Source organism: Xiphophorus hellerii, chromosome 15 (genome assembly GCF_003331165.1).
Source record: "Xiphophorus hellerii strain 12219 chromosome 15, Xiphophorus_hellerii-4.1, whole genome shotgun sequence".
NCBI classification, from domain to species: Eukaryota; Metazoa; Chordata; class Actinopteri; order Cyprinodontiformes; family Poeciliidae; genus Xiphophorus; species Xiphophorus hellerii.
This window is the reverse complement of record NC_045686.1, coordinates 14,303,283-14,371,587: the sequence shown is the minus strand read 5'-3', so window position 1 is coordinate 14,371,587 and position 68,305 is coordinate 14,303,283. Positions and strand designations below refer to the sequence as shown.

At 41.0% G+C, this 68,305-nt stretch overlaps 1 protein-coding gene across 1 annotated transcript; it reads right to left on the bottom strand.

Moving 5' to 3' along the window:
• Window positions 1-8,434: 8,434 nt before the first annotated feature.
• On the bottom strand, window positions 8,435-19,265 carry dll4 (delta-like 4 (Drosophila)). The gene is made up of 11 exons (XM_032585782.1): window positions 18,810-19,265; window positions 18,406-18,666; window positions 17,936-17,993; window positions 17,054-17,317; window positions 14,079-14,139; window positions 12,783-12,913; window positions 12,416-12,585; window positions 12,106-12,325; window positions 10,908-11,637; window positions 10,077-10,185; window positions 8,435-9,640 (listed from the first exon to the last, which is right to left on the bottom strand). Exons 1-11 carry the CDS (start codon window positions 18,861-18,863, stop codon window positions 9,635-9,637), a joined length of 2,064 nt encoding a protein of 687 aa, XP_032441673.1. The 5' UTR covers window positions 18,864-19,265; the 3' UTR covers window positions 8,435-9,634.
• Window positions 19,266-68,305: the final 49,040 nt, after the last annotated feature.

Here is a 68,305-nt window from a genome sequence, read left to right as displayed (position 1 = left end):
GAATTTCATTTAGTTGCAGTTGTCACAATTAAAACATGTAAATAACTTTCCTTTTCAGTAAAGTTAAAGAAAGTACAAATGGTTATGATTAGGTTGATGGGAGTTTAATCAGAGCCTTATATGGATGTTTACATTAGGCTGAATCATATAGGAACTGTAATGCGGTTTCACGGCTCAAGTATCCAAGAGTTGGATTAAGATCAACCTTCCTTTCATACCACACCAAGTGTTTATACACATAAATATCTGGTGACATTTCGGGTATTTGTTCAGTCCAGCAGAGGGTCACCATGACATACTCAATGGAATATGTGTGGCAATCCACTGGGTCAGAATGCAGTAAACAGGAAATTTGTTTTAGTTTTCTATACACACACATGAGCAGGTTCTGTTTATCCAAAGATGTTGGGTAATTCTTCTATTTTTTTTGTTCATGTAGAATACCCATCTGGAATAAGAAATCTTTCTAAAATAAAATTAGATAAAAGAAAAACTGACTTCTTTTCAACCGGTGGCCACCATGGAGAACATACTGGATGAGGAGATGACCGAACAGCTGTAGGGTTTGTTCAAAACATACCAAGATACCTCCCTCTACCGTCAGATCTTAAATACGGCGAACAGTACAAGCTCATCTCTGCTCAATAAATAGATTATCTATAAATAGGTGGCATTATCTGTTTAATAAGAGGCCAGTCAAGTGTATCATCTCCTCATAGATCCAGTCCAGGAAAGGTTGAACGACCAGCTTGCAGCCTCTCACACCTTGCTCTTTCATCTCCATGTGCACCATATCTCGGAGCAGGTGACTTCACTGACACCACAGTGGTAGCGTTTTCTCTGTGAAATATTCACAAGCGCCAATCGGCAAATAGACTGGCTTTTGTGAGATAAGAAAGGGCAATGGGTTGAGTAAAGAGCCAGGCAGTGCTCCTGCTTTGTGGAAAGTTGGTGTTATTTTTTTAGTTTGCTTTTTACACCTCTTTATCGGTCAAGGACAGGTCAGTCGTATCTGAACAAAAACAAGATTTCACTCGCAAGGTGACACCAACGAAACAGATTGATCGATTGATGCAGCTCAAACCAGGTATTTACATCCAATGGATAAAAGACACGTATCCTTTTTCAACTACCCAACGTTAAATAAGAATATAACTTTACTGTATGTATATGTAATATTTCAAAGTATGACAAATCAAAGTGTTTGGCCAGAAATGACCACCTTTACATTTTGAGGGACAAAAAGGGATAAAGTTGCAAGTCTGAGAACACCATTTCACCTGTAAAGCACAGTGGAGGCATCAACAACACTTAAGGACAAAGAAGATGTTGTTTTGGAGTGATTTGATCTTTCGTCCATTATAATTTGCATGCAGAGCTAAAATGATGTGAGAGCAAGGCAGTCTACGAACCTGTCTGAGTAACAATCAGGAAGGATGGACCAAAATTCTAGCAAGTTAATTTGATAAGCTAGTGGAAGGAAATCCACGTGTCTGATCCAAACTCTGAATTTCCCCTCTGTAGGTCAATAAAGGCTGTTTTAATTTTTATTCTATTATTTTCAAATCACCCAGTAAAATAGAAACTTCTTAATTTGAAGTCAAAAAAAAAAAAAAAAATCTTTTGGTAATTATTCTGGCATTTAGCTAACAACAGTAATTATAGTCGTCTTAATTGACCTAAAACAGGAAAATAAGTGACTGATTTGGTTCCAGAAGGGGAAAAATGATGAGTCTTTATATACGGGGAAGCAAATATCTGGTTTCAAAAACAGATCTGTAACAGGGTTTATCTAACTTATACAGAAAGGCATCTTTTCTTGTAATTGAAATTATTTTTAATGGGGAATGCTGTTTGAATAGACAGAAAGTGAGAGGGGTTGGAGTTTGGTTTGGTCTTCTGCTGACCACTTCCTTCCTGTGCATGGGGTTCTTACTGACACCTAGTGTTAATTAAAGAGATAACTGCAGTTGAGGAGAGGCATGAATGCTAGTCAGCTGCAAACAAAACAGCAAAAACAAAAGAGTAAAGTACAATTTTAAGTTAAAACAATCAGAGACAACAAAACAAGACAATAAAACATTTAAAAAAAAACACACAAAAAACAACTTAATTTGGAAAGTGCAGCTGTAACCATCATAAGGTGGCTAAAAAACAAATAAATGTATTGTGTTGAACTATTGAATTTCTAAAATATTAAAGAACTACAAATGCTAAAATAGAAATTTAAAGATGGTGACAAGCAGCCTTGTCACCAAAAACTTGTGATAAAATACATCCTAAACCTGCAGATGAAAAACAGATTTCATTGACTGTAATTTGTTTTGCAATCTATCTTTTGTTGGTTTTTTTTATATATATAAACTCTGTATGCGTGTGAATGGGCTGCCACCTTATCGTGGTGGAGGGGTTTGAGTGTCCCAATGATCCTAGGAGCTATGCTGTCTGGGGCTTCATGCCCCTGGTAGGGTCACCCAAGGCAGACAGGTCCTAGGTGAGGGACCAGACAAAGAGCAGCCCAAAGACCCCAATGATGAAGGAAAACTTTGGACTTGGTGTTCCCTCGCCCGGACGCGGGTCACCGGGGCCCCACTCTGGAGCCAGGCCTGGAGGGGGGGCACGATGGCGAGCGTCTGGTGGCCGGGCTTTTACCCATGGAGCCCGGCCGGGCTCAGCCCGAAGAGGAAACATGGGCCCCCCCTCCCATGGGCCCACCACCCGTGGGAGGGGCCAAAGGGGTCGGGTGCAGTGTGGGATGGGTGGCAGCAGAGGGAGGGGACCCTGGCGGTCCGATCCTCGGTTGCAGAAACTGGCTCTTGGGACGTGGAATGTCACCTCTCTGGTGGGGAAGGAGCCGGAGCTAGTGCGTGAGGTCGAGAGGTTCCGGCTAGAAATAGTCGGTCTCACCTCGACGCACGGCTCTGGTTCTGGAACCAGTCTCCTTGAGAGGGGCTGGACATACTTCCACTCTGGAGTTGCCCAAGGTGAGAGGCGTCGGGCAGGAGTGGGCATACTTGTTGCTCCCCATCTCGGCGCCTGTACGTTGGGGTTTACCCCGGTGAACGAGAGGGTAGCATCCCTCCGCCTACGGGTGGGGGGACGGGTTCTGACTGTCGTTTGTGCTTACGGGCCGAACGACAGTTCAGATTACCCACCCTTTTTGGAGTCCTTAGAGGGGGTACTGGAGAGTGCTCCTCCTGGGGACTCCCTTGTTCTGCTGGGGGACTTCAACGCTCACGTGGGCAATGACAGTGAGACCTGGAGGGGCGTGGTTGGGAGGAACGGCCCGCCCGACCTGAACTCGAGCGGTGTTCTGTTGCTGGACTTCTGTGCTCGCCATGGATTGTCCATAACGAACACCATGTTCAAGCATAAGGGTGTCCATATGTGCACTTGGCACCAGGACACCCTAGGCCGCAGTTCGATGATCGACTTTGTCATCGTTTCATCGGATCTGCGGCCGTATGTCTTGGACACTCGGGTGAAGAGAGGTGCGGAGCTGTCCACTGACCACTACCTGGTGGTGAGTTGGCTCCGGTGGTGGGGGCGAAAGCCGGTCAGACCTGGCAGGCCCAAACGTGTTGTGAGGGTCTGCTGGGAACGTCTGGCGGAATCCCCTGTGAGACGGAGCTTTAACTCCCATCTCCGGCAAAACTTCGAACACGTCCCGGGGGAGGTGGGGGACATGGAGTCTGAGTGGACCGTGTTCCGTGCCTCCATTGTCGAGGCGGCCGATCGGAGCTGTGGCCGCAAGGTTGTCGGTGCCTGTCGCGGCGGCAACCCTCGAACCCGCTGGTGGACACCTTCGGTGAGGGATGCCGTCAGGCTGAAGAAGGAGTCCTATCGGGCCTTTTTGGCCTGTGGGACTCCGGAAGCAGCTGATGGGTACCGGCGGGCGAAGCGGCATGCGGCTCGGGCGGTTGCTGAGGCAAAAACCCGGGCGTGGGAGGAGTTTGGAGAGGCCATGGAGAAAGACTTCCGTACGGCTTCGAGGCGATTCTGGTCCACCATCCGGCGTCTCAGGGGGGGGAAGCGGTGCAGCACCAACACTGTTTATAGTGGGGATGGTGTGCTGCTGACCTCTACTCGGGACGTTGTGGGCCGGTGGGCAGAGTACTTCGAAGACCTCCTCAATCCCACCAACATGCCTTCCACTGAGGAAGCGGAGCCTGGGGACTCTGGGTTAGGCTCTCCAATCTCTGGGGACGAGGTCGCCGAGGTGGTTAAAAAGCTCCTCGGTGGCAGGGCCCCGGGGGTGGATGAGATCCGCCCGGAGTTTCTTAAGGCTCTGGATGTTGTAGGGTTGTGTTGGTTGACGCGACTCTGCAATGTCGCATGGACATCGGGGGCAGTTCCCCTGGATTGGCAGACTGGGGTGGTGGTCCCCCTGTTCAAAAAGGGGGACCGGAGGGTGTGCTCCAATTATAGAGGGGTCACACTCTTAAGCCTCCCTGGCAAGGTCTATTCAGGGGTCCTGGAGAGGAGGGTCCGTCGGATAGTCGAACCTCGGATTCAGGAAGAGCAGTGTGGTTTTCGTCCTGGTCGTGGAACGCTGGACCAGCTCTACACCCTCGGCAGGGTCCTGGAGGGTGCATGGGAGTTCGCCCAACCAGTCTACATGTGTTTTGTGGACCTGGAGAAGGCGTTCGACCGTGTCCCTCGGGGAGCCCTGTGGGGGGTTCTCCGGGAGTATGGGGTACCGGGCCCTTTGATACGGGCTGTCAGGTCCCTGTATGACCGGTGTCAGAGTCTGGTCCGCATTGCCGGCAGTAAGTCGGGCTCGTTTCCGGTGAGAGTTGGACTCCGCCAGGGCTGCCCTTTGTCACCGATTCTGTTCATCACTTTCATGGACAGAATTTCTAGGCGCAGCCAAGGTGTTGAGGGGATCCGATTTGGTGGCCTTAGGATCTCATCTCTGCTTTTTGCAGACGATGTGGTCCTTTTGGCTTCATCAGATCGTGATCTGCAGCTCTCGCTGGAGCGGTTCGCAGCCGAGTGTGACGCGGCCGGGATGAGGATCAGTGCCTCCAAATCCGAGGCCATGGTCTTGAGCCGGAAAAGGGTAGAGTGCCTTCTCCGGGTCAGGGGGGGTGTCCTGCCCCAAGTGGAGGAGTTTAAGTATCTCGGGATCTTGTTCACGAATGGGGGAAGAAGGGAGCGGGAGATCGACAGGCGGATTGGCGCAGCGTCTGCTGTCAAGCGGGCGCTGTACCGGTCCGTCGTGGTGAAGAGAGAGCTGAGCCAAAAAGCGAAGCTCTCGATTTACCGGTCGATCTACGTTCCCACCCTCATCTATGGTCATGAGCTTTGGGTCATGACCGAAAGAACGAGATCGCGGATACAAGCGGCCGAAATGGGTTTTCTCCGTAGGGTGGCTGGGCTCTCCCTTAGAGATAGGGTGAGAAGCTCAGTCATCCGGGAGGGACTCAGAGTAGAGCCGCTGCTCCTTCACATCGAGAGGAGCCAGTTGAGGTGGCTCGGGCATCTGGTCAGGATGCCTCCTAGACGCCTCCCTGGTGAGGTGTTCCGGGCACGTCCCACCGGGAGGAGGCCCCGGGGAAGACCCAGGACACGCTGGAGGGACTATGTCTCTCGGCTGGCCTGGGAACGCCTCGGGATTCCCCCGGAGGAGCTAGAAGAAGTGGCTGGGGAGAGGGAAGTCTGGGCCTCCCTTCTGAAGCTGCTACCCCCGCGACCCGACCTCGGATAAGCGGAAGAAGATGGATGGATGGATGGATGGATGGGTGACAAGCAGCTGCAGCTCCTGCGTGGAAGCAACAGTTCTTTAAAGAAAAGGAAAACAAAAGCAAGGAGCACAGAGGAACTTCCGGATTCCTCGACTGCATTCGAAATGGGAAAAGTTGCTGTGGCAATGACAGAAAAAGTTACTCATTTCCTCAGTGTAAAAAACACTGATTGGGGGTGTTTGCTTGCAACTCTTTGTATTATTTTGAGGTTGCTTCCTGAGACTTTGAGTCATCTGTGCGATCCAGAGCAGAACGAAGGGAGTGATGCGTGAGAAAAACCGCTGGCCCTCGCCGGTATGTTCTGCATTTTTTAATCAAGGAGGAAACAGGAACTGATGTCACTGGGTCACAAACAGGATGCTGTGATTATAACACAATGAAAATGCCGGCCTGTGTTATGGACACCCAGAGGCCAAAGAGCAGAGCCCTAGCAAGTGCGAACCAGGGGGTGTGTGAGTCTGCTGATTGGTGTGAGGATGGTGACCATGGGAAGAAACTCTTGAGAGCTATCAGGTTGGGTCAGGTAGCAGACCAAAGTACAAGGTGCTTTAACTGGATGATTAATCATTGCGACGGCATCTATATTTTTCTTGAGCGGAGCAGGAAGTTCCCTTTTCCAAACTTTTCTTTTTTTTTTTTTGCTGTAATTTTACAATCTGGGAGATGAGGATGCCCAGGTCAAACTGTTGACAGGATGTGTGCGAGGAGGGCAAAAAAACAACAAAAAACCCCCCCAACAAATTCTATGCTGAGTGTTGATTGCTCTTGATTAGTGGGTGTTGACTCTTACGGGATCTCTGTTAATTGGAGACAGAAGGCATTTTCAAAATCCGGACGAGCGATGAAGAATAAGACAAGACGGGGTCATTTTGAGCAACAATCTGTTGGAGCTGTCTAGATTAATCAGTTTGTTCTGACAACTTTTCTAAAGCAGATACCTTTTTATTTATGTGGATTCCTCCCAGATTCACTGGCTCCCATCTGGTTTGGCCCTCCCCTCTGATGACGTGGGGGACCCGTGCCAGGGCCTCTCCCCCAGCTTTGTTTACTGGAGTGGGTGGTATAGTACCGGGCATTGAAATATTGCTCCTAACCCTGAGGGGGAAGCAGGCAGTTGGGGAGCCTGCAAGAGCCTCAGTATTATTTTTTTTTTATGGGAGGAGGTATGTGCGCAGTGTGGGTCATGCACACGAGGTGAGAGGCATGGCATATGCTGCTGTTTTTATGGCACCGCAGACTCACTCTGCGAGCTCCCCCCACACGGCATCTGTTTGGCTGGCTATACGAGCATTACGAGAGGGGTGAGGGGCTTGAGGTTCCCCTTTGCCCCGCGCCTTGGCTTTGTTTCACCATTTCCAGCTCGAGGGGGTGGTTTCCCTGGAAACGGATTTGAATTTCAAGCCAATTTAGGGGCCAGAGAGAGAGATACAGAGAGACAGAGAGAGAAAGGGTGGGTGAGTGGAGTAGGAGCCAAAAGCGTTTCCAGGAATTACTCGAGGTAGTGATGCTACAAGCAAGGGAGCTTTTTGTCTCTATGTGACCTAGTCGTTGTGTTAGGGCTGGACCTCAATGCTGCATCTGACACCACTGATTCCAACCTCTTCTTATAGACAGTAGGATATCTAATCGGAATCAATGGTACAGCATTTATGAATCCAACAAACACTTGATATGTCTTGGTAAAGTCTGCAGAGACAAATGTGATAACTGGACTTCAGTTAAGGATAGTTTTTTCAGAAACATCGCTTCTGAAGAGAACCGATTCTAAAAGAATCGTTGGGTACTGCAACATCAACATGTCAGCTACAGCCTAGTTGTCGCTGGAGTCTGTTGTTTAATAAAAACTATTATGTACATGTTTTCTCATACAGTGACATGTATCAGTTTTGAGTGGTACACTGATGACACCCTGCCTTATGTATATATGAAGCCAGATGTTTTTCTTTAGGTACATGGCCTATAAGTACGTCCTGGGGAAATAAAGCACCAGATGCAACTGTTGGGAACCTTGGTGTCAATGCAAATACACTCTTCAGCTTAATGTGGACCCTTTCTCTAAGGGTGAGTGCAGCTGTCTGACAGTAGAAGACCATTTTAGCTGTTTGTATCCAGGGTATTGTTTTCTTGTTCATGATAAACCTCCTTATGTGATTACCAAAATGTGGATGACTGTAAGGAAAGAGTTTAACTTGTTGACTTTGTTCGATTTCACCCTAACACACCAGGCTGATTTACATCAAGACAAGACCTCAATGCATCTATCCATCTCCTGCTCCATTCTGCCATAACTCGTAACCAAGATGGCACCGAGAAACTTGACCTTCTGCTATAAGACGACAAAATCTTAAATATTTGAAAGAGCTTCTTTTTAGTAATTTTTTCATTTAAATTGCACATTGCAATAAGCTACCTGCATTGTAAATACTTGTTTTGTTTTGTGGATGTCAAAGCTATCTATTTAAATTATTTTTGCATATCGTTCTTATCGTATACAAACCTTTTAATCTCGACTCTCATTTTAAATTTAGCCCCGAGTTTCACTTCTTTAAGAGGTGCTATAAAATGTGCGAGTGCAGGGAAGCAGCTGACTTTCACATCTCAAAATCTTTAAAACCAAACATAAATAAGCACACAACACATGGCATCGTTTCTTGTCAACGTCATTGTTTAGAAAACTCCCCCAAAAATAACTTTCTTTTTTTCCATTTAGTGACAAACAGTTTTATTCTTCAGAAGTTTGGTCCTTATAAATATGCATTATATACAAAATAATATTATAAAACATATAAAGAGCAGTGTCATATTTAAATTAAACTCTGAAAATAATCATTTAAAAAATTACATTATTGGTTTTTCTACTTTTTTGAAATTTACTATAGGCAGGCAGTGGTGTGACAGTCTTTTCCTTCTCCTTTTGACTCAGTTATTTTTGTCTTTAGCCTGCATAAGAAATACATTCCTATCCACACTTTCTCTGGGATTTTGCTGGCACTGCGCTGACTGTTGGGCTCCTGTGGTTTTTCTCGTGAAATCCCTGTTGATTAAAAAGTGTTCTCTTGTTTTCCATTCTAGGTTTTTTTATGGTAGTGCAAATGAACAAAGAACAGACAAGGGCACACATTTAGCATTGAAACCCCCTCTTTTTAAGGCTTCTGTAGTGAATTTGGGCTGCATACAATCTCCACCCTTGCGCTGACCAAGTCCAACTAGTCCCGTCTTTTTCCAACGTGATGAACAGCTGAGGGATATTTTCGCATATTCGTAGCTCTCGTTGTTGCCGACGCTGGACTGGGACAGCGGGTGAATTCACTCCTTTCGACCCTGAGTCTTGCATAGCAGGCAAAGCTGGCAGGAGTGATTATTGAGGAGGGAACGATGGGGGAGGAGGGGCTGGGGTGATTTGGAGAGTCAGATCTTAGGCACCTTTTATTTCTGATTGGTTGGCTTTCAAAGTCATCATGATTATCAAACAAGGCCAGGTCAGATACGAGGGGCAAATATCCACCTTTCTTTCTTCCTTTAGCTGTCCAGGTCGGCTGAGATTCTAAACGATCATTTCCCAGATGCTTTGTCCATCTTCAAACCACATCTGGTCAGTCTTATTTGCCTTCCATCCATTGGGGAAGGTCCATCATTGTACATGCTCTGCATACAAACACTTGGTCAACATTAGGTCGGTCAGCCCTGTCCCCCTTCTGTCGGGTTTCGATTTCTTTTACAGGGCTAACGTCTCGGCCCTCAACAGTTCTTCAGTGTTTCAGAGCAGCGATGAGCATCTAAAACAATCCCTGGACTCCTCTCAGCATTTTGTAAACAATCCAGAACATTACATTCTGTCTCGATTGTGTCTCAGTTATGCGTCCAAAACTTCTCTGACCCCTCGCAGTCTATACCTGTGGGAGAAACAAAGAGGCGATGAGAAATTAGAGTAAAAACCAAGTCTATTTGGTTGTTCTGAACTGTATGAATCAATTAAAACAAAAGATTTTCCAAGCGTCGTAATAGTTCATAAGTTATTCTCTTTTATATTTAACTTGGAAAGATAAAAAGAATTCTGCCAAATGCCACAAAAATAAAATATATAGTACCTTTGAGACCAAGCAGAGCCAAACATGTGTGAGAAAACATTATGCATAAGGATTTCAGGTTATCATGTGGCCAAGATAAAGAACATTCAGTCTAACTTACAGAAACCAATAATGCATATATATGGGATTTCCCAATCTTAACTCCAAAAATCTACAGTTCTTCCATAAATAGCCTGATCATTATTGAGGGATAGTGCACTTGGGACAAAGTAATGCGTTTAAAATCCAAGAAAATGCTTACCTCAGTTGCTATGACGCACTCCCTCCGCTCCTCAGCTATAACAAATACCGACTGGTACATGGAGTCTCTTGAGGAACATATTGTAGATATCCTACACTCTGGCTTTTCACTTCAAACACAAAGCGAAAGTTGTATCAATGTAAAAATACTCACAAGGGACAACTGTGTGTTAGCAACTGCAGGTGATGAACAATTCAAAGTTTTCCTTCCAAGCTAGTAAAAAAAACAAGCTGATGTGTTCACACAAACAAAATCCTGGCCTTAAGTAAGAGGGAAATCTTCTTAGCATTTCTACCATAGCAGGACGTCATTGATGCAGTTTGAGTGCTTTTTATGTATTCTTCAGATTCTTTGGAGGGAGGTTGTATTAAAAGGTTATAAACAGCAAGTTTATTCTCTGTAGTAGATAACTATGTAGGTGTTTCTTGGCTATTATTTTTGTTTTAAATCTGGGGTTAAAGCTAATGGCTAGTCAGAGAAGGTCAAGACTAAAGGAGACTTCTACGCATTAAAACAAATCCAATGTCCAATAAGTTGCTTTCACTTACACTGAGTAATATAAAAGAAAAAAAGATAATGCAGTGAACCTTTACAGTTAAAAGATTCATAAAGTAGTATTTACGTAAATTGCTAAAATGTTTTTCTTATTTGAGTTACATAAGCATGCTTTGGTGTTGGACCATCTTGGACTAGCCGTTAGCTTTATCTTCCTGGAGCTGGAAGACGCCAAAAGATTTATCTACTGAAAGTGTTAAATGCTTAGAACCTTTTAACAGAACATCCCTTAAAAAAATCCCGAAAGTGTTGCCTTGAAAGAGTGTTTCCCCTTACCTGTACATTCTGCTCAAAGGCATTTTATCTTCTAAACTCTTGTCATAAATAAGACTTTTATCTTCTTGTGACTTTTCGTCCTTAAAATCCTTTGTTTTAGAGTTGTAAGAGTCCAAGTGATAGTTTTTGTGGATAAAGTTTGATTTTTCTGAGTCACAGTCCACCTCCAGACTGAGTTTCTGGTTGGTGTTTTTCAGCTGCGATGCTGGGATCAAGTTATCACTTTGCACCTTCGAAAGGTTGTTCATAGTCTCTGTTTCTGCTCCTTGACCTTGCGCCTGCCTGTGGATGTGCCTCAAAGCAAATCCCACCATGCACAGTAGAACCAGCAACGCAACCAGACCCACTGCCAGAGAGACCGCCACCCACTGGAAACCATCATCGCCCGTCACTGGAGAGGTGAAGGTGGCGAAGGATTCACACAGAGGCCCGGTGTAGCCTGGAGGACAGGTGCAGGCTGCCAGAGTCTTCCCTGGACCACTGCCTGTGGTGCAAATGCCTCCGTTGAGACATGGCCGTACGAAACACTCGTCCAGGATTCTGTCACAGTTTCGTCCACCATAGCCCGCCGGGCAAATGCAGGCATAGTCATTTATTCGGTCTTGGCAGGTTCCTCCATTAAGGCATGGGTTTCCAGCACATTCGTTGATGTTGATCTCGCAGCGTTGTCCAGTGAACCCTGCGCGACAGCTACACATGCGCATGCCACCTTGGAGCAGACACAGACCACCTAAAAAGGATGAAATGGACAATGATGACTAAGTACATACATTTCATAGTGAGAAACACTTCAGTGACAAGCATTTCAAAATCACAAAGAACTTAATCCCTCTTGGGTTCACACATCTTTGTCAAATCCATTGCGACCACAATACTGTCTATTGTTGTCCTCAACAGAGAACAATATCTTAGAAGGCTGCATGTTTACAAGAAGACACAAAACTGAACTGCGTTTGGATATTTATTGCCTTTCACCAACAACCGCAGCAAGCTGTGGTGACATTTACAAGCCGTTGCTCCGAGCTGCCGAATGTTTATGTAGAAGACAATAGACACCAAGTTCCCAACAATTCCTGTTGTTCCATACTGCTTCCAGCAGCAGGAATTTAAAAGCTTGGTGGTGGGGAGACAGAGGGGTAGCGAGGGGAAGTTCAGAAAAGAGGGGTATGGGAGGCCAAAGAGCAGAGGAAGACCGTACCATTAGCACAGGGAAGCGACGTGCATTTGTCCACTCTCTTCTCACAGTTGAGTCCGGTGTAGCTGGAAGGACACTCGCACATATAGCTGCGGCCATTGTCTTTCTCCCAGCATTTGCCGCCGTGGAAGCACGGGGAGTCAGCACATGTCAGCAGGTTGTGCTCGCAGTGGGAACCCTCAAAACCTTGGAGACATGTGCACCTGTAGCCTGTCTCCAAATTCTTAAGAAATGCAACAAGAAAAAAAAAATGTAGGCCTCAAATAACACAAGCAACAATTGGCAGGTATGATCCCTTATTCAATCAACTTACAGTGCATATGCCTCCATTCCTGCAGGGGTTACTGTCGCATACTTGCATCTCCAGCTCACAGTTAACCCCTGTGAATCCTGGCAAGCAAGTGCACGTGTAACTCCCTTGGCCTGTGTTCATGCAGGTGGCACCGTTCAAACAGGGATGGTGATGGGTGCAGAAGTTCAGGTCTGAAGAGGGGAGGACAGAAAAGAGGGTTTGTTTACAGAGAGGCAAAGGGAGGGAAAAGAGCTACCTACTCTTGATGTGTGTGTGGAAAGCTCTGAATACGCTTTAGGGGAAACCTAATTTACTAATGCTTTCAAGTTAGTAATATGAGAGCATCTTTTCTCAAAAGAAACAAGTGGTAAAAGTTGTGTGTGCGTACCTTGGTCACATAATAGGCCTCCCCAACCCTCCTGGCAGTTGCACTGCCACGGCAGCTGGCAGGTACCGTGCTTGCAGGCCGGGTACTTCCTGCACTCGTCGCAGAACGTGCCCTGCCAGCCTTCCCTGCATCTGAAGAAATGACAACAGATGTTTCTGGATTACTCTCTTCTGAGTAACATCAGAGTTTCTTTGCACACAAAACTACAAAACATCAACTGTTTTAAACACGCAAGCTATTGACTTTGATTGATTAAGAGCAAACAACCATGTGTTATAGTTTAGTTAGGAATTTACTGGCAAGGACCTAAAGAAATCAGAGAGCAGTTCTGCAACATTAGCAGATGTTCCATCACAGTTAAATCCCATTAATATTGCATGATGATTAAATTCACTGCAGCAAAATGACAATTTACATAGCAGGCTTTTGCTGAAGTGATGTAAAATCATGAATAAGCAACTTATAATTATAGATCAATTGTTATGCGTAGTCAATATTATTTTTGTACGTTGCGCTGCAACTTCTGTCAAACCACTTGAGCCAAAGAAGGAGTATCACATTGTTTTATATCTCAAGTATTTATTCCCAGTTAGGGACAGTTTTTGCACAGCAAATGATGGATTTATGTCTAAAACGAGAGCAGCAGAAACTTGAGGAGGAATTTCTCCCAGGGATGGGGTTGAGTGTGCAAATTATTCTTGCTGCTGAGCAAGTGAATGGGATGGGGCAGTGACAAGAAGGGAACGTGGGAAGAGGAGAAGTTAGTGAGAGCAGTGTGTCATTTACACAGTTTGGTAGATCTGAACCTCTTTTATTGGATTACACTAAAATAGCTTCTCTACTACTCTTCTTTTGGGGGTTTTAAAGATAAATTGCAAATTTGGAAGTTATGGTTGTTCTGCTGAAATCTCAGTTAACTACACTTTTAGGTTCTTTGGTTTTCTATCTAGTATGATGCTGACTGTGACTAAATTTTTATTTTATGCTCTACTCTACATATTTTGCTGGTTTTAGATTCTTCTAGATTTTTTTTTGTTTGTTTTAGTACCTTACATCCTCTGGTCTCTTTTTCAATCTTTGTTTCATTACTTTAGTACAGATCTTGTTTTTTTAAGGACATTGATGACTATATTGGTAAAGATATTATTAATATACCGACGAGTACAGTGCAGTTTCTCTTATTAATAAGCTATGATGCTTGACGAGAAGCACAAGCAAATGCGAAAGCAACAAACACTGTTCTCATAGCCTGTGTCCTAACACATATTTCAACACTTCATAATATTTGATACTTACACACACTCCCCAGGTTTGGAGCAGTTCCCATTCCTCTCACTGCACCCCTCAAGACAGATAGCTACAGTATAAAGAAAAAAAACAAAGATAAGTCACTTTTTAAAAATAAGTGCTAAGGCACTGACTTTGTAGAAAAATACAATTGTTTAAAAATAACTGCTGGGTTGTGAAGATGTCAGGTAATCCTTTAATACTTCACAATAACAAGCATGAAGGCTAAAGAGACGGCAATTTCTCGAAATAGCACACTCTGAGTGTCCATGTTGAAGTGCGTGAGGCTTTAGTCTTTTTTAACTTTGGTCATTAATCTAAACCTGTCCGACACACCCTAGTTACAGCTGCCCCTTAAAGAGAGAGATGGGATGGTGTGAGTCTGTGGCGGGTGGGCAGGGCAGATAGTTTGTTTGTCCTGTTTTAAGTGCACCGGTCTTGCATGACACTGATTCGCGGGACAACATATCAGGCGGCTGACAGTAAAGCGGCCCGCTTTAAGTCCGGAACAGATGCTTGCTCTCAATAGCAGACAGCTGTCACTATTGTTGTTTGTGGTCCGCCGCAGCCATATTTGCAGCTGCTACTGCCGCGCGCCCAACAATGGAAGGGGCTAAACATCGGTGGCGCGTGGCGGATAATAATGCCGCGATTAACCTTGGCGCGTGCTGTCGCCCGGACTCCTCCTATCGATGCTCGCGCGCCCCCTCCTCCTTCTTTCCCGCCTGCGGATTATGTTACCGGGCACGCGCGAATACAGTGTTCCCTGAAGGGGGAAATTGTGTCGAGGGTTCACTTCAAAATTTCTTTTACACGAATAGCAAATGATTTCTTTAATCGCATTATAAGACGGATATTGAGGGTAGGTAAGAAAAAGGACAAGTTCAGCTTCCGTTTCAATTTGTATTAAAAACGCTCCCAGAGCCGGCCCAACGCTATATAGGAGCTTAAACAGCTTTTGATTAGGAGTGAGATGGGGGTCCTAATTGCTATCAAGTACCGCTGCTCAATTAATAGTTGTACACTGAGGCCGCTCAATGTTGTATGTTCCCTTAAGCAGAGTTTTATTTCGGAAAACCTTTTCTAACACCCACAAGCTCTTACAGTATCACTAATACTTCTTTTACACTTTTCAAGCCTGATTGTTTGAGTATTGTGCATTGAACAAAATACATTGTACATCAACAATTTCTTTTATTTAACTCACATTCATTAAATAAATAAATAGTTAGTAGTAAATGTTATTTATTTATTTATTTTAAATATACTCAGTTGCCTTGGAAGCTCATTTTCATAGGATTATGTTTCACGACAAACTTTGTTGCATAGAGTAAAGATTATTGAATGATAAACTAAAACTGACTTAAACCACAAATATTTCTCTTTGTAATGTTACAACTAGTGATTTCTAATGCATTTTAAATCCAAAGTAATTACAAATTGAGAGATTTTTTTAATAACTTAAAATTGCTATTTATTAATCTCTCATTAAAAGTGGGTCCATTACTTTTAAATGCAACTTAATTTCAAAGTTTTGACATTTCTATCTTCATTTTACAAATCCGGCATGCATAGGGGGCACCTGCAGACCTAAGGACCCTAAACTTAGGTTCAGGGTCCTTAGCACCCTGGTGCCTTGGGCTGGCTCTGTTTTTATCATCAATGTTTGAATGTTTATGCATTACACACCTTGCATAAGCATTATTATGGCTTACAATTACAAAATACTGTCACACAGTAACCAAATGTGTGTTGCTTTATGTGCCTTATGGATTGATGGCACTTAAATACCTTAAATATCAAAACAAATGTGGTTTCTAATCTTACAGAAAGAATGCCTGAGTTGCTGTGTTGGTAGAAAATGGTAGCTATCTAACAGACTATGCCTTTATTTTCATTTGGACCTTTCAAGAAATAATTGAGATACTTTTGTGTCAAAATATTGACCTTAATTTGTCCTTAATTGGGCTAGTTTATGTGGCCTACTTCCAAAATGTTAACCTGTTCAACAACAATTTTCTGATTTACTTAGAAAAAAAAGTGCATTGTAAAGCATGTGACAATTCTAGTTCTCTTTGGTGCCCCCTGTTGGTTTGGGTCCTCTAAACAGCTGCTTAGTTTGCTTTTGCATTGTGTCGGCTCAGCAGTCTCTAAGTGTAAGTTACACTAAACCCAAATGAACAGTCTTGCTCACATCCATGCATGGGCGTGTGGGAGCGGAGTGGAAATTATGGTGTCTGAAAGATGCTCAATCTGTCTTCTCCCATGTATATTTTCTGTAGTCACGCACGATTGATGTGTGTGCGTAATTGCAACACGTGAGCCCATCTGGTTAGAATTTGGCGCCACGGTCAAAATAGTGCATGCCAGTTTCTCTTTCACCACCAGTGTGACATGGATGACAGATCCACTGTCACCCGTGTGGTCACATATCCAGCACATGGTAGCTATTACTCTCACGGTGCCTCCTTCCAATCTACTCTTTGATTAATTTGTTTTTGGTGAAAGGGAGCGGGGGCGCCCTTCGGTATTTTGGGACTAAAATGACATCAGGGGCTCTCCTGTGGGCTCATTTGGAGCTTTTCAGAGTGTGGGTCAGCAATGTGGTCAAGTAGGTTCCAACCAGCTCAATGTTGTGTTTACAATCCCACAACCAGTTACATTTCAGAATTATGTGATAGAAATGGGCCACCAAGGAGCATTACACAACAAAACCGCCTGACAGACAAAGGTATTATTAGGAAATCCCTGGCTGAAGATCTGGACCTCAGTGGGGATAACATCTTTATCTGTGACTTCTTTTCTTGGCATAAATACAATAAGAAAGTCAAGCTCCTTACCTGTGGTTGCACAGGGAGCATCTAATGGCTCATAATCTTAGATTGCAAAATAAATATCAGCGGTCAAGTTCAGACCAAGACTTTCAGTTTATATCGCAACCAGAGGAAAGCCAGCCAGGTGAGAAACCAAAAGATTCGGCTTACGTTCTTCACAGTATTTCCCTTTCCAGCCGGGAAGACAAGACAGCTGACCATCCCTGGTGCAGGTGTAGTGACCGAACCGGTCGTCTCTGGGCGTGCACTTTTTGGAACAACTTTCCCCATAGTAGCTCTCGTTGCAGATGAACCGATAGGAATATCTAAGCTCCGTCTGTTTCTCGGTTTGTGTGTCCTGGGACCAGTCGGTTCCTACGCCCAACTGTCTTTGGATGGCAAAAAAGCTAATCATAAAGTCTGGATTGTTGGTATCTGTAAAAGATGAAAGATCAATTAGAAAGAGAGAAAGAAATTAAAACAATTAAATGTTTTTTTTTTTTTTTTAAATGTGCAGCTGTCTTGTGATGATTAGGTCAAAGAGTAATCCAGTTTCGTCTTAATAACTGCATCCCTTAATCAAATCCCATATAGCTGAGATGAAAGATAAACTCAGGTCGAAATTTCCTCTTTTTTTCCTGTCAGCAGAAAAAAAAAACATTCCCAGGCCCAGTCCCCTCTTCCAAAGGGCAGAACAGAGTAAGGTGTAAAATACAGGAAGATGTAGTCAGGGGCTTTTGGCAGGCGCTGTGTATTCTCACCAAGAGCCCACAGCTCTTTCCCACGCCAAAAATAAAACTAGAGGAAGTTCAATTGTATTGGGCATAAGAATGAAAAAGGTGCTCTGAAGTTCATAATAAAGGGACGCAGAGGCGTGAAAAATGTCTCAAAGTATTCACATTTAACATTACGATTAAGAAGTAAATGTTTAATCGGCCACTTAGAATCAAATATAGCCATGTTTTAATTTTTAATCTGTGAATAGGAAACAGGAAAAAAAAAAAAAAAAAGCTAAGGAGAGCTCCCTCCTGTGGTAGTATATGTTGCACTCACCTACAGGTAGATTTCCATAAGGTGAATGCCAGGCCTCAATAATTAATGAAAATGACCCCTGAGGAGAAAAACACACGCAGTCGGTGAAACTGTTTAGTTTATAATTTCACAACTTTTAAATGTTTTTTGGTTTGGGTTTTTTTTTTCTGATTCTGTGTCGTAGTTCATATGTAATACAGTTAGGATGTATGGAGACATTTATGAGTTACAGTGAACCATATACAGCACAGTGTAGACTTTAAAGTGAGCGACGTCGTAGCGGCGCAATCTGGTCGTCGCCAGAGCATTACCTAATGACATGGATTAGACGAGCGGACCAATAACCGGTGCGCTCCCAAAACGCACAGCTGCTCCCCCGTTAAAAACAACTACAACAACAACAACAATAACACAGCACAATGGGGGCCGCTGCTATGACACAAAAATAATAACGTGGATGCATTTATGCTGCGCGCCTTCCACGCCCTTACCGGCCATCCGAACTTGAAGGGGATTTGAATGGGTCTGGGTAAAGTGCCGCTGTCCTTGGCGCTGAAAGAGTTCGTCCCCAGCACCGGTGTCTCCCTACTCCCAAAGATGCAGTCACCTGGCGACACCACAGCCTGGTAGTTCTTCAGGCAAATTTTGAAATAAGTCCTGCAGCTGGGCGTGCACGCGTTCCCGTTTGCCAGCAAGCCTTTGTGGTTTTTAAATTCATGGAGATCTACCTCAAAAACTCCCGAGCCAAATACCTAAAATAATGTAAAAAAAATAAAAATAAATAAATAAATAAGGGGAGGGAAAGTGAGACGTTATTTGAGAAAGCGTGAAAACAAAACGACAACAACCGTCTCATCGCTTGTTTTCGATCCTCATTCTTCATCCTCCTTCATACCTGTAATATTAACGTGGTGCTGAAGGCGATGGTAAAGGTGAACCAGGCTGCCATCCTTCTCGTTTCTCCAGGGCAGCCGTGTCACCAGCCGCCAGAAACCGCAAAGCCTCCTTACTCCCAAGTATTTAAGCCCAAGAAAATGATTTGTTTTTGGCAAAAACAACAATCTAAAAAACACACATAAATCCTCCGAAAGCTCCTTGTTGCCGTGCGTCAAAAGGGTCCAGAGGAACGGTTCCCAAATCTCAAAGTTATCCAGAAGCCGAGGGAAGACCAGAATATCCACAGCCGCGCGTCTTTTTCGCTCAGCAGGCGTCCTCTCCTTGTGTATACTCCACAGTGTGTCCCTCCGCTGAGTGCGTGTAAAGGCTCAAAGCTTGTTTTGGTGCTGAACTCGGTGCGTCAGTGCGCCACGGACGTTCATCAGCCTTCTTATTACTAGTGAATGAACCGTAGAGCGTCTCCTCCTGGATATATAGATGTACACTGCGCGGCTCATTACATAAACTGTCACTCACCCAACATGGCACCGCCCCCTTTCACATATTCAACCCCCTTCCTTTCCACCCTAACAACAATTATCCAGATTTAATCCTCAATGGCAATGAGGTGCCCCACCACTATTAACGAACCCGGAACATTTGTAAATGATTTTTTACAACCGAGTGTGCGCACTGGAATGCTTTACGCATCAATCTAAGAGGAGACAAAACTTTGAGTGTAGAGAGGATCAATTCAATTAGGGTAGCCTATTTCTTCGTGTACTGTTTTTGCAGTTGGTTCCACTCAATTGCACGCCTAATCAGCCCCTCACTACAGGTTTGGGGACCATGCGTCCGCCCGGAGACAGCACTCTGACAGGGCCCACATGGGAGTCTCCCCGGGGATGGATCACACACAATGGCAACAGAAATAAGATTAAACGGTAAACCAATAGTTAACTTCGAAGTTAAACCAACTGAATTGCAGTGGTGTAGCTGGTTAATTGTATATGCTTTTAGACGCCAAACCGATGCGATGTGAAATATGTGTTTCGATTTAGAATGTGATCAATGCCCTCAAGAAAACACGAGCAATCCTTTGATTTTACGCCCGATTGTTGGTGCTTACGCTAAATCACTGCTTTTTACTGCGACTGTGGGCGTGTTTCATCTTGTACCTGGCGTGTGCCCTTTCGTGCCCACCCCTACATTTTACGGTTAATAGCAGCGTGCCTCCTATTGTTGTCGCGCGTGTCTCTCTCTCGCCCTCATGCGGGTGTTCTGTGCGGGACGGGACCATTCAGCTGTATGCAAATCAGCACTCTCCCTCTCTCCGTCCCCCCCTGTCCTTCTACCCCCTTCTCTCTCTCCGCCTCTCTCTCTCTCTCTCTCTCTCGTTCTCTTACTTGTGGCCTTCAGGAGAATCAGGCTATTTCAAGCTCCAGGTTCTCAGGATTGAGGTGAATCAACCAGTTTATCAAAAGAAAAGACATGTCTAGTTCTAACCTAAGCGTAAAGGCTTTACGTAAAATGCGAGCCCAAAATGATTGTTATATTTCTCTAAAGTACAAATGTTTATTTTTTTCCCGTTTTCCCTCAGCATTCCAACGGCACATTACTTGGTTTATAGTTTGATTTCAAGTATTTGTTATCCAATCGCCTGTTTCTCTCATTTGTACCATCTGGTGGGTGATAAAAGTCCAAGCGCATCATATGTACAAGGAGCAGAGACACCAAAATTCAATAGCTACGTTAATGTATATTTACTCAGTTACATTTACTTCACTAACGTTTAGGAAAAAATAACTGTAGGAGTAGTTAATAATAATAATAATAATAATAATAATAATAATAATAATAATAAAGTTTTTTTAATTGAATTAATATCAAAGTATCAACACATTGCATTGTGTCACCCCGCATCTTGAAATTTGTGGTTAAAGCTCACAGTAAAAAGATATTCATATTTTAAAGATGTAATTTGATATCTAAATGTGGTTGAAAGGCATTTGGGATTGACCAGGCCTAACTTTCAACATCTTTGTTTAAGATAAATTTCTATGAGACTTATGGAATAAAAAAAAAACTAACCATTTATCTGTATTTCCGTGACGATAAGAAGTAGTCAGCCTTAGATAGTCATAAAAAACTAAAAGCTTATGGTTGCCAATGTTTAAACAGCATTGTTTGAACTTACAAATAAGAATAAATCCCCCCCAAAAAACCCTACATCCAACCCCGGTCATATTTTAGATGATATTCCATTCTGTTTTTAAAAAATAAAAGTATAACGCAGGACTTGGACAGTCTCTCTTACAATTTTCTCTCTGATTTCAGCATATTTGCTTGTTATCTGTCATTTTCCACTGATAAACTGTGCACAACTGAGAGTGAAAATGGAGATCATCTATATTTGTTCAGTGTTCATAGGAGGCAGACATGATGGACTGGCTGAATGCATGTCATATTGACACACCTGTTGTCTGCAGCGAGTCCACAGAGACACAATGGCATTGGCTTGGTGGACTGTATTTTAATGTCTATGTAGCCCTACATCTCCTTCTGCTACTTGTTGACATAAGATGCTTGATGGTTGTTTCTGATTGTTTTTTGCTTTTTTGTACAAAAGGATAAATCTGTTGCTGCCATGCACACTTTGAACTTTTGTGCATTGTGCTCTTTTGTTGTTTTGACTTTTTAATTCCAGGTTGGTCCTCTTTAGTTGGTGCCGGTGATGGGTTTTAATCGTGGATATTGCCTCGCTTATCTCATTTTATAGCCATCTGTTTCAGTCGAGGTAACATGAAATGGCAATAAAAAAGTGTGACAACCACAGTTGATGTATTTAACAGGTGAGCAGAGGTGATAACAAAAAAACCCCTCCACACTATGAATAGAGAGGAGAGGGTACTTATGGCCTTTTCTTTTCATAAAACTGACCTTTATTGCAGTATTGCCTATGTCAGATGGCTTTTGTTTTATTATGTTGCTTGCTCTGGGTACACATCTCACAAACGGAGGTATCGACAAATGGCCTACGGATTGTTAGTAGTGTTTTGGAGGGTTATTAAATTTAAAGTGGAAATACATTTTTTAAGATTTTCTAAAGGGAATGTTGTATTTTTCCAACCAATTCAAACCCAGAGATGTTCCTCCTTCTTTAGTGAGCATGTTGGGTCTTGATTATAAAAAATCCATCACTATCAGTTAGTTAACTGCAGCCAGCCAGCTGCAGTTAGCTAACAATAGCAATTAGAAAAATCTACTGGTGTTTTAATTTGAACATTATCAGTTGGATAGCAAACCAAATAAGATTACGGCAGATGGCAAAATTGACAACTCAATGAAATTGATACGACTTTCTTACATTAGATGATTTTGTTCCAAATGACTCTCAACTGTTTGTAGCTGAATCTACGGTTTCCAGGTGATCAGATTGTGTGGGTTTGAGTTTGATCAGTTACTTATTTATGTGTAATTGAAATGAATTGGATGTTTTTCTTGTGAAATGCTTTGAGATGATATTTGTCATGAACTTGTGCTATATAAATAAACTTAAGTGAAATTTGTTCAATAGAACAAAACACAAATATCGACCAGCACTTCCTTGTTCGTTGTAGTCCACTACATCGCAGACAGTGGGATATTTTTGCGATTATAGCTAAACTTTCTTTTGATTACCACTAAAGGATGCCAAAGTAGCACCAGTAGTACTTGTACCACAGTTTGGAAACCAAAGCTTCAGGGTGAAGTGATTAAGAGCAAATGCAGCACCATTTAAAATATTTAAGCACATGCTGTTTGATGTCTACATGTACAGACATCTGCAATAGTTGTGCTTAAACTGCTGTCAACAAAAGCTTTCTGTGGTTTTATTTATAACACGCCTTGTTGGAAAAGCATTGTGTCCTTACACTCTAATGCAATGCAAGGCAGCAACTTGAGCCTGCAACAAACCAGCTGCTACCAGCTGCTCACCCTGAAACTATTTCATTTTCCTAAAGGCAAGCTCGGATCTTGCATTTATTACGATGTTGCGTGGAAGGTCTTTTGCTTTCCAGCAGCACAGCGATTCTCCTCGCCGGCAAAATGTAAGTTCATGCTCATACGTCAATGTCTGTGTGTGCTTCTGAGACTAAAAAACTTGAATTTGGGTTTCGTGGACGAGCTTGTGCAGTCACCATCCCAATAGGTCCCTTTGTCTTTCATTGAGAGAACCCGCAGGTTCACCCGCAGGCTTCAGATTGTTCCCACTCAGATTCCTTTCCAGTTGTTTGTGGATTAGCGTAGCCGCTGTAGAGAAAGCCACAGTTCCTGTTCTCACCATTCTTGCTAATTCTTGTGACTAAACCAAGATCTGACAATGAAGTATAAACAGGCTGATCTGCCAGAAATTGGACTTCAGAATATCTATTGTTGAGAGAGGAATGTAAGGAATGTTGTAATAAAAATTAAGCTGGGTTCCCCCCTATGATGTCACCCTCATACTTTCTCAGTGATATGAAAAAAGTGCCTTTTTTATTAGTGTGAAACTTTATAAAGGCTTTACACAAATACAATTTTTAATATTCTGGGTTTTTAATAACCACATAAGGAACTCAGAAACAAACCTCCCTTTCAATCGCCAGAACTTGGATTATGACAAGGACAGGTGGGGTCAAACAGAACAGTCATAAAAATAATGGGAGCCAGTCTGAAGGGATATATTTATTCACCAGGAACCACCACAGATGAAAGAAAAACAGTTCAGGTGAAGTTTTTTTTAACAGTCCAGGTGGTAAGCTTTGAGGCCAGCATGAGCGTAGGTGATGTTTAATGTGGGCTACAGCTGCTAAATGTAAGATAACAAGAACAAGATGAGGGGAAAAATTACACGCATGACAGTGCAGGGTGTGTAGAATCAACAAGAGGAGAAAAATTGAAATATTTTAGTTCCAAATATAATTTATTTTCAACATTTTTGTTCAACCCGTCAGGACTCTGGTTGTCTGGTTGAAATTCAGCAGCTGTCAAAAACATTTCTGTGTTTACGTAGGGCCATGTTTTTCTTAGCATTTCTCCCTGTTTTGTAATGCAAAGTCAAATTTGCAACACAAATTCAATAGTTTTTTTTTTTTTTTTTCAAGAAAAAGAAGTCATAAAATGTTCACCTCTTCCTGGTCGACGGTCAGCGGAGAGGAGGCCTGGCCAGAGTCGGCTCAAAACGGTGTAGGATAACACATGAATTTATTTAAGGCATTGACAGTTTCACATGATTCTATGCATGTTAGAGAGAAGCAACAAAACCGGTAACAACTCAGGTTATATGACAGCAAAGCGAGTTAGTCCTATGCGCCATATGTGTATATTTTTATCTATTCTGTTAAGCCGTCAGAGGGCCAGCTGTTATATTGATCAGGAGGCCCAGGCCATATTTGCCGTCCTCAATGTGTCGCTTATGTTTGAAGTCCAGCTGGACTTTATTGTAAAATGTGTTATAAATCTTGATTGAGGCAAAAGGAGGCCAATATGTTGTACCAGATTGACAGTGACGTCGGCAGTAAGACCGGAGGAGGGGAGGCAGATTTACGACCTGCTCTACGGAGGCCACCGGTTCAGTTCAAGCTAGAATCCCTCCTATGGCTGCACCTGAAAGAGCTCCTTTTAAGAAGTGGCCAGTGACCCGCATAAAAAGACAAGGCACAGAAAGTCGAATATTAAAGTGGAGTTTTTCTGGGTTTCTCATTTAGCTCTACTGCAGGTTAAGAAATTGGCTCCTAGAGGTCTGGCAGTTCAATTTTACGGCATTCTTTCAAGAAATTCATTTCATTTTGAAAATTAAAAAAGAAAAAAAGAAAAACAGAAGGGAAAATGTTATGTTTTCATAAACGCAAAATCTGAAATCTTAAAAAAGATACGGTATTTTTTCTTTGTCATCCTTTTACCAGACAAACAACTTTAAGCAAACTTTCCTGACAAAAAGATTCTCACACCTCTGTAAAAGGGAGAGACACTACCACATATGGACATTGACGTGTCATCTGGAACCACTCAGTGAAATCTCTAACTCAATCATCATCTTCACAAAAAATAAACTGTTATGCTGAGAGGTGTGGTGTGGAAAGGGAAGTCAGTCAATTGTGGATGGACAGCAAACCGAGCTGGTTTATTAAGTCTGGTGCAACACAGTAGATTTAAATAAATGGCAGCCCTCCCATAGGTCCTCCTGCTACATCCAGAAGTCCTCATAAATACTGGATAAACCTCTCAATTTACACCGGCCAATCACCTCAGCCTTCCACGTTGGGGGGAGGGGAGAACACAAAGTTAACTTTCACAGATACAATGCAAACACAATTTACAAACCATTATGTTCTTTTAATTACTTTAAGCTTCAACCAGTCAGATTCCAGCTCTCATCACCGAGCTGGGTTTGAGGTGGGCCTCCCCTTTAGCAGGGTTCCAAGATGGCTTCCAAAAGACACACCCACAAGGTAACAAACAATTCAGCAACACACACAAAAGGTTCATTTACACACTCTAGCACTAAAAGGAGGTTAGAGAAAAACTTATCGCTTCTTAACATGGACAGAAAAATGTTCTAATGATAGAATGTCAAATGCAATGTATTGTTTCCAAGAGCTATTGCTCTTTCAGCAATCCTCCTTTAAACTGGACAAATCGGCAAAGAAATCTTTGCTACGTCTTTATGCTAAAGACTTTTTTCTTATTTTCTTTCAGCATATGTGTATGTTTTTCTATATCTATCACTTTTGGGTGTGGAAATAAATGTGACTATTATAAGATGCAAACCAGAACACAATGGAAAGATTATAATGAATATGCTTCAGCTGAGTGTGTAATTTTTTTTTGTTTACACAAATTATAAATAATACAGGTTAAGCTACTTAATGTGGGATATTACACAGAGAGTATTCAATTCAAATGTAAGAAGTTGGTGTGACCTGGCAGAGTTTCTCAAGTTCATTACTTTCCTATATATACTTCATGACTTCACAGAAGCATGAAAAAGGGATGATGCACCTTTGAGTTAATCTGTCCACTTTAACAATATTCTCCCTCATCTCGTGTTTTGGAACTTTCTTTACTTTTCTTTTCTCTGACTGTTTTTCATGTTTACTCCAAACAGCACAGTACCAGCACCGACCTGGCCTTTTGACGCGTACAGTGGCAACATGAACCAACTGGGTTGTTCAGCTGTGTTGCAAACTATACAGAGAGAGGGGGTGTCGTCACCATCCTCGGAGTGCGGCTTTATTCTGAGAACATCGTGATCTGAGAAAATTGGGAGTCAGGGAAAAGGGGGGGAGTCAAGGTCAGCTTTTCCAGATTTATACAATTAGGGAGTGGACATTATGTTGGATCAGCAGCTTTATGATGTAAAAACCAATGGGAATTCATGAAACTCACTTTGAGTGAAAGCCAGAAGTGTCACTTGCTAAATTTTGGCTCCTTCCAGTTAAATATTCAATATTTAGGGATGCAAAACCAGCATTGTCATGGAAAGAAAAAGTCTCAAAATGAACAACAAATCCATGTTTTTTTTTATTTGCAGGAAAAAAAAAAGCGTGTTTTGGAAAGCTTATTTCAACAGGACGCAGGTAGCAGTGAAGGTGGAAATTTATGCTGGGGTGCAGGTGGATATTCTTCTGACATATGCCAACATAATCTCACAAAAATAGACTTTTATAGGTTTGGTGTCTTTCACGCTCTTGAACTGTTGTAGCCATGGAAACACAGGCTGTATAGGCTAAATATAGTGACAGCTGAAGCTCCTGAAGTTGATAAAAGCAGTGGATATAATTCAGCATAGACAGCTGAATTATAATAAGTCATTAATAAGTCATGTAAGATACGCACAATCTAATAATGCTACTAGCCTGAAGTTGAGTTGCTGCTCAATTTAAATGTTTAATTTTAGACACAAATATGCTTCACGGGTGTTTATTTGGATATAGAGTATCCTACATTTAGATTTCCAGGGAATCACGTATCAGCTGTTAAAAAATCCAATCAAATCGCCCATGAGATGAGCAATGAGCAGGAAAATCTACCACACAAATCCCTCCCCGGGTGCTGAAAGCCCAGCGGATTGGTGCCACAAATGCGAGAGCATTTCGGTAGGGAGAGTGAAGTGAGTGTGTGAGCTGCCTCTCCAAAGCCTCAACCACAGTGAGATTAGTGTCAGTCTGCAGCATTAATCCCAGTAGTCTCCCGGCATCAGGCCGGCCCACCTTCGGCTGAGGAAAACACCAGGGGAGACACAGAGGAGTGGGGGACTTAACCAAACAGTGGATTAATCAGATACAGAGGGGATGGGTGGTGGTGTGGGGTGGGGTGTTTTTGACAGGTTGGGTGGAAGAGGAGGTGGGGAGCTGCTACCTGTGGCAGCTCATCATTGAAACATCCACAGTGTAGCGAAAAAGTACTTTCTGGCTTACAGATTTCTTCTGTTTTTGCATTTTTCCATCCAATCACTGAACAGATACTTAGAGGAGATAAATGTGTGGATGTGCCAAAACTTTCTCCAGCTGAACAGAAACAAAACTGAAGTTATTATTTTTGGACCTAAAGAGGAACGATCTAGAGTCAATGCACAGCTTCAGTTATTACAACTAAAAACCAGCAATCAGGCCCGAAACCTGGGAGTAGTGATGGACTCTGACCTGAACCTCCAGAGCCACATAAAGACAGTTACAAAGTCGGCCTTCTATCACCTGAAGAACATTTCCAGGATTAAAGGACTAATGTCTCAGCAAGATCTAGAGAAACTCATCCATGCGTTTATTTTCAGTCATATTGATTACTGCAACAGCGTCTTCACAGGCCTGTCCAACAAATCAATCAAACAGCTGCAGCTGATCCAGAACGCTGCTCCTTGCGTTCGCACTAAAACCAGGAAGATAGAGCACATAACACCAGTTTTAAAGTCCCTACACTGGCTCCCTGTAGCTCAGAGAATAGACTTTAAAATACTGTTGTTAGTTTACAAATCATTGAACAGCTTAGCAACACAATACATTAAAGATCTGCTGTTGTTGTATCAACCCTCCAGACCTCTCAGGTCTTCCGGTTCTGGTCTGCTCTGCATCCCCAGAACCAGAACCAAACGAGGAGAAGCAGCTTTCAGCATCTATGCACCACAAATTTGGAACAAACTTCCAGAAAACTGTAAAACAGCTGAAACACTGACTTCTTTTAAATCTTGACTAAAAACCCACCTGTTTAGGATTGTATTTGAAATGTAATCAATTACAAATTTATTGATGGAACTTGACTTAATGCTGTGTTTTGATTGTTGATTCTATGTTGCTTTGTGTTTCTGTGTTTGTAATGATGTAAAGCACTTTGAAATGCCTTGCTGCTGAAATGTGCTATACAAATAAAATTTGATTGATTGATTGATTGATTGATTTTTGTCACATTAAAAAGTTTCAGATTAAGTTTTCACATCTCAGTCATGAATAGAAAAAAAAAATAAGCTGGGGCAATGTAAAAAAAAAAAGCAATCTGCTGGATTACCTTAGAAAGACATTTTCTAAACTAGTTTGAATAATTAACTGAGCTTACTGCACTTTTTGATAACTAGGATCAATTGAAATATATGTGACTGAATTGAAATTATATTTTTAGTGGATTTCTGCTATTTGAGTAAGCTGAATTTATTGAAACTGAATCTTGGTTGTTATCTGGGCACAGTAAAAAATATAATTTAAAAAAAGGTCAGCATTTCTGTTCATATCTGTTGAAAATCTAGACAGAAAGTTGTTGTTCCATTAATAATTTTAACATTAAGAACATGACTTCTTTTTGTTTTGTGATGGACCGAATTGACCGTCTATAGCTGGTGTCTTTTTTTAAGTCTTTCGATGTTTTACTTTCAATTTTGCCAAAAACATTAAACATCAGTTCTACCCTTTGATTCCCCAGCAGAGACATCTCCTTTCTGCTGTCCCCTCCCTTCCCCTCCGCCGTTGGTACGATCCAAAAAACCAGTGGTTTGTTTGCTTGGGAAAGGAGAATATCCTCTGAGGTCAAGTCAAACAGGATGTGCTAGAGTGTGGTCCTTCGCTCCTATTGGCTCTTTGTAATAACGCACTGAGTGCGGCCGACACACACAAATTCTTACAAACCTGTACGTGTGCACACACACATCCGACATGTCATATCCAGCACACACAAACTCAGCTTAGGAATAATGCCTGCCTGACAGTCTGATGCTTGTATTTACCTTAAAACAGGGGTTTGTGATTAAAGCAGCATGCTAAGGGCAGGTTTGTTTGAGAAAGACGTTGCGTTGGGAAAATGTCAAACACTTGAACCAATAAACAGAAACTTCTGCAGATGAAGACACCTCTTAGTGAAAGCGAGAGAGCTATGGTGTGAGTCACAGGAAATGCAGCGTCAGCAAACTGGAGAAGGTTTACTTCAACGGGGATCTTTTCGTTTTACTGCGTTTTGTGATCAAACTTCCAAACAAAATTAATCCACACATTTAGCAATGTTTGTAGGGCTTGCATATCTAAGCAAACATGAGATTAAGGTAATTTTTGAAGAATTCCCTGCAAGTGATTTCACCGCTTCAGGCCATGCGCCAGCAGTGTAGGAGAAAGGAAGAATAAACAAATAGCAGTTGTTGGCTGTAAAGCGATCTGTTGCTGAAGTAGCAACTTTTTATGGACGATCAGAAAAAATATCAAACTAAGTAAAATAATTAGAACAAATGAAACTGGAAGCATGGACTTCCATAATGACTCAATGAATCAACAGTTGTCACAATATCGATCTCTGCAGATATAGTGTTTTTAGGAGTTACGGTTTGTGACGAAATAAAATGCACAGTCGCATATATGTGAGCTAGAGAGGGATTCTTACACAAACTTCCAGTTAGACAAATAGCCATGAAATAAGGGAGGTATCACCTCAAAGCTAAATAGTGGTCACATGGAGCCTATCAGAGGCATGGCACAGGGTTTGGTGAAATAGTGGTCACGTGTACGCCTACAGTCGCCTGGTTACATAAGAGGGTGTGGAGTCGTATTTGATGAAATTCTGCAGTTTATTGATTATACGTATTGACTTTTGGCAATAATTGTGAAAAATGTGGACTTAGAGGGGTTATAAAGTGAAGTTATGTTGGAAGTTTGTAACATAACTAACACCTAATGGGTATCCTAATAAACAAACAAATCTGCTGCAGATAATTCTTGTGGCTTCTTGATAAAGACTGAACTTATTGTTCCAGATTAGCCATTTCCAGGAGACAAAGCTAGGAGCTGGTCCAGTTCTCAACCTGATTTTAATGGGATTTATGTTATGAAAAAAACTATCATCTAACATCCTGGATCACATGAAAACCACAAGGTTGACTAAATTTAATCAAGTTCCATTTAATTCAATATTTCTAAGCTCAGTTCAAATCAAATTCACAACAAATCTCAAGGTTTTGCAAATTTGGTTCAAATCTATCCAATTTATTCCAGTATACTGTACTCCACTTATGTAGTTTTATTCTGATTAAGTTCAAATATAGAGTTTTTATGCAATCTAGTCAGATGTCAAACAAAAGGCACCTGTGAGAAGTCTTCTAAAAACACTTCAGCTTATGTTTCTGTATGTTGTCATTTAGTTCAGGTAAACTGATGGTGACTCATGTTACACTCATTTTCCTTAGTTTTTCCATGTTGCAATCCCGCATTTTCAGCATGCTGCCTGAATTCGGCGTCAGACGTCATCACATCCCTGGAAGGTTAATTGAGTCATCCAAAGGTTGTGGCCACATCTCAGAGCAGAATTGCGAGGAGGGAAGAATTAATTTAACGGATATCACATGTTGATAGCAGCACAGAGTCTGGGGACAGAAGGGTTTTCAAAGGAGACAGTGTGAAATGCGTTTCTTGTGGCGACAAAAGCAAAGGATGTTAGAAATGAGGTAGGCTCTGTTGGAACATCCTAATAGAGGGCCAATGGGTTGGAAATTGAATCAATTAGGAAAGAAGAGGTCAAAGGAAATGACCTCTGGGTCAGTGAACCCCCCACCTCCTAGCCACAGGAAGGGCTCTGTCAGTATGTTGTCTACTGATCTGGCAACTTGCTTCATCTAAATCTCCTTAAAGATACAGATCTTTATGATTGCCAATTATTGGCAATCATGGCAGAAGGCATCCGAGTATCCTGTTCATCTCCTTTATTTAACTTCGATGGTCTAAAACTAAATTGTCCAACCAGAGGTAAACCTTTTGGTTGGACAGTGGGCGGACGCTAGCCTTCATCAACAAATGTCTCCTTAAGTGAGGCTGAGTCACCAGAAGCTGAGCTGGGTAGCAGAGGATGAGATAAAGGAAGTATGCGAGGAAAACTCCTGAGCAGGAGGATGAGAGTAATGATATTTCTGTTTATCTGAGGAGATGGTTGCAGGGTATTTTTGGATGGCTGCTGTTTTTTCCTCCATAAATTCCAGGTTCCGGCTGTTTTTCCTTCTCCTTGTTCCCAGCCTGTGAATGCAGAGCCGCTTCCTCTCCCTCCTTCCTATTCTGAGCCTCTGATTGCATGGTGGGGGTGGTTTTAGTGATGTGCACGTGTGTGTTTGCATCCGCGAGCGAGCGAGTGTGTGTTGCAAATCAGGAGGCTGGAATGTTGCAATATATATGTATTTTTTTCTTTATTTTTCTGTCAGACATTTTGAACTAATCAAAGCGTGTGTTTCGGAGCGTCTTGGGTGCAGGGTGTGGAGGATGTAACCATTAAAAGAGATCAGCGTGTCAACTGTTCCCCAAGTGCTGCTTTCTCAGATCCAGCTGGTGAAGAGAGGTGTGAGTGCGGGTGTGTGTGTGTGGGGGGTGGGCGTGTGTGTGTGTGTGTGCGCTCTACACCCAATACGCTCCTCTCAGCAAGAAAGAGACAGATGGATCTTTCCTTTGGCGATGTTGTCTGAATGTCCTGCTGCAGGCCAAATTACTCTGCATCCTTCCCCGTAAGATTGTAGCCACATTTAATGAAGCGCCACTCCAGTGGAAAAAAAGATAAATGCATGAAAATTCCAGGTTTGCACGGAAAATGATTTTATTTAATGCATCTGCACGTCAGAGGGAGAGAGACATAAACAACATGGCGGACATGTAGCCTTTTTATCGACATGATATCAATCATATTACTCCGATGCTTATTATGGTAAAACATTTTGTTTGACAATTTGGAGCTGGAGATTGACATTTTATCTCTTGACCTCTTCATGTAGTTTAGAAAAGTCAGATAAATGGGGCCGAATTCCCGTATTTTACTCCAAAATTCTTATTGAGAATGTTTACAGAGTTGAATTTTGACTGCTGCCTAGTGCGCTTGGAATTTCATCGGTGAGCGTTCCTGTAAACACTCAGAGAAGAAGGAATTCTGCAGGGAACAGGCGTTTCTACGGGTTCGAAAACCATGCTCAAATTGGGATTATTGAATCTCTTCGATGCAAGCTTGTTCTCTCCATGTCCCACATTTTACAGTAGATAAACAAAGAGTGATTTATTTTTTCTTTGTGCAGCCCAAACATAGTGGTGCATGACTCACACTGTACATAACGGAGGGCAAAGTACAGCAGAATTTATGTTTGAGCTGCAGGGAGATAAACCTGAAGTCTAACAAGACAAAGGAGAAGTGCTTTTCAGAATACTCAACAATTTAAATGTCTTAAAATGACGTCTAGTTTTAGGAACTTCTGTTTTAATTCAGCACATTTTCAAACTGAAACGTTTGAAGACTGGGGGGTTAGTTTACTTATTAGTTACCCTCAGGAAGAAATGGTTGTATTGCGTCTTATTTTCGGGTGTATGGTTAAATTTAGGTATGTAAACAGTAAATTTTAATCTTATGTTGGTTTGGAAAACTACCAAAAAGGTTAAAGGTTATGGTGAAGTTGCTCTGAATGACCTTCAGGAGACATTGATTGGTAGAAACCCCCCCCCCCCCCACAAATTGCTAAAGTTTAGCTTGAAGACAAAATCCAATGACACATTAGTTGCCCGATCCTCTGGAGCAACACTTAACCAGCTGATAATTTTTGAAGGACAATCAGACAGCTTGGAGATCACAGAATGTTTGAACAAGCATCACAGGTGAATATCATCTGCATAGAACTGATAATTAGTATAACATTTTTAGTATAAAAATATATCCAAGAGGGTTTAAATATAGCAAGATATGATATACCTGTGAGATTAGTAGCATCTGACAGTGTATCCGTGAATATCAATTCACTTTTCCAGGTTTTGATTTGTGCCCTGCGACAGACTGGCGACCTGTCCAGGTTGTACCCCGCCTCTCGCCCGGAACGTTAGCTGGAGATAGACAACGGCACCCCTCCCGGCCCCTCTAAGGGACAAGGGTGTAAGAAAATGAATGGATGGATGGAGGTTTTGATTTGTAAAACATTTTGAAAACCACCTATTATTTGTTAAAAAGGCTTAACAAGTATTGGCCAAGCCACGTGCAACAGGATGGTTTTTTTGTTCGGCCGAACCATTTCTCACCCCTGGCATTATTTGAACTAACTCACGATAAGCTCACCTCTGCATTTGACCCACATCATGACCTGGTGCCGCACTTAGAGGCTCTTCCTTGTTGGCTTTGGTCTCACTCCAGATTTTACATCCATCATTTCTTTTCTTGTTTTGTTTAATGTGGTTAAAATGTGCAGTGTTTTATGTTTGAGTTGACTGTATTTACAGCAGATGGCGAAAGGTCAGCGAGAAAGACAAAAGATGTGTGTGTGTGTGTGTGTGTCCTCTAGATGAACAGCTACAGTGTTGACGTCAAAACAAAGGCCCACTGTAGCCTATGAGGGGCCGTTTAGGACAAAATTTACGTTTTGTCTCTCACACACTACCAAAAACTCTCGCATACTCCAAAAAAGTAGCCACGCACACTCCAAAAAATTACGTTTTGTCTCTCACACACTACCAAAAACTCTCGCATACTCCAAAAAAGTAGCCACGCACACTCCAAAAAATTACGTTTTGTCTCTCACACACTACCAAAAACTCTCGCATACTCCAAAAAAGTAGCCACGCACACTCCAAAAAATTACGTTTTGTCTCTCACACACTACCAAAAACTCTCGCATACTCCAAAAAAATAGCCTCGCACACTCCAAAAAATTACGTTTTGTCCCTCACACACTACCAAAAACTCACGCATACTCCAAAAAAATAGCCTCGCATACTCAAAAAAATTACGTTTTGTCTCTCACACACTACCAAAAACTCTCGCATACTCAAAAAAATTACATTTTGTCTCTCACACACTACCAAAAACTCTCGCATACTCAAAAAAATTACATTTTGTCTCTCACACACTACCAAAAACTCACGCATACTCAAAAAAATAGCCACGCACACTCAAAAATTACTCACGCACATTCAAAAAATACTCAAATTGCGTATACACACACTACTAAAATGTCACACACACACACACAAACGTTAACTTTCTCGCTCACATACACTGTACTAACAGCTCGCACATTCACAAACGTTAACTTTCTCGCTCACATACACTACTACCAGCTCGCGCACATACACACAAACGTTAACTTTCTCGCTCACATACACTACTACCAGCTCGCGCACATACACACAAACGTTAACTTTCTCGCTCACATACACTGCTAACAGCTCGCACATTCACAAACGTTAACTTTCTCGCACACATACACTGCTAACAGCTCGCACACACACAGACGTTTATCTCTCACATACACAAGACTAAAGTTGAACACACACACAGTACTAAGACTCGTTTTATGAATGTGTGAGAGCGACACTCTTTATGAATGTGTGAGAGCCAGACTCTTTTTGAATGTGTGAGAGCGACACTCTTTTTGAATGTGTGAGAGTTGTCACGGAAGAGGCGGGGCATAATTTTTGGATCAAACTGCGCATGCGTAGATCCTAAACTATAAGTTTCGATTGTTGACTCACTGTATGTTCTATTACTTAGTATATTTGTGCTTTTAAATATATATAGAACGTTTAACTTTCTTGTAGATTAAATGTGCTATAGAAATAAATGAATCTGATTGATTGATTAAAAATAGCAAAATTGCTGTAGTACAATCTGTCCACTGGGTGCCAGTATTACAGGAATTATTAACCGGCGCCAACTAGTGCCGAAGAAGAAAGAGTTTGCTATACCGAACATGGCTAACTCTAATTCGAAACGAGAGAGAATTGGTCAGGCAGCTGCCATTTTAAACACCATTCTATCTTCTCCGGAGGCAACCAGCACTTTGACAGGCGCATTAAACGATTCAACGACTGCCCGCAGTGCTACAATCTGGCACCCAGTGGACAGATTGTACTACAGCAATTTTGCTATTTTTAATCAATCAATCAGATTCATTTATTTCTATAGCACATTTAATCTACAAGAAAGTTAAACGTTCTATATATATTTAAAAGCACAAATATACTAAGTAATAGAACATACAGTGAGTCAACAATCGAAACTTATAGTTTAGGATCTACGCATGCGCAGTTTGATCCAAAAATTATGCCCCGCCTCTTCCGTGACAACTCTCACACATTCAAAAAGAGTGTCGCTCTCACACATTCAAAAAGAGTCTGGCTCTCACACATTCATAAAGAGTGTCGCTCTCACACATTCATAAAACGAGTCTTAGTACTGTGTGTGTGTTCAACTTTAGTCTTGTGTATGTGAGAGATAAACGTCTGTGTGTGTGCGAGCTGTTAGCAGTGTATGTGTGCGAGAAAGTTAACGTTTGTGAATGTGCGAGCTGTTAGCAGTGTATGTGAGCGAGAAAGTTAACGTTTGTGTGTATGTGCGCGAGCTGGTAGTAGTGTATGTGAGCGAGAAAGTTAACGTTTGTGTGTATGTGCGCGAGCTGGTAGTAGTGTATGTGAGCGAGAAAGTTAACGTTTGTGAATGTGCGAGCTGTTAGTACAGTGTATGTGAGCGAGAAAGTTAACGTTTGTGTGTGTGTGTGTGACATTTTAGTAGTGTGTGTATACGCAATTTGAGTATTTTTTGAATGTGCGTGAGTAATTTTTGAGTGTGCGTGGCTATTTTTTTGAGTATGCGTGAGTTTTTGGTAGTGTGTGAGAGACAAAATGTAATTTTTTGGAGTATGCGAGAGTTTTTGGTAGTGTGTGAGAGACAAAACGTAATTTTTTGGAGTGTGCGTGGCTACTTTTTTGGAGTATGCGAGAGTTTTTGGTAGTGTGTGAGAGACAAAACGTAATTTTTTGGAGTGTGCGTGGCTACTTTTTTGGAGTATGCGAGAGTTTTTGGTAGTGTGTGAGAGACAAAACGTAATTTTTTGGAGTGTGCGTGGCTACTTTTTTGGAGTATGCGAGAGTTTTTGGTAGTGTGTGAGAGACAAAACGTAAATTTTGTCCTAAACGGCCCCTCATAGTAGCCTGCTCCTCTCTTAATTGTGCAACAACCTTCCCAAGATGCTGTGGGGTTTTTTTTTTTCAATGTTTTTTTCTCGTTCTTTAGTGTTGAGCTGCAAGATGTGTCATAAATACGTTGGATAAACACGGTGACGTGTTTTAGATTTTCTTCATTTTAGGGGAAATCTTTGGTTTTGTGTCCTGCTGTGTCACATCAGTAGGGTGTTTGCAAATTTATCAGATTTAAAACTTCATGGAAACTTCCAAAGAGGAGCGTTTTTCTAAAGGCTGGTGACGTAAACAGCACAGCGGCGTTCCCTCAGTTTTGCTTTTACATTCACTTAGCTCTTCTACAAGTAAAAAAGCATGACGGACTCCGAGTTACATCTTCAAAGGAGATAAATGTTACACTTTGAGACAAGAACACTATTTCTTCTCCCTGCTGGCAATAGCTTTCTGATTCCTAACTTTTATCCTTATCCTCTCCCTCCATCGGCCAGCTGTCTGGAAATTCCAGCTGAAAGCAAAACGATGGGGGTGGCGTTGCCAATGTTTAGACTGCACATGTTTATCAGGAATACATTTTGGAGTGTAGCAAACACAGATCCACACACTCATGTAGAGGGTGTTGGTGATGACACTTTAATTTAAAGACACACAGATGAAACCTGGTATTTACATAAGGTAGATAAAGAGAGAATACCATTTTCAAACTGTCTCTGTACGGAATCAGACTAAACTTCTGTTTCAGCTTCGCTTAGAAAAAAAATATATATATTTTTGCTAAATAGCAGCATCATGATTTAAACTAAGATATTTACATGCACTAAACCTACTATTGCTTTTAATAAATTAGGAAAACCCGAATGATGATGCCATGACTTTGCAATCTTCTGATTAGTTAACTTATGGCCACAACTGTGGCTGTATTTTCAAACAACACCTCAAGCCACGCTGCTTCCTTGTGTGAGTCAATTTTACTTTTCAAACAAAACATAAAATGTTAGATTTCTGGTTTCAAATGCATTTGTGGGCAAAGACGTTAATTTTTGAAGATATGTCCTGTGGTCTAATGGGTCAAAATTTTAAGTGTTTGAAAAAAACCCCAAAAAACAATAATTTTGAAAAAAAGAGAAAAAAAAGGAGGGCTTGAGACCTCCACCAAAACTGTGAAGTATGGAGATGGCAGCGTCATGTGGGGGTTGTCATAAGGAGAGAACACTATGTGGATATGTTGAAGCAGCATGCCGTGACATCAGTCAGGACGGTAATGTTTGGGCACAAATGGGTCTTCTAAGTAGACAATGACTCTGTATGTTCTGCTAAGTTAGTTACAAAGTGGCTTAAGGAGAGCAACGTGGAATTTTGGAATCTAGTAAACAGAAATAAATTCGGTAATAAGTGCCTGGACGGGAATTTTCTTGTACACTGTTTTTCAAATATCTGGTTTCAACACTATTACTCTAGAATTTCATAGAAACTCTTTCAAGTTAGAAATGGATGAATGTGCAGCTCATCACTGCTACCGTTTGTTTCACAGACATGGATGGAATTTGTCCTTTCCTGGACTCATACATCAGTATGGCAGGTGTTTCCTAAAGGATGGATCACACAGCCTTTCAAACAGATTCACAAACTACCTTAATTGCTGCTTGTTTTGTCTCTTTCCTCCCCACCTCCCTCTCTTTCCGCCCCTCTCTCTCTGCTCTTGATCTTGCATCAAACATCTGAAGATGGTTTTCAAGAACAAAAAAACACCTCACGTTGCCGCTACAGATTTGGCTCTCAGACACACGGGGAACGTGGTATTGTTTCCCGGCTTTCATCCGTCCACATTTGATCTCCGCTCTCCAGCTTACGGTCCAAAATGTGCTCTGCATGCTCGAGCAAACTGAGTTATGAGGCCCGTACATGATAAAGATGGTGTTTTTCCATGCCCTAGATGGGTATTGGGTGCTGATGGGATATCGAGCACACCTAAGTGCTTCCCTTTCCTCTCTCACTTTATTTTCTTTCCTTTTCTCATCGGCCTCTGACTATCAGGGCCCTCACACATGCTTGGTGTCACGTCCTGTAGCGAACAACAGCCCTATCTTCCCTGGAAGGCACGAGGATCCATGCCATGGATCAGTCCTCTCAGTGAGCATTGAATTTATCTGAAGCTTGTAGGAATATTTATTATGAGCATGTTTTAGAAGACAGCACCTTTAGGAGAATTTGAACCCTCCAACCTTAATATTTCCTCGTTTTCTGTTTGTTTCACAGTGATACCTTAAACACACACCTTAATGGCATGACTCTTTTTTTAACTTTGAAACTCTTGAATCATCTGAAATTATGAAAAATATCCAAAACTCCCTCGCTATGTAATTTAGTTAAATGTGTTCACCTACCAGAAGTCACCTTTCAGCCCTCATCGTCTTCATCAGGTCCATGTTTGTTGATGTTGTCTTAGTAGCAGCACAGGTTGCCATGAGTCATTTGGCAACTGGTAAAAGGATTAAAACCCTGAAGCATTGTCTCTTAAGATACCATGTATTTGAAAATTCAAATCTACTTATTGTTATTACTTTATATCAAAATTCCAAACAGCAAAGAGGTTTAAAATTATAATCAAACATTTTGTGTGCGTTTGTCGTTATGACAACCCCCACATAATCACTCATCTAGAATGTCGGACAGTCAGGACGTGAAAAGTCAAAATCTTTAAAACATCTGTCCTGCTAAATGCCACGCTAGCTTTGCACCCGAACTGCATACATCCTGAAGTTTTCCTCAATTTGTTATGTAGAAGTTAAAACTTCAATGTATCCTTTACCTATGGCTTCACAGTCATGTAGTACTTTGTGTTGGTTTATTAAATAAAATCCCATGAAAATGGAAATGTTTCTTAACAACATTAAATAGTATTAAAAAAATGATGGTGTTAATATTTTTGGAAGGTACTGTACATGAGCTTGCCAAAGAGGTCGATTGGAACTAGCTACATCCTCACCGATTTGAAAAGGAATGGATGACCTCATCTTGAAGTGACTCAACATTTGTCTTAAGTCATACGCTATGTAAAGCAGACTGTCAGGGTTTAATAAGATAATGTCCCCATTGATGCATGTGACCAACCAGCACCAGTAAAAAAGAGATGAAATGAGCTTACTGCAGAGTGAAAAGTACTAAACAGTGTGAAAAAATGTGATTTAGGAGAGCGGTATAGTTCCTCCTTGCCTGTCGCCCTCTACATGGCAGCAGTGATTCATGTGATTGAGAAGAGTGTGGGAGGGGAAGTGGAGTGGAAGGGGAGGAAGCGAGCCAGGAAGTAGGGGGGAAAAGCTGGTTTATCCACGAGGCCTGATAATGGAGACCCACAGGAAACCACAGAGGAGGATTTTCCACGATGTCAAACAGGAGCCCTGGCACTAGTGCCGACTCGCATACTCTAATCCCACACAAAGAGAGCCACCCACACCCACTGGGGTCTTGTGTTAAACAGCTGTGTCCCCCAATCAAAAATAAATAAATAAATAAAACTAGCACCTTAATCTCTAAATCATTTCTTTTGGTCCAACCCCAGATCTGTCGGCAGGTTCTCCTTATTTTCTTTTCTGGTTGCACCTGCTCCGGCTAGGCAATGTGCCAGCCGTTATCCCAGTCTTTCCATTGGCTGACTGCTCTGAAGACCACAGGGCACACTAGGTCAGTAAACAAAATGAAAGGGGAACGTACACGAAGACTGATGTGACGATCAACATAATCACAATACGAAACTCATGCATGCACGAGGCTTGGCTTCTTTACAGGACGTGGTTAGCGCTGACATCAAAAAAACATCCTCCAGGCGTAGGTGTCCAAAAGGAACTGTATCAGCCTGAAAAAGGTGCAACAAGCCTTGTGTGTGTGTGTGTGTTGATGTGTGTGTTGACCATGTTTATCCCATACTCGGACTGGGAGGAGTCCTTGTTTTCCCCCTCTGCTCTTCCCTTTGGTAGCACTGTTGTTTCCCAGCTCCCCCCTCCTGTACGCAACACATCCCATTAGAAAGGCTTCTACTGAGACCTCCTTCACACACACACAGACACCCCCGCACCTCCACGCCCACACACACAGCGCTGATTTTCCAGGAGGAAAATCAGCGCTGAGAAGACCTTGCTTCTTTTCCTATCTAGCTGTTGTTAGGGAAATGAAAAGGCAGTCCCATCAATGGACTCCTGCTGCTCACAGAATCTTTGGGCCCTTTGACTCGGTAAGACTGCTGTGACTGATTTTTGACCAAATTGTAATTCTTAGAGCGTCTGCCGACGTACATGTTCCACCCAATGTCGTTGATATTTAATGTGTGCTCTAATGGATGACGGGTCTGATCAGCGACGTATAAGTGCTGACGTACAGCCGGATCCTCAGGACGTCCTGTGGAGCAGCTCCCTCCTCCAACAAATAAAAGCAAAACACGCCGACACAAACACGCATACTTCATCTCAGCAACTACACACACACACCACCTACAGTACCTCCCCACTCCTCTTCTCACAGCTCCTGCTCCTTATCTTAAGCATCCAGGCAGCTGTGTGTTTGTGTGTGAAAACAGCGAGACAGACAAGTGTGTGTCGCTTGTGCAAGCGTCATTGTGTGTCAGGCGGTAGAGGAATAGGTGTGAAGTACAGTCTCTGAGGTTGCCTTTCAAGTTCGCCCTCCTTCTGTTGCTGTGGTTGGTAGTCGAAGATGGGAGGGAGCAGAGTTAGCAGCTGTACTGGAATGCTGAGGGCGCTCCAGACAAGTGCCTGCTCTGGTGAAATGTGTTGGAAGCACAGCTCAGCCAACGGCTGGGAGCTGCAATCATGTTTTTTAGATTAAGGCTGTAGGATTGCAAGATGATTCCTTCAACTTTAAATGGTAATGCGTCGCATCTTAATCTCTGGAAGAAATTGATTGGAGATGGTTGTTCTCAGGTGGCTATAATCAACAACATGAAGAAAGACGGTTTACCCCAACTGCAGCACACTGCTAATAAACCTCTAAGACTTTCGTAAAGCAACTCCAAGTGTCCATTTGATTCAGGTGTGTTGAACCAGGAACACCAGCCGTTGAGGACTCACTTTGAACACCCCTGTTTTAATTGTACAAATTTAGATGTCATTACGTATTTGGTGATTTTATAAGGACAGTTGTTGCACTTGTCTTTGATTCAGCAGACTTAGTGAGTAAAGTGAGGTTTATACAAATGTATCCAACACATTTCAGATTTTTGTAACAAAAATCAATAACCATGTCCCAGTTTCTGTCCACTTCAAAGGGATGTTTTTCTTTGTGTTAGTTTTCACAATAAAGCCAGTAAAACAGATTGAAGATTGTGTTTGTGATATGACATAATGTGTGAAAATTGACTGTATATGAGGCCCTATTCAAGGGCATGTACAGTATATCCCCTTCTCTATGTATTTGTAGTGCATTAAAACACCAGCCATCTCTGGTCAAAGGTAAACCAGTTGGTGTAAAGTGAATTTTGACAGAGATCAATTGGTGAAAGAGGAAGCTTTGCTTTGCATGCGACACTGAGCTAACTCAAATAAAGTGACTTCTCATAAACTTCTTTGATAAGAAGGTATTATCAATTTCAGCAACTGTCTCAAGTTGAACATAAAATATGTGGTTTTGGTTTACAACGCTTTCATCGTTGTTTTTCACACTAGCTGTTGCTTTTCTGGCGCTGCACACATCTTGTGTTTTTTTCTGCATGTCTGTTTCTCTGTTTTTCTGGATTGTTTGGATTTTATCTTGATTTTGTAGATCGGTGCATTCATGCTCACTGCATGAAAATGTGGCGTGTTTATGTTCCTTTTCTGCTTTGCTTTTAGGCCTGCTGTAAGTTTGTGTAGAATTTGGGGATGGCTTGTCTGTTTTCTGTCACGTCTTGCGGCGTTTTGTGATTGCTTGTGTATGTTTTTGCCGGGATTATTATGGGATCCAGCTTGCTGCTGGAACACTTCCTGTTTATCGCCCTCATCCTGGCCCCAAGATCATCGCGGACATCACTATTTTTTGGGGGGGTTCAGGGGTCTGCGCGGGGGGATACGTGGTCCAAGGTAAGCTATTTTTATGAGGAGTGTAAAGCCATCTTGTAACCTTTGACCTTTTAGAGTAAACTGTAAGACTTTTTTTTTAAAGAAAAGACTCCTCTGTAGGAAAGGAAAAGCATATTAGTATGTCGGTTTTATTCTCTATATTAATCACAAATGGACAGTATCCTTTGTGCATCAATTATATTTAAACTTTATTTATTAGCACTTTTGTTTAAGATGTATAAAAAGCATTACAATGACTTTCCCGCTTTTTGTCCCAAACTGACAAATTTAGAAAAAAATGTATGAGAAAAATATATTCCTACTTCTTTTTGCTAGATCGCCTATGCTATCATTGTAGCCACCCTCAGGTTATCTATAAAATCAGAGGAACCGACGTCTTCTTGCATTTGATACTTTAGGTGCTGGTAGAAGCGTAACCCCACAATCAGTGGGCTGTTGGTTCAATCCCCTTTCCACCCGCCTTTGTTGTTGTTTCCTTGGGCAAGACACTTCCTGTTTGACTATCATTTAAATATGGAAGTGTAGCCGACCAGTAGGGGGCTTCACATGCACCCAAACTACAGAAAGTTTTTAATTTAAAAAAATATGAAGAAAAATATGCCTTTTTGTTGCTTATCTGTTGCTGAGTTGTAGACTTTAGAATGCATGATGCTCCTTCAGGGTTTTTTCCACATTGAGTTGACACTTTTAATGAAGTTTTGAATGAATATCCAGGTTTGCCTGGATAACAAATATGCATTACAGTGTAGAAGCAGGTCTTACATAGTTAATGTTGAATTTTTGGGATAACTTCATGTGGTTGTTTGTGGATATTTTTTTATGTAATCAACCATTTGGTATGACTGCATTAGACATTGTGCATGAAGTTTAATCAATCATAAAGTTTCGATTCTCCTCCTGGCTTTCTTTCACGTTCTCTCATTCCATGCCTCATTTCCATATAGAACATAGCTTCCTCATTCATCTCAATTTATTAGTTCATTGCACAGTTTTATTTAGGTGTTCAGTTGCATTAGCTATATTTTCATCAAGTCATTGGCAAAACCGATCTTTTCAATGGCCTCCCAGTCAACCTAAAATGCTGAGATTCAACGATCAACAACCCACAATACCCAGTCTTTCATAAAATACCTGCCAGTTCCACCACTATCGCCCATATTGTCCCAATCAGCATGTTTCGTTGTCTGTCTCTGAAGCGTGACTTTGAGTTGAAGGGCGCCAAACTGGTGGAGGCTAATGTTTTGGTCACATTCTCTATTGGAAAATAAACACACAGACATACTTTTTGATTCACTATAAACTGACCTGTCAAGCGCTGACTCTGTCAACTGATATTTTTCCGTGTCAATGTAATGCACAATACAGGATGGAAAACACTCCAGGTTCACAAGGACATATAAAACTGTAGGTGTGTGAGCCAAGCTGTGCATGGGATACATTTTCACAGGCGAAAGCCAATAAAACTGCACCATTACATAGTTGTGTAGCTGCCCTAAATTAATTGTTGTCTGAATACTTTCACTGGCAGATTAAATTGAAACCTCAGGCACATTTTCTCCACCTCAGATTTCCTGCAATTAGATTTAATATTTAACTGACTCACAGAAAGATAAGGAAACAATACCTTTAAGGCAAGCAAAGGCTTCCATTATTTCTAAAACAAAGAGCCTTAACTATACCCCCTGGACATGTTGTCAGATATTTAAACTCTCCTGAGGTGCAGTACAGGAAGGAAAGAGATCATTTTACTTTGAAAAGAATGCAGTTTGCCTCAACATTGGCCAAGACATATTTTAAATGAACACTTGAGTGTACCTTTTTAATGAGCGAATATTGTTGATTTTGCTTTTCCAAATAAATAAACCTTGCAGCTCTGTCTAGCAGTGAATGCTTTCAGTCATTTGCAGCAAATTTAATTGGCAAAACTACAAAACTCGGGGACCTCTTCTGCCGTTCTGCTTTTCAACAGATACATAGAAGGCCTCGAGTATGATCATTTTATAACGGGTGAGCAAGAAATAACAGAACTATGATTGGTTTTGTAAACATCAGCCTGGTTGAGAATGGCAAAACAGTGTATACTAAGAGTTAACTTGTGCTCAATAATAACATCGGAGAAAGATTGAAAATTGAAACTAGTTGAAACTAGTTAGGATCCCCTTGTTGTTGATTGACCCTACAGTGTCCATGTTTCAACCGTCTGATCCAAACTGTCGCCACTGATGAAAAAAATAGTTTCTGCAAATGTTCTGTTACTGAACAACCCACAAACCATTAAGGTGTAAGCATTGACTAAAATACCCTGGAATACCACAGACACGCTGAACTGGGCTGTTAATTAACATGAAGAGAGTGATGAGTAAGACGCACTGCTGAAAACCTGACACCCTTAAACTACACAAAGTGGGTGGAATATTACAGATGGAGTAATGCCTACAAATATTTCTAATTTGCTTCAAATCAGCAGTTAAAATAAAATAAAATTAAATGTTGTCTGTTGAATTATCCTTTTGCAGCTCTGTCAGACAACTTAATCAAGGAAGAAAATATTTGTGTGCCAATTTAGATGTCAGGACCGTGACGACGAAACTCACTCTGTTCACCTGACATAGTGAGTGCATCTCTAATATCTGGCTGTTGATGGGCATAGCTGAGGAGATGCGTCAATCTCTGGCCCCGCCTTCTTCCTCGCAATCCAACAAATCAGATGCAGGAGTCAGCTTATGTCGCCATGGCTACAAATGCTTCTGGTAGCAAAGATTTCCTGCACACTTACCTTCCCTGACATCCCCCTCTCTCTCTTTCTCTCTCCCTCCCTGGTGTCGGCCTTATACCTCCAAGCCTGGGAGCGGAATTCTGGGAACATTTTTCCATGTGAAACAGCGAGGGTCAGCGCAGGGGTGTGACGCCACGGCATTGTTCCCGCTGCGCGGAGAGGAACCGTGCGCCGTGAGGCCAATTCCTGTCCGCTCCAAAAAAACAGCCACTTTCTCACACTGCTTTCCTTCCTCCACCAGACAGCTCAAAACAATCCCAGGGTGTTTGTGGGTACGGGGTTTGGCAAGGCAGGCAAGCAGCGTAAGCGCACAGAGAGTGAGAGAAAAGAAATAAAGACGAGGAGGAAGGGGCCTTTATTTACTTTTTTTTTTTTTTTTTTACTCTGGTTTATCCAGACTGTTTATGGGCCATTGAAAGAAAACATCAGGGGAAAAAAGATCCCACTGTGCCCCACCGACGGTGGCTCAAACAAACAGCCGACTGACATTATATCACTCCAAGTGGGCTTGACCCTCCAGCTGCGAGCCCGCCTGCTGGCGTATCAGCATAACCTGCTTTGTTGTAGAATATTCTCATATAAAACGATAGCTGCTGCTGCTTTAGTAATTATACGTTTTTGCAACCCACTGCCTCATAAATCAATCAAGTCAACAATGGACTTTCTGCAGGTTCTCCCTGTGCATGTGTGGGTTCTCTCATGGTTCTGTTAGGTTATTTGGTTTCATTAAATTGTTCGTAGAAGAGAGTGTGTATTGGCCTGGCAAACTGTCCAGGATATACCCTACCTACCTCTCGACTAATGACCAGTGGAGATAGGCACCCTGACTCTGCAAAATGGCCAGATAGATGATGGACATATAATAAAGCAACATACAAAGAGAGTATTCAGACACTTTTCGCCTTTTTGCTGTTTGCCATGCCTGTGTAACTTTTTAGGATTTCATGTGTTTGACCAACACAAAGAAGTCTGTAGTTGTACAATGGAAAGAAAACGACTGGACCATGTTAGCCCTTAGAGACCCGCAGATGAGGTGGGAGACTGTAAGTTGTGTGCTCTACAAATTCAGCAGCGTTGGAAGAAAGCAAAACAAAGTCTTGTTTAAGCTTTGCCACATGTGAGACCAAAATGTAGAACTGACACTACCCAACACCCTGAATACACTATCACTGTGGTGAAACAAGTTGGTGGCAGCATGATGATGTTGGGATGATTTTTGTCATCAGAGTCAGGGAAGCTGATCAGAGTTGAAAGGGAAATGGAGCTAAGACCAGGGCAGTTATGTAAAAAAAATCTACTGGATTCTTGAAAAGTCTAAAGACAAAGAAAAAAAACAACATAATCTTAAGCAGAGAGGGATACAATATAATTGTTTTGATGAAAGCATTTTCATTCACCTAAAATTGAGAGTTTGTGTCAAGAAAATTTGACTGAGACATACCTAAAAAGTAGTTGTAGTTGCACCATTGACTAATAAATACAGAATTAAAGGGAACTTGACACAAAGCATGCTTTTTCATTTGTGATATTCATCTGCAAACATTTTTGAAAACTACTCTCATTTTGTTTCCACTTCCTAATTGTGCACTATTTTGTGTTGTCTGTCACATAAAATCCAACTAAATTAAAGTTTGTGGTTGCAATATGATCGAATATAAACAGAAAAAAAAGTAGTTTTGCGAGGCCCTTTATCTTTTTTAAGCATGGAATTTCAAGTGTGACCAAACCCATTTTGCTCCAGTTCACTTAAATAGTTCCTGAAGAGAAAAACCGTTGGTGGCTTTAATCATGTCTCTGAGGCATTACCGCGTCCCAGTACTAAATGAGAGAGTCCTATTTCCGTACACAGACAGCTACTATTAAAGTGAATAGGATGACACACTGACAGAAAGGATGCAGTTCTGTTATCATATTTACAGAAACCTTTATTTCCTGTGACTCTGTAAATTGTGGCAGCTTTTTTTTTTTCAGGTTTCCACAAAGCTTCGCGGAAGGCAGAAAGACGTCTGGCCCAGTTTTAGATCGGAATGAGGAGTTCCTCGGCTTTGGTTGCAGCCCTCCTAAGGTTGGGGCTTTAATAAGTTCCAAATGTGTGTCTTGCAGTGATTCTTTAGAAGGCCATCCAGATTTGCACAATGTGCACCAGGTTATCCCCTTCCCACTCCATTTCCACTGCTAACCCCAGCGGTCCCCTTCTCAGGACCCCTTAAGAGCTTTGATAGTCCCATTGTTTTCCTTCGGCGTTAAATCTGCACGTATGGACACTTCACAAACTCCCCCCTCCCCTCTTCCTCACCACCTTATCGCATGCCAGTCACTGTATGGAGGTGGTGCAGGGCATTCTGGCAGAATCCCCAAACTGTATATTCGATAAATGCTTTCCTGTAGACTGCTGAAGAAGGAAACGGGATCGGAAAGATGACCCATCTTAATCCCTTTCGTACGTAAAACACAGACATTCCTATGTTTGTCCTTGGCTTCCTTTTAGTTTTATTCCAGGTTTATTTGACTTTTTCACTATGCTCCTGTTTACTTTCTTGGGTATTTTTGTTCGCAAACATTTCACATCTTACCTGTGCTGGCAAAAGTGGAAACCGAGACTGGAAATAGGGGAGAAAATAGCAGCGGCCGCTCTCTAGAGTTTCCTGCCTGTTGTCGGGCTTGTCTGCGTGCGTGCCCTGTCCTCCGTCCACCTTACTCCACTCGCTCCTCCTCCCCTACACCCGGGCTCTGCTGTCTGAGGATCCATGTGTGCATGTACGTGGGCTGGATGTCTGGGAAAGTCTCTGACACATCCTAGGGAGGAGATGAGCAAAAGGCCTATTATAGCAGGTTGGTGCATGTGCTTGTTTGTGGTGTGAATGTGTGTGTGAGTGCGGCGTGTATCATTAAGGAAGCACCTGTCCCGTGTGACCGTTGGTTGTGTTGCATTTATCTGACCCCTCTCACATCAGGTGGCTTCCTGGTTTGCGTCAGATGCTGCTCCCTGCGGTCCGCCGGTATTGGCCGGCACAGACTCCTCCTGTTCCTCGGCTGGAGCTCATTGATCTTTGTTGTCTTGCACACACTTCTCCCGAGGTCTATCATTTGACTCGGCTTGTAGACACTTCTTATCATGTTCAGTCTTACAATTAGCGAATTGTTGTATAAAAAAGTGGAGTGCAATCTCTCTAAAATAAATTCATCTAAATGTTAAGCGAATTAGCCAACTTGCAATCTAGTAATACACAGACATGAGACAAGTGATTTTGTGAATTTTCAAGTTCACAGATTAGAACAGAACATTTCTTTCTACATTTTTCCCTCCAATTATGAGCAATATATAAGCAACATGTATGGTATATGAGCCTTTATCTGCATCGTGTTAGGCACCGTTTTAGCAGAAGCCAAGTAGCATTCTCAACTTTCTATGTATACATACAGAAAACAATCAGCACAGTGGTGCTTCTCATCAATTTTCACTCATCAGTTGGCAACGTTAGGACACATTAAACGAGTGTAGTTTCTGATAACACTTTAGGTCTTGAGGCCTTAGGGTGAACTTGGAGTGCATTCCTAAGTCAAAGCCATACGCTAAGAGGGTCAAAAATGCAAGATAAAGACTGCCTCAACGTGCCTAAAGATAGTGGACGTCACAGGCTGTGAAGTGCCAAATATGTTAAGTGTGTGCCCGTAGAAAAGACCATGCCTAACATTAGAGCCATGTGTTGGGAAATGCTAAAAATGGTACTGTACAGATATGATCTGTAAGGTTATGAAAAAGGCTGAGATTAGAGATTAATGCGGACAGTCAGCATACGATTCCTCCAGATGAGTGTAACAATGTGAAGCTTGGTTGAAACAAAACTCTATTTTGTTCATCGATGTCCGTGTCAATAGAGTGTTTTCTTGAAGCATTTTCATATTTGCAATTTGAAGGCGACCAACCCATTACGCTCAGCCCATTACGCTGTCCATCTTTGCACACTGAAGTGTGCAAAGATAGACAGATTACTAGACGCAAAGCTTTTAATTACTTGAACAGAATTCCCAACAATCCTGAACAGAACAGGTCAGGAAAGGTTTCTGATAGGTCTCGCACCTTGAAGCATAAATTTGTGGAGGCTTTCTGGGCACATCCTGCTCAGAGGAGGCCCTAACACTGGACAAGAAGACATTGGATAGGCTAAATGTATACTTCCTTGCCTGGGGAATGCTTTGGGAACTACCATATTGAGCTGGAGAGATATGCTGTGGAGAGGGCATCTGAGCATCCAGGATAGACATGTAAGCCTTTGTGACCTAATCTCAGAAGTGTAAAGCACCAAATGGATAGATAGATATGGCATGTAATCTAGTTTTTCAAACCTTTAGATTGGTCACTTACTGATATCAAGGTATGAAAAGATTGGACACTATTTCAAGTGGCTGACAGGAGACTGTTCTCTCCCTCACAAGAAAGAACTTTTTTTTTCATTTGAAAATCATGTAAGTATGCCTGATTGTGAAAAACACAATCAGCCATCCATTAAAAAAAAGTCATCCATTAATTTTATTTAGCTAATCCATTTTTTAAAAGACTACTATTGGCAAATTATGAGAATAATTTTGTTAAAATGCAGAAAGATAGCTTGACTCTCGATAATAACAATGAAAAACAACAACTTGTTTGCATGAATGCAACATTTTAAATACATCTAGATCTGTTTAGAAGACTTGTCATCTTCTGGTAATTTTCCAGACTTCCGGATGAGGGGAAGGAAATCCCAACAAAGATCCAGAGCCTGCAAGAGTGATTATCTCATCTGACTTAGGAATGTCTTCAGACTTTTTGAAAAGAGTTGGACATTTTTGTGGGTTTTTTCAGAGTAGGGACCATTGTCTGCAGATGCATATCATGAAAGTTGATGACAAAAAAGATAATTTGTAAATACAGTTGAAATCAGATATTTACATACACCGTATAAAGTCTCTTTATTGTTTCTAATCACTGTCTGACTGTAATAAAACTAGACATTTCCTGGTTTTGGTCAGCTAGGATGACTTAAATTATCTCTGTATACTAAATGGTAGAAGACTGAGAGACAATTATATTTTTTTTTCTTTGAAAAAAAAAAATGCATATATCTCCAAGTGCGCCTTTTCAAATCTGCCCACAAATTTTGTATGAGATTGAGAATTAGGGCTTTGTGATTCTCTAAAACATGGACCTTACCAAGCTCCGCCCACAACCGACCCACGTGACCGCAAGTCTCACAAACAAAGTCTCGCGGCCGTTGTTTCTATGTAAACATGACTCGATTAGTGCATCATTTCTCCCGGATTTTCACAATATATCAGCTACTACAATGGACAGAGGAACTAACAAGTTCATGTCATCATCTGGGAGGAGGTTACTGGTTTCTCAGTAACAAGCTGGTTGCAAACCTGAGGCCAGCAGGTTTCAGTCAGTTATGGTAGATCTGAAATTTGGTTTGATGACCTTAATATGAGAAGCTACAGACTGATAGGAGGAACCAAAGAGCTCTGTAAAGGTAAAGGCAAATCTTCTGAAATTGGGATATAATTAATTTAATTTCACATAATTACCACGGTAGAAGCCATTTGTTTGTTAAAATTTTATGAAATATACAGTATTTGTTCTATTTGATGTTTGTTGTGAATGACGTAAACTCACAAACGAACGAGGTAATTAGTCCAACGTTTAGAAACTACAGCGGCTGTAATGCGCCACAGCAAAGGTAAACAAAGGTAAAATAACCCGAACAGGTGATCAACTCAAAACCACTAGTACCTTTTTACTCTCTCTCTCTCTTTGTAGTTTAAGCTCACCTGTTACCGTGGCAACCGCCTGCGCCCCGCAAGACGAGCAAAGACGTTAAAAACATAACATTCAGTTCGTTACGATATCAAGTTTCCAGGTTTGATATTTATTTATCGATTATTAATCAGCGCTTCCCTGAACACAGCGACGGTTGATTGACTAGCTGTACTTGGTGCTAACGTGGCTAACACGAGTAACAGTTTAGTCCAAAGCCTTTTCTGCTAAAATAAAATCTCTAGTGTATGTCAGATACAGACACATTGCATATTGATCTGTTTAGCTAACGTAAGACTGTGTAGCAGACAGGCTTCAAGGTGTAGAAGTTGTATCAGTACCGCCATTATGCTGTACTTAGCTAACGGGAAGCTAAGTGTGTTTGTGAGACGGCCTCGCACGTGACCACGTAGAATGGGCATCAGCCAATGAAAAGCGGCCCCTGTGGTAAGGTCCATTGACCTTGTTGCCCTTAAGCCACTTTGTAACTAATTTGGTGGTCTACTTACTGTGCTTGACCATTTGAAAGTCAAAGTTTTGCCTAAACTTTATCTAACTGTCTGATCTCTTGCAATGTCTTTTCAATATTGACTCGATGTTCTCTAAGACCACATTTAAAAACGTTTTTTTAAAAATAGCTGCTGCAATATCCTAAATTTAAATATCACATTTTCAGTAAATGTAAGCGGAAACTCATCATATTTAATAGAAAAAGAGATGTTTCACTTAGTGGTAAAATTCTTGAACTAAACTTTTGAATAAATTACTTTACTGAATGGATCTCTATGCATCAGAAACAGGACTTGTGCGGTTGGGAATATTTTTGTCGACCACCAAACAGAGACAATGTAAGATTGTATTGCGCTTACTAGTAACATATCATTCCCAAACAAATTGATCAACGTACCCCAGTGTTCAAGCATGATAGCTCAGTAGCTACTTTCTAGCTACTGAGGTTTTGAATTGTGCTTTGAGTCTTTCCTTTATCCTTTCAAAATCCACTCACTGCATTTTCAGATCCCATGCAGGGAACAGGTGGGTTGGTGAAGTTAATGCTCCAATTGATGTATGGGGAAAGAGACAGAAAAACTGCAAAGACCATCACTTATCCCTTCTTTTCTTTCCTGCCAAACAACCTCCATTAAAATGAAAATCAGAAGCTGGTGTGATGATATTTCCTCTCAGTGATCTCATTTGGTATTGACCTGCTATAAAATGTTGTTTCCTGGATCTCAAATTGGATCCATTTCCAGAAAGAGCCGTCTGGTGAGTTCATTTTAAAACTCTCTTGGGATCTTGGAGAAGTTATTGTAGAGTACATAAAAAAAATGTATCCACACCGTCTTCAGTGCCTCTTTGTTGCATTTAGAATCTGTAAAGGCTAGATCCATAGACAAAGGAGTATGAGAAAGCAATAATGCATGGTTAAAAAGTGTGTTTTTTTCTTCTTTCTCTCCTCCAGCCACAGTGAGAGACCTTTTAGTTTGAGACAAGTCCAACATGGGCGAACTCTGACATTATTCAGTTAACGGCATCTCAGCTGCTCTACCTGCTTAATGAATGGACCCAAAGGACGTTAACGAAAGTGCATTTATGCGTGGTAGTAATCAAACAGACCTTAAAAGTAGTGAGTTAATTACTTTAGTTGGTGGCAGGGCTTGCTTTCTCTTTGACTCTGTCAGACTAATTTGTGGAGGTAGTAAAAAAAGCCACCTGAACCAATATTTGTCATTATACCTGAAGGAGGCGGATGGATTTGTACTTAAGAGCCATGACATCCTTTAAAATAATCCAAAGTGCCTATACGTTCTTGTATGATTATGTTTTAACCTTCAACTCAGTTAGTTTTACTTATGCCACACTTTTTCGTGACACAAACAATTTTAGCTTCGTAATGCAGTAACTGAGCTGTGGCTATTTTATAAAATCTGAAGCTTTTCAAGGTTTTTTATTGAAAGGAAGGTTGTGTAACGCACATTTCTTCTGCAATAATTCATAGCAACTGTATTTTCCCATCGGCACACCATGTCAACTTGCATTCATTAGTCTAAAGCCTTTCATTAACCTTGAAAAATAGATCTTTGAACAAAAGTTGTGATAGATATTCCACAAGATTCGGCCAGTGTTAATTAAACACTTTATGAGTGCGGAGAAGACATAACCTGCAGTAGTTTTCCGAATATGATGGTATTTATTTAATATTATGTACTTTATCAAAAAAAAGTAACACGTTTTCCCACACAGGATTTGTTTAACCGTGATGGTATTGAAATAACACTTATCTTTATCTGCCTAACATACTGATTTATCTATTTTGACTCAAAGGAAAACTATTCAAGCAATTATGAAAATTACTGTAATCAGTCGTGCTTTCTCCACAATATTCCCCACAAAGCCTGGGATCCGTTATGATTATTGTCTTCTTGTTCCTCAGAGGGTTTTCCCAGAAGCTCATGGAGTATTGTTTTGTGGATATGCTATTATAGGCTTACAGGGGATTTATATGCCAGTAATGACAAGTAATTATTACAAAATTAGCTTTTTCATTTTTTTTCCAGTTAAATAAAAAAAACATGTCACACACATAAAAATCAAACTACTGTTGCTTACGTTATTTGTTTTTCAAATATCCGTTTGATTTGTTCTATTTTATTCCATCAGTTCAGCCCTGTTTATATTTAACATTCTTGGTTTCCCAGACTGTTTGTTAATTCACTTCTTAAATGCTTAATAAGAGTCTTGGTATCTTCTTAAGAGGGGTAAACACGTCTTACAAAAACAATTGTCTTGAAAGGTGGACAAACATGAATTCAAAGAAAACCTTTTCTTATGGCATGGTAAAAATAATAAAAATAAAAAGAAATTAAAGAAACTCACTACTAATTCAAACTGAAATAGGGTTGCACTAAGTAAGATTTTTTTGCCCCCGCTAACTAATAGATGTTTACTAATATAAATTCCTCAATCTGATTACATTAAAAACATATCTAAATTATGTATATCTGAATTATATGTAATCTGGTTCTCCAATCTGAACTTAACTTGTCTTACTTGACTATAGGTTAATATTCAGATGTCTATTCTCTGTTTTGATATGACTTGTTTCTTAATTAGTCTTGAGACACAAGTCAGTGTTGTTTCAAATAATCCTTTTGAGTATAACTCTTACAGAAAATGGCGTTGTCCTAATTCACGAGATTAAAACCTTTCTTTGTATATAATTATTTTCTGACAACTAGCGGCTTTGCTGCTCTCTGCAAAGCTTTCTTCCACACGGATTTGTGGTGGGATATCTGAGTGCAGTCCACAGTGAAAGTCACATGACACAGGCTGGCAGTTTCACCACTCCACTGTAGAGACGGGAAAATGGACATTTAACAGGTTGGAGTAAACTTCTGACAGCAACTACATGTCATCCTGAATTTGTTCTTATGAAGAGACATTGCGTGAAGAGCAACTGAAGAGACATTGCGTGTGTTGAAAACAACACGCCAAGCCACTTTTGATTAATCTGGGACGGCAACAGTTCAGTTAAGACTGGAAAACTTCTGTTGGGAGATAACAAAAAGAAGAATATGGCCCTGTTTTACCAGAGCAGACCCTTATCGCGTCTAGATAGACGCTCGTGTTGTCGCGACCATCTGCCCTGCAACAAAAGCTCACAGAAATCTCCCATTACCATCAAAGAACATGCTGTGTTTCTGTTTCCCTTTAAAGCAAGTCGCTTCTTTCCAGTAAATGCTTAGCCTTGCTGGCACTTTAGACACGAGGATTCAGGCAAATATCCGTGTTGTTATCAAGCAGGTGTTTCAACCCCTTCATCTCCCTCATTCTGACCTCCTGCGCCTCGCTGACTGAAACAAGTAACCATCAAAGCTCACTCGGTTTCCTTAAGGCATCCCCACTCCCCAAAAACAGAAGAAAAGCTAATGAGCCAATGACTTTAGAGGGGGAATTTTGCACAATTTCCTTTTTAATGGGGCATTGGTTTGATGGCGTTTGTTTGTTAATGCCCTGTACTTTACAGCGATCCTTCTTTGAATGAACTCTCGCTCTTTTCCCTCAAGCCTCAAGTGGTCTTTTGATGCTCAGAGAGCTTATGTGAGAAAGGTCTAATTCAAGGCAGGACACTCAAGTGGGATTACAACAAATGTGATGCTGTATGCTAATTATATGGGGAGAGGAGGCGGAATAAATAACATCATGCAAGCTGATTGGGAGTCAAATTAGTGACCCCTACAACTAAATGCCTTCTCATTGAAATAGCAAAAACTAAATAAAAAATATCATGTCTGTTACAAATATTTAGTAAGAAGAAAATCACCCTATTTGCTGTAATATTTGGGTAAAGTGATTTAAAAGTCACATACGTTGCTCTTTTTCTCACGAGTGGCTTTGGTTCCCAGGTTTTGTTTTGTTTTTACCCCTTAAGGCAAAAGAGTGACACAGGCCAGAGTGTGATTTTTGTGGGAGAAATGCAGCTCCTGCATGATGCAGTGAAACACATGGCCTATTTTTTTTTTTTTTTTTTTTACACAAAAAAATTACACACTCTGCACACACACAGCAAATGGGTCATCTGGGGGAAAGCAGCAGGCGTCAATTACATCAAATTTACCTTGTGTCTCTCCAGCGCTGATGTCGTAAGATCAATAACAAAAACAAAAAACGTTGGACACTTTTGTCAGAATAAATGTGGAATAAATTTCTTCTCGGCTAACTTCTTTAAAGGTTTAAAGAGGCCTCCCACAACACCAATAAACAAACGTAAAAGTCTACGTACGAAACAAATTAAACATCCAAAATCTTTGGCTGTTGCCTTCCTCTTTTGCTGATATATTGGCTCAATTACTTTGAAATATTCCAGCTGCGAGAAACAAATAATTCACTTGTTTCATGATGTCAGAATCATATATGCGCATGTTTCCTTGAGTGCTCTGGGAATTTTAGATCTTGAGAAACTGAAGCTTTTTGGAGCAGCTGGGATCCTGAACTGGAATTATTTGTGGGACAAATTACCATCATAAATGAACTGGATTGTGTCAAAGGACATCAAACAAAATGCAACTGAGAAAACAACTTGGGAGGGTTATCAACAGGTTTTAGCTGTAAATGTTTATTAATGTTGTATTAGTTTGTTCACCTTGCATTATAGTTCATAAATAATGTTTGCAATACTTCCCCCAAATCGGCAGAGTTAAACATTTTAGCTATGAAACCGTGAACTTAACACACACACACATTTTAATAACATACATAGAATACGTTTTTTTCCCTGTTATCTGTGTGAAGTTACGTTTGAGTGGCCTTAAAACATGAACATCTTACTTTATTTACAGATATTCTCCACCTCAGAATTACCCCCGTAGCTAATTTGTGCACGCTGAAAATAACAACCTATAATTGGAATTGGTAGTGAGAGCAATTGCACTAGTCAGTGTTTCAGAATGGCATCCTCTGATGTTAAAGCAAAACAGTGAAATGAGTCCATTTTTCAGCCTTGGTGAGAGTTTGCTTTTCTGCTTAAGGAAATATTAGTCCATTTGTGCTGGAGGAGTATGTAGTCATTTTGTAAGTATTTACCCAGCAACATAACATAACACAGTCTGAAATGATTCAAGGGTAAAGAGTAACTGATTTGTGTTTTTAATATAACACAGAATCAAGCAAAACCAATTCAGATGTTTTAAGAGAATTTAACCTTGTTAATATGATTAAAACAAGAAATTATATAAAAAGAAACAAAAGTAAAGTTTTGGAATGACAGATGTCCACGTCAGAACTTTTTCTGTCTCAGTTATTTATCCAAGTCACTTAAAGTGGGCATTTATTCAGACTGAAGCAATCAGATTTTTGTTTCTAAAGGTCAGAAGAATACAGTTACTATATACAGTGACCTTCTGTTTGGCAGCTTGATAAAGTGCTCAGCTAATGTTGCCATTTTTACTTCCAGTTTTTATGTGACAGTTTGATTAATCAATCTGTAACATATTTCAGAGCTGTTCCAGTTAATCATGTGTGAAGAATACGTCCAGAAAAACGATGTGGTCTTTCATAAACTTTGGTCCTTGCTTTGCACATCATGACATTTGATGAGTATTGTTGAAGCTACTCTCAGTAGTCAAAGAGAGCGCTGTACCAGTCAATACAGTCTTTTTGTCATGGTGAAAAAGACCCAATTAAATACACTTAAAAGTGACAAATCTAACATACACAAAAAATAATGTGGATTTGCAACTTTCAGGCACAGATACGGTCAGATTGTACCCTGCTTAAAACCCGACACGTAATTTTTCTTTCTCCTTCAGGTCTGCAACAGTTTCAAGATCACAGCCCCTGTCCTGCGCTGACTTGCTCTGCGTCCCTTGCAGCACTCCTGTCAACATCCCCTCTATCTACCTGATCACAGACCGATGTCAGGTACTTTCCTTCTCCCGTTCTTACAGTCCTTATCTCTTGAAGCATGTATGAGCTTGTTTTTGGGGACGGTCATCTTAAAAAGTTGCCTAAGATCAACAAACTGCACAAAGCCTGAGGGACTTTTGGAATGTTTTGGAAGGGGTGCGTTTTGTTTGAGGAAAATGAAAATTCACAAAAATTGTGGAAAGCATTGTTTTGATCTTGTCAAATCAGTTTTAAAACAACTGATTTGACAGGGGCCAATTTGAATCTCTGGATCCTTGAAGTGACGCGCCTCTGAATGGAACTGCTAGTTCTGGTCTTGAATCACTTGTCAACAATCATTCATATTGCTGAGTCATAATAAAAATAGTACAATCTCTTTTAGTTCCGGGGTTCAGCCAAGAAAAGCATTGGTAGAAACCTGAAAAATGAGCTAAAATCAACAAATCATCATGGCATCATGTATGCTTTTCTGACAATCGCAAATGACGTTCAGAGTATTTGGATTTTTGCGGATGTAGAGAAGCATGAGGGTCACCAAGATTTATCTTGCCATCACTCATAGTGAAGAGGATGGCAAAAAAGGTAAAAAAGTAAATAAATGTCCAAAGCTCAATGTTAAGAGAATTGCAACAAAGAGTGGCATCTTGGGGTCACCAGCAGTTTGTTTTCAGGCTTATGTAAATGTCTTCAAAAACAATTCTAATCAATCTGGACTTTTATGGCTTGTTTGAGCAGAAGCCAGGTTGTCATAAATAAGCCTTGGCCGTTTTTTTTTCTTTTTCACTGTTGCTCTCTGCAATGTGTGAAATCAGGAGGAGGCTTTCAGACATTCCAGAGGTTGGAAATATGACAGCTCGTCTGGTGATCGTCTGGATCTGGGGTTTTAATGGAAGGGAGAAAAAACACAGCAGGCTAAAGAGCAACAATGATGGAGCCCTAAAAATGCATATCTCTCTCTATACGACTGAAGAAAGAATGAAGCAAAACTCTCAGAATTGTCTCCAAAACATAATTCTGATATAAACGTATGTAAATATATGCATGTAAATATTAAAAAGGTTCAAACAATAAAAACGCCCCATTTTACCACTTAATGGGGACATATCTTGCAAACCCCAATTCTTTAGCTTCTGAATACAATTTATTGTGAGGTTAGTCTTTAGGATTGCAGAAACATTACATCTTTATTTTCTGATGCGTCATATTTTCACTACGTTTAATTTTCTCTATTCCCTATTACGCTTTCTGAACTATTACGTCACAGTATTTGCTGTAGTGTTACTAAACAGGGTCACTGACTTCTAGCTAACAAACATTGTGAATCCGACATTTTTATTTCTCAAAATAAACTCAGATTCAAGGATGCTGAAGCTACAAGTCAAAGTGTTTGGTTGTTGGGTGTATTAACCCAAACATCAGAGGTCAGAACCTTTTGGAAGTGCAAGGCTAACTTAATTTTTCTTAGAAATTTACCCTCATCAGGGGGAAAAAACTCTCTTTGTTTTTACAAAGCACTTCAAGGATGAATGCTTCAGTAACCTCCGGTAGTATAGAGAAGGATTTGCCAAAAAACTTTCTGATTGCTGCGTCATTGAGGGCAGCAAAATGAATGAACACACATTAAAATACTGCTGGCATCTCTTAATCAATTTGGGAATAAAATTTTAGTGCTGCTAAATAATCTTATCTCTACTATCAAGCTACAAAAATGGCTGAGCCGGATGGCGTGGAGCGCTCAGCAGGGGCTGGAGTAAGAGTTTCTGTGGCATTTAAAGAGATGGCACCAAAACGAGCTGCTCTCAAACCCAACACTGAACAGGATTAAAAGAGGGGCCTGTGGAGCTACAATAACAAGGACCAAAACATTCCAGTTTCATTTTAAATATACCTTAATTGAATGATTTAGATGTGAGAAGGAATGATTTAAAAGCATGACATGTCCATCTGAAAACAAACAAAAAAAAACTCTGTCCAACTTTTTGTTGGACTTAATTTGGGGGAACCACCACCCAATATTCAACAATCCTATCTGCTCAGGTCAATAGCTTTTAGGACTGATGTTTTTTGTATTTAAACAACAAAACTGCATTCTGCAGCACACCTGCAGCTTTAGTAGCTTGTAATCTTCCAGTGGCTAATTAGCGCCCCCAAAAAAAGAAACAAAAAAGAGAATTTGGCATGCAGTATTTCTCTTTGTAAGCTGCCATGAGCTGAAACCGCTGCATGGACACATGTTTATCAAGAACAATCAAAATAATATACAATGCCTCTTATCGAAATATGGCATACACATTTCAGAAACGCTCTCGTAAACTGTTCTCAGCCACTTGCGGTTCCTCGTGAATTGTTGTTCTTATCTTCATGACACCATGCCTCTCGAACAAACACACTGGGGCACAATGAGAAGAAAAAAAAGGAAACAGAATGTGCTCTTTGAGAGCCCTTTAAGACCGCTGTGTGTGCATACATTGTCGGCCTGTTTTGGAGCGTGCATTCTAGTGCTTGCATGTGTGTGTTTAGATCTGAGCCGTTCACCAGTCTCTGCCGGGCAGAGGCAGAACAGCTAAGCCTGTTGACAGTTATGACAGGTCAAAGTGGAGTTTACTTTTCCAATATTTTATTGTAAATACAGCTCGAGGCCGTAAAGAAGACGCGGCGCACATGTGCGGGACGTGAAAACACAAGCAGGTTGCCTAAAACCATGAAGACGTTCTGGTCCGTCAAAGAGCTACACTGCTCGGTCAATGAAAAACAGTAGGAGCTCTTATGATTAGGTTTCATCCTTTTGAGCACATTCCAAATGTAAACGGTATTAATTTCACAAAACTGTCAGCTTTTGTGTCCCCCATCCCCCCTTCTGATATATATCTATATATATATATCTATGTATATATAGATATATATATATATATATACAGTATATACTGTATATATACGTATATTTTAAAGCAACTTATCACAAATGTCAATGTATTTAAAGCAGACTTCAAAAGAATAGAAAAGCATTCCCACATCGTACGGTTGTAACATTACAATGTGAAAAAGTTCAATGCTTCAGCCACTGTGGCAGAATGTCTGAGCGACTTTAACTCATTTAGGTGGTTCCCTTTCTGTTTTAGCCATTAGTCAAGATCCGTTCTAGTTGAGTGAAACATGGGCAGAAGGGACGCCATTTATGTCTGCAGAGGTCGACATATGCAGACCGTAATGGGGGAATTTATATAGCACTGTTCCGGTTCCTTGAAAAACTTTACACAAGAACTCACACATGGAAAGCTCAGCACGCTGGAGCTGTTTTTGCTTATATATCAACGTGTTTAGAGGTGTTTGATCTTACAAAGCCTACCTGTGATGTCTGGAAATAATGATCCAATGCGGTAACAACACAGGCGTACAGGTCAATGTCTTATCATCTGAGATTTCCTAAAGTCTTGGATATTTTGATGTGCTTAATAGTCATGCATATGTTTCTTCTTTTTGTAGATCTTCTAAACAAGGTTCACTGACTTGACGTTTTGTTTTTTCTTGTTGCCTAAAGCAGTATATGTGTTACCTGTGGCCGACCTGAGTGACCTGCGCGGCTGTAATACGATGCAGCAGCACGCAGATCAGCTCTTATCGCTTGTTGAGCAACTTGGCCAGAAAAGAGACGCTGCAATTCTGGCTTCTGAAGCTGTCTTAAATAACAAGCTGAACAAGGCAGAAATGCTTTGCATGTATAAAGTCTCCAGAGGTCAATCTGTCATAGAATAAGGCAGAAAAACTTTGAGATAAACCAGTGGTTGTATTTATTTTTGTTAAACATGCTTGAGCTTGGAATGTACTCTTACAATTCCTCATTTCTGACATCCTTGAATTAAATGTTTCTCCTTTCTATATTTGGTTTTGCATTTATTGTTGGTCTTGTTATAATTTGTCATTTATGTCCTTATGGAAAATGAACATTAATGAGGAGACAGTCATACAGAAATGCTTCAATGTTTTTTTATATTGTCATTTGTGCTGACATGTCTGATTTAGAAAAATCATGTTTTAAAAACACTCAATTGTGGAAAAAACAAAACATGTTTTGTAAACATCAGTTCTGGCTATCTCAATGAAGTTCACTACTGAACAAAATCTTAAAACTGAAAAAAACATTACAAGTTTTTGAATTTTATTCAAAATCAACTAGGTGGTAGCTTGAAGGTCAAAATGCTAAAAAAATAAATAAACCAATCATCAGCTCAGTGATGAGAGTTTGTCCAACCAGTCTATGGGTTTTGTAGCTTTGGGGAATGCATTAGACTGAGTCCCTTGAAGACTCCAGTTATCCTCTGGGGTACCAGGTCCTTTGAGGTCCCTGTGTGACTGGTGTCAGAGCCTGGGGATCGTTGCTAGGAGTAAGTTGGGTTTGTTTCTGGTGAGAGTTGGACTCCTCCAAGGTAACCCTTTGTCACCAATTTTAAGACACTGCCACGGTGTTGAGGAACTCCGTTTTGGTGGCCTTATGCATCTCTGCTTTTTTGCAGATAATGTTCTCCTATTAGTCTCATCAGATCATGACCTCCAGCTTTCACTGGAGCAGTTCACAGCCGAGTGTGAAGCGGCCTGGAGGAAGATCAGTGTCTCCAAATCTGAGACCGTGGTCTCAAGCCGGAAAAGGGCAAAGTGCCTTCTCTGGGTCGGGGAAGAGGTCCTGCCCTAGTGGAGCAGTTCAAGTATCTCTGGGTCTTGTTTATGAATGAGGGAAAAAAAATGGAGCGGGAGATTGGAAGACTAATTGGTGCTGTGTCTGGAGTGATAACGCTGTACTGGTGAAGAGACAGCTGAGTCAGAAGGTGAAGCTCTTCATTTAGTGGTTGATTGATATTCCTACCTTCATCTATGGTCATGAGTTTTTGGTAGTGACTGAAATGCAAGATCACAGATACAATGCCTTTAAATAAGCGTAATGTGAGGGTTTCCAGTGGGCTAGTAGGATCATTATGTCCATGCGGTCCAAGGTCTGGAACTGATGTCCATTTTGGAAGCTTACTTTAACATCCATCCCAATGTTTGCAAAGGAGCCTAGCTCAGAGGAACTATAAAAGATGGCCACGACACACATAACATTTTTCTGTCTAACCATTTGACCTTTTTGAGTCCAAACCTCTCGCAGGAACTGTTAAGAATTTTTAATGACTGTTTTACTGCATCCAAACTACAAGATGCCAGGTTTCTGGAGCTCAACAATTTTGCAATTTTGAAAGAAAGAAAGAAAATTCTTTGTTGGCTTTAGGTCAATCCCAATGTGAATGCCATGTTCAATGTTTGCATTTTGACGTCTACTTATGATAATGCCACCGCATGTGTTTCTTTTTATACTTTATGATCATTTCACCATCTTGGACTCAAAGTTTAATACCCAGTCTTTGAATGCTTACAAATGATTATTGGATTAATTATTCACAAAATAGGTTTGACTTCCTTGCCCAAGCTTTTAACACACCAAGGTGAGAGAATCTTCACCACCACACACAAAGCGTCTGCATAACGACTCCTCTTCCCATCTGTGTCTTCTATGTGAGAATCACATATGATCTAATGTGTAAAGCAGAGCAGGCAAGAAATAAAAAATTCTTTAAATCTGTCTTTCTAGACACAATAAGAGTCTCCCTAGAGATCCATCTAAAGGCTAAATAAAAGCATGCTGGAAAAAAAAAAATGCTGTTTCAAAGTTTTATGATTAGTGAATGGAAACTGAAAGCATGCTCTCGAGCGTTTTCCATAGGTCACGACTGAGGCAAACCTGTTAAATGAAAAGCATTTTCCAAAACCGCTGTGATTAGCAAACACACCTGTTTCTAAGAACCGCTCGCCCAGTATAATCTGGTTCCTTGTTTCCCACTGTTGGGGATTTTCTATAGAAGGTAAATAAAAAGCAGATGCTGGCTCAAACACTGGAAATATTTTAAACATTTGGAACTAACTATTTGTGACACAGTGAGCTGATGCAGTGAGCCAGATGGGCCAGATGTGTGCTCTTCTTGGGGGATGATGAGAGATTGTGTTCAGTGGCTGTCAAAAAGTTTGTCGAAACTTTGACTGTCTTGTTGAAATATCAGGGTTTAGGATGTAAAAAGAAAACAACAAAAAAATGTTTTCAAAACATTTTTCTACCTTTTAAGTAACATTTATGAATTATATTTCCATGGCATAAATGTGGCATTCTGTCTTCTATGACTTGCCAATATTTACCCACGCATCAAAAATCTCTTGTCTTTACAGATTTTCTGTCTAAGTGAAGAGTGGAGCCCTTTGCTCCCACACTGCAGGTTTACTGGTTGTTTCTAGAGTTTTCTAAAATTAGCATGGGAGGCAGACCCTTTAGTTATCAGACTCCTCTCCTGTGGAACCAGCTCCCAGTTTTAGTTTCGTCTTTTTCTTTTTTTCTTTGATAAAGTCTTTAGTTTGAGCGGTTTAAGTTATCCTAAGCTATTGCTGTTGTTATGGGAAATGGCCTAGGCTGCGGGAGGACCACTTATCCTCAATTTTCTATTTCCTCCTACTACTCTCCGATTTTGTATTGCCTCCTGTCATTTCAGCTTTGAAAGTTACGCTCTCTCTGTGTTTCATCTCTTCATAGAAGCTACTTCTGGCCTGTTGCTCTGTTTAACTGTGAGACCTTCCTGAAGGGGAGCATTTGCACTATGTGTTTTCACCAGAGTCTAATACAAGTTTTGCTTCACCCAGGGCCAAAACGTAAAAAGTTACACTTTAATGATGTTCTATGGAGGGATTACTGGGAGTTTACTTTGAGTTATTAACATTTCCACTTAAGCCTTTAAAAAGTTTAATAAAGTCATTGCCTTGGGGCAAACTTTTTTGTTGATAGCAATGTAATTTCCTTTTTGGGTGGGATACATATGACTGTGAATGTGCATGCTTTTTTTTCTGGGAAGGTTTGTTTTTGCTCTCCCAAAGTGTGGATTTAACTGTGTTTTTGAGTATGTTAAATTGTTTCATAGGTGAGGAGGTCAAATTACTATCTGGGTGTTCCTCAGACACAAAAGGAGCGCTACCTTCAAATAGAGATACACATTGTTCTCATTTAGCTTTGCATGGGAGAGCAAAGGTTTGGCAGAAAGCAGCAGAGGCCCCTTCTGTTGATACAGTAAGGTCATTTAATATAACGAAAATGACGTTTAACTGGAAACACTTGACTAAAGACTTACCAGTGTGTGCAAGTGACGAGTTAAACAAAAAGACAAATATATATATTTTTTTGTCAGACGTGTATTTTGTCTCAGTCTGCACGTTTAAACACAGATATGCAGCTTTGAGTCCCTTATCTTTGATCTGATCCCAGGAACAATTAGTTTCAAATTTGTTACTCATTGTTTGAATCACATAATTCACATGTAAGTGAAAACATTTGTGCTCCAAAAAGCTTTTATTCCACCTCATGAGTGGTGACAGCAGCCTTAGGTTGACTTTAACCAGATGTAATGCCGTATTTACTTTTAGAGAATTTGTTGGAACGAAGGATTAGTTTAATGAGCGTACAGCAGTCCAAAAATCACAAACAAGCACTCCAACAACGCTTGATCTAGGTTGAACTGGTCTGAAGTGAATGTTAAAATCAGTTGGACACACTGTTATACGGTGTTAGGTGCAAAGTAAATGGAGAAAACCAACGTCTCTTTTTCTACAGTAGAAAACAAACATTTCAATCGACAGCTCAATCGACGTGCTCAATATGTCGATCGCGATCGACCGGTCGAAGGTTTTGAGTCGATCTCGGCAATAAGGTGACAAACGCCGCCAAGACGCTGAGACCAGCACTTCCTCTTCTGACAGGCGTGTCAAAATATTCACTAAGATCCTAAACGTTTGTAGCTTCATTAAAGAATAATAATTTTTAAAAAAATTTACAAAACGTGTTAAAATTAATAATCTCAGTAATTATTGTTCAACAAGGTGTTGCGCAATTCAGTGCGTTTCGGTTCTATTAACAAAAACAAAAAAGGCGACTCAAAAGACCGACTGACGAGCAGAGCAGGAGTTTAAATTAGCTACTCGACCACCGCTGTGTTCATTAGAGGCTTATTAATAATCGAGAAAATAAATATCAAGCCTGGAAACCTGATATAACGGACTGAATGTTATGTTTTTAATGTAATCTCTGCTCGGTTTGAGGGGCTCAGGCGGTTGCCACGGCAACGGGTGTGCTTAAACTACAAAGAGAGAGTAAAAAAGTACGAGTGGTTTTGAGTTGATCACCTGTTCGGGTTATTTTACCTTTGTTTACCTTTGCTGTGGCGCATTACAGCCGCTGTAATTTCTGAATGTTCAATAAACGACAAACTTGGACTAATTACCGCGATAATTATGTGAAATTAAATTAATTATATCCCAACTTCAGAACATTTGCCTTTACCTTTACAGAGCTCTTTGGTTCCTCCTATCAGTCTGTAGCTTCTCATATTGACGTCATCAAACCAAATGTCAGATCTACCATAACTGACTGACACCTGCTGGCCTCAGGTTTGCAATCAGCTTGTGACTGAGAAACCAGTAACCTGCTCCCAGTGTCAGAGTCTCACTGAGGAAGAAACTGCATTCGGTTTCCTATCACTTTATTATTTCTGCTACAACTGATGTATATTCGCATATAAAATAATTCAATAAAGTTTCATTTCCAATTTTTATGTCTTCGTGTCATGAGGTAGATCTCAGCTGGCTGGTGAGAGAAAAAGTAGATTTTCTCCTTAAGAAGTTTGGGCTCCCCTGGTCTACAGTATGAAAATATCTTAAATCAAGCCAGTCTGCAGTGTTATTCAATCACAACAGTCCTGTTTTGAATTTCCATTCAGAATGGAGTTATTGTTTGCAAATTTCTTTTAACTCTATCTTAAACACTGTTAGAAAATCAATTACACATATTTGATGAAAGCTGGAACACAGGATAGATAATTTATTCATTCACTACTTAACTTGTTGATCTCTCTCGCCTTTTCTCCAGAGCTCCTGAGATGATCCCTGGATTTGTTACTTGTTGGCTTCGAAGCTAATTTTCTGGTTCCTTCTCCTGGACTCACTTACCTTCTCCTTGCCGCTCACCCGAGCTTCATCTCTGAAATAGGCTGCTTGAATTTGCCTTCTTCCTGGAAAAAAACAAAACAAATGAAACAAAAAATCCCCAAACATTTTTCTGCCATCTGCCTGCATCTCCACTGCTTCACAAGAAAAAGAAAAGCAAAAAGAACACCACCAAACCTCACCCGTTCCTGCCGACCTCAGAACCCGTCGGATATTCGGCACGCTCGCCTCCTGACCTTCATGCTAAAGAGTCAAGTAAGAGAACATGAAATCAGCTTATACTATATGTTTTTCATCTTCTGGACATATATTTCAATTAGTTCAACGTCCTTCGACTTACCCAAAAGAGAAGGATCATCATCTCTTTTCAAATAAAACACGTGTTCTGTTGTCCATGGTTGAATCTGCACTTGAGTCAAACCATGACATACTTGATAAGATCAGAGTAAAACGCTCCCTAAGAATTTAAAGTAAAACCCTCGTTTTCTGAAACTTCCATCAACAGCCCGTAATGCCATCAAGAAGGTTCAGTTGTGAAAGTTTTCCCATATCCAGAAAGGAAGGTAGTTTGCGGAGAATAACAGGGCAAAGTAGATACTAATAAAATAAAGTCAAGACTAAAATTTTAAAACACATTAAAAGTGCTTTGCAAGTACACACATAAAATAAAAGTTTTCCATTGGCCACAATTGCAAGCCCAGACTCCAGTAATTTACAGGAATTGAATGGGACAAGCCACCACAAAATGGCACATAATTGTAAGATGAAAGGGAAATTACATATATTTAGTCCTTCTGAATTTCTTCAGAACCAGCTATGATCTTGAAATGACTTGATTGAAACTACAACAGGATTGTTTTTGCAGTTTCCTTTCACCAATGACTCTAATTTCCACTCTTTCACTGCAGTGCGGTTTGTTGAATGGGCAACTAACAGTTGTGGCATCAACCGAGCTGTGGATCTCTGTAGCTCATCCAGAATTACTAAGGGACTCTTGGCTTCCTCACTGACAAATACTGCTTTTACCAGACTAGTTAGCTAAAGTGGACTTTCATAAATTGGTAGAATTATCCAAACTCTTAATTTTTGAGTGATGAGTTGAACAGTGTTTTTCAAGACATCTACAACTTGGGATATTGTTTAACAATCTAACCCTTCTTAAACATCCCCACCTCTTCATCCCTGACTTCTTGTTCTTTTGTGGTCTTTGAGATGCTACTTCTTCACTAATGTTACCTAACAAACCTCTAAGGTCTTCACAGAACAGCTGTATTTATCCTGAAGCTAAATTACAAACAGATGTTTTTACCAAGTAACTTCTGTAAGAAGTTGGTTGCTCTGGATTTTAGTTACAGGTGTCAGAAAAAAGGGTGAAGAAACGCACACAAAGCTGAAAACCTGAATCATCTTCCTTCCATTTCATGAATGTGAGCTGCTTAGTGTTGCTCTATGACAAAGTAATGCTTGTGGTTGTGGAGGGGCAATGTATGAAAAAGTTCAAGGGGCAATTAATACTTTTGTAAGGCACATTAAATCAGTTTTACACAATGAGTATATTCTAGAGATACAAAAAAAATCTTGGAATCTGTTGCAGACTGTGGAAACTGCTTTCAGGATGAGGAAACATATCAAACCTGTTACTCCTCTTGAGTTTAATCAAGGCTTAACGCAGTTCTTGGTTTCAACAGCCATTTATTGTGGACACGTCTTACAAAGTCCCCCAAAATGCCGTCAGAACTAAAAACAAAAGGTAACACAAACCCAAATCAGTTCACAATAAATGGAGTATTTACATAAATAAAAGATACAAATAAACAAAACCGTACCTCATTAGCCTCATTGACTCCAGAGGAATAAAGTTTAATTTCTGGCAATCAGCTTCTTCAGCTTGAATCCCCATGTGGCTCTCAGTGCGCCAGCTAATGTTTCCCCGGGCAACACATGGTCCGCGGAGCGAAATAAATTTGAATGTACACTTAACCGAACTTAATGAGCATCAAC

What these genes read in the sequence shown, in the direction of transcription:
- dll4 (XM_032585782.1), bottom strand. Translation starts at nt 18,863, where the DNA reads ATGGCAGCCTGGTTCACCTTTACCATCGCCTTCAGCACCACGTTAATA. An exon ending in GCACCACGTTAATATTACAG is followed by an intron (nt 18,667 to 18,809) that starts GTATGAAGGAGG and finishes ACATTATTTTAG; the next exon opens with GTATTTGGCTCGGGAGTTTT. An exon ending in TTATGGAAATCTACCTGTAG is followed by an intron (nt 17,318 to 17,935) that starts GTGAGTGCAACA and finishes CATCTTTTACAG; the next exon opens with ATACCAACAATCCAGACTTT.